The sequence below is a fragment of the Theropithecus gelada genome, chromosome 2, assembly GCF_003255815.1.
Source record: "Theropithecus gelada isolate Dixy chromosome 2, Tgel_1.0, whole genome shotgun sequence".
Classification (NCBI taxonomy): Eukaryota; Metazoa; Chordata; class Mammalia; order Primates; family Cercopithecidae; genus Theropithecus; species Theropithecus gelada.
Window position 1 is genome coordinate 97,244,130 of NC_037669.1, and position 60,948 is coordinate 97,305,077.

Consider the following 60,948-nt stretch of genomic DNA (forward strand, 5'->3'; position numbering starts at 1 on the left):
TTTAACCCAATATATCCAAAATGTAATTAAAATGCCATTTCAGTATGTAATTAATATTAAAATGAGAAATTTTACATTCTTTTTTCATACAAAATTTTTGAACTTTGGTGTACACTTTTCACTTACGGCACTTCTCAATTCATTATAAACTCTCTTTGGAAATACTTGACCTATACTGAGATCTCATAAATCTTACAGTTGAAAAGTTGATTCACATACTCAAGTTAATCCAAACATACTTAAGGGTTTTAAAATAACAAACTGAGTATGTTCTAAATATTAAATTTAAATGAATTAAACTGAAATAAAATTTAAAATCTAACTCCTCCATCTCACTAGCCACATTTCAAGGGCAAAACAGCCACATGTGGCTGATGACTACTATATTGGACAGCATGAGTCTAAGGCTTTGCTACTCAAAGTGTGGTCCCAGATCAGCAGTATCAGTATCATGTGGGAGCTTATTGGAAATGTGTTCTTGGGGTCTACCTCTGACTTGCTGATTTAGAATCTGCATTTTAACATGATCCCCAGATGATCCTCATGCACATTACAGTTTAAGAAGCTCTGCTTTAAGGGAAAAAAATCTGAAACTCTTAATGTGGCTTTTAAGGCCCTTGATGAGCTGACCACTGCCCCAATTTCCACTCTAATCTCTCATACTCCAAATCCATTTTCTATCTCTTTCTTCCACAGTTCAGTATCTCTGTTCCTGCTGTTCTCCACTTACATGGAAGGTTCTGTTTCGACCTTCTTTCCAGACCCATTCAGATGTCACTTTCTCTGAAACCTTTTCTGATCCTTGCATTCTGGCAGTGTTAAACATCATTTCTCTGCATTTCGTATCACTCCGTACCTTTGCTACAGAGTCCTGTTTTTGCAGCCTGGCTTTAACACCTATTTACTGTGAAGTCTTGGGAAAGTTACTCAACATCTCTGAGTTTCACTTTTTCATTTGGGGAAATGGAAATTATAATACTTCCTTCATACACTTGCAGGGACTATAGATGCAATAATATTTCCATGTAAAGGTATCAGTAGTTTCTAAGTCATGGGGCATCTTTGGCCACCTACCACTTATGCAACATCTTGGACAGTCACTTAAGCCTGTCAGGCCTCAGTTTCCTCATCTGCAAATAAAGGAATGTGACTAAGAATTAGGATTTGAATGTCTGTTCCTCCAAAACTCATGTTGAAATTTAATTGCTACTATGGCAGTATTGGTGAGTGGGACTTTTTGTTTTTGTTTTTTGAGACAGAGTCTCACTCTGTCGCCAGGCCGGACAGAGTGGCACAATCTCAGCTCACTGCAACCTCCGCTTCCTGGGTTCAAGTGATTCTCCTGCCTCAGCCTCCCGAGTAGCTGAGATTACAGGTGCCCACCACCACGCCCAGCTGATTTTCATATTTTTAGTAAAGACAGGGTTTCACCATGTTGGCCAGGCTGGTCTAGAACTCCTGACCTTGTGATCCGCCTGCCTCGGCCTCCCAAAGTGCTGGGATTACAGGAGTGAGCCACCGCACCTGGCTCAGTAAGTGGGACTTTTAAGAGGTGTTTAGGTCATGGTATTAATTAATGTCATTATTGCAGGAGAGGGTTCACCCGCTCTTGCTCTTGTTCTCTCTCTCTTTGCTCTTCTGTCATTTGATGCCTTCTGCCATGGTATAGCACAGCAAGAAAACCCTCACTGGATGCCAGCACCTTGATCTTGGAAGTCCCAACCACCAGAGCTGTGAGCCATACCTTTCCTGTTCTTTATAAATTACCCAGTCTGTGGCATTCTGTTATAGCTGCACAAAATAGACTAAGACACTGGAGCTCTAATATTACATTTCTGAATTACATTGTTCAGTGTGAAATTTCCTTAAAGACATTAAATGATGCTGAAATTTTTGTTCCTTTCAGCTCACAGTCTTTAATTTCCCAGAGTTTGCTTTTCACCCATCTCTTTGGCTCCTCTCTAAGCCCTTCACCTGGTTTTAATTGGTTGGATCTGCTTGTGGTTTGATTGACCGGTTAGAACATTAGTCTGTAACACCTATCCCCAAGAGCATAGTTGGGATGAGCAATCTTGGTGAGAAGCCATACTCTATGCATTTTACATAGTCTGAAACCATTCTTATTCATTCTTAGTGCATATTTGACATGTCCAATCCAATGGATATTGAAGAAGAAACATCCAAAACACAAACTAACACACCTAAATTATGATTGAAAACATATGCGCGTCCATCTGCTAGAGCAGAAGAATGCAGGGATCTATGCATGTATGATGGCATCAAGTGCTCAAATTAGGCCAAGAGGTGGTTTGCTGTGATTGATCATGAGGCCCATGGGCTAGCGAGGTCCTTTGGTGGATTCCATCACCACTGCCTTCTTCGGGGGTTTCTCCCTCCAGCCCCAACTGTCATGCGCATGTTGTTGCCCAGCAGCTGCCATTTTTTGATATGATCCTGACCCTGCCTACTCGAAGCAGTTGCTTGCTCCTGGAGAGGCACTTAATCTCTTCCTTGGGACTTTTTAGGAATTGGGAAATAGAGTAAGCTCCTCTTTGTTGTCCTGGCATTTCCAATATAAATGTTAAGAATTATGGTTTCTCCCATATGGTAGAAGCTGATCTATGGTGAAGGGAAGAAAATGAAGCCAATATGTAGACTGAAGCTGAGACAAAAGATGGAGCACACCCATATGGCCTCACTCCTGCTCTTTCAGGATTTCATGAGCAAATAAATTCCATTTCTATCTATGGTATTTCCAATTGGATTTCATTTATTTACAACCCATAAACTCTGAATTCTTCTTACACTTGAGGTCCTGGTGGGGTTGGCTGGTTAGCCTTGTGCCAGTGCCGCAGATATTGGGAGTGCTGACCAGGCAGTCCAGGGGAGGATGCTCTAGACCTAGATCATGGCCTGGCATCCCAATGGCAGCAGCATCCCTATCATGCAGGTGTTACTTCAAATCATTAGAACACAAAGCTCGTAAGCATCCAGGTCACAAAAGTAGCTCGCCTTGTTCCAACTCATTCTAAGGCTGACTATGTGGGGAGAGAACACCAAGCCAGGGGACACTAGTGTCCAGGCCCCCAGTTTCTACATTTCTCCACGTGAATTGAAATTCAGATCCATGGCTTGTGGATATCAGGCTTCTGTGAGGATAATCAGTTTGAATCAATTCTCTCCAATTGATCATTTCTGGGGCAAGTGCACGACAGTTTCTGGACTGTAAGTTTTTGTGGCACACTGAGTACTGACAGCTTCCCAGTACAGCAGCACCCTGAGGCCTTTTGCTGTTGCTCAGCCTTCTTCTCCTGGCACCCACAACCCCCCCACATGTCTGACTTCAAAGTTCCTGCAAGCTCCTGAGCCTTGTTTGTTTATTGTTTTTAGAAGCTCATACAGTTTTGGGGTTTTTTTTTGTTTTTTTGTTTTTTTTTTAGGTAGGGTCTGGCTCTGTCATCAAGGCTGGAATGCAGTGGTGCGATCTCAGCTCACTGCAACCTCTGCCTCCTGGGCTCAAGCAATCCTCCAACCTCAGCCTCACGAGTAGCTGAGACTACAGGCACGTGCCACCATGCCTGGGATTTTGTTTTTTTGTTTTGTTTGTAGAGACAGGGTTTCACCATGTTGTCCAGGATGCCTTGAACTCCTGAACTCAAGCAATTCACCTGCCTACGCTTTCCAAAGTGCTGGAATTACAGGCATAAGCCCCTGCACCCAGCAGAAAAGCTCTTATAGTTTTCATATATCAAAAAGTAGGACTTCATGAAAGAATCTGATAATATTAACATTTTTAAACACAGAAAGAAAAATGTTTAGGTGAAGAGGTTATTTCCAAGTCACAAACCTACATGATGTGTTAGGGCAACTCAAAATACTACAGCTCTGGAACAATTGTGCAGACAATACAAGATTCTAGGGGGTAAGTTGATAAAACATACAATGGAATTTTGTTTTTTTTTTTTAAATTCTCATCTCCTCCAAAATTCTTTTAGGTTGACCCCAGACAAGTAGAGGATCTGAAGGTGAGGTTTAGAGGCTCTCTTGCTATTAGGAAGAAAGCAATGCAAGGGAAGGGTGTGGAAAATGGATGAAAATTGTTAACAAGCAAACATTTCCCAGTATCTGTACTGTCCATGTGAATTAATTATAAACAAGAGCAGGGCGATAGCCTGTCTCTAAAATGGCCCCTATAGTCTCCCTGGCCTGGTAATTCACACTTTTGTGTAATCTCCTTCCATTGAGTGCATCCTGGACCTAGTGAATCACTTCTAACATGTAGAATATAGCAGAAGTTATAAGATATCACTTCCAAAATTAGATTGCAAAACGACTGTGACTCTGTCTTGCTGGCCCTCTCTCACTGTCTCTCAAAGCCTTTGCCCTGGAAAGCCAGCTGTCATCTTGTAAGCTGCTCTATGGAGAGGCCCATGAGGCAAGGAACTGATGTCTTTGGACAACAGCTGGAGGACCCGAGGCCTCCCATCAGCCACATGAGCGAGCATGGAAGCGAATCCTCACTGAGTCGAGCCTTCACATGTAACCAGTGGACCTTGGTCCAAACACCTTGATTACAGCCATGTAGACACCCTGAGTCAGAGAAGCTGCATCCAGAGTACTGACCTATAGAAATTGTGAGATAATGAATGTTTGTTGTTTTAAGCTGATAAGTTTTGAGGTACTCTGTTATAATACAGATTACTAATACAAATGACAATGTGAGAGCCAAGAGAGACCCCGCCTACTTCTCCAGCCTTATTGTTCACCACTTTTATCCTGTGCTCCAACCGTAACAATTTAATTTTTGTTGTTGTTGTTTACCATTTCCTAACACTCTATTTGCTCTGGCTCATTGGTAGGTTTCTGCATACTCCATTCCTACTTCCTAATATACTAATCTTTACCACCATCCCCCCAACTTCTTTGTCTGTCTAATTCCTACTTCTTTTTCAACTCTTAGCTTAAATATCATTTCCTTTGGGAACCCCTCCCTGAACCTCCAGGTCTGGGTTAGTGCCCGTGATAGTGCCCCCATCACATCCTGTGTTGTATTAATGTTTACTCAAAAAATGGGCTGTCCACCAACCCTAATAGCCAGTGATTGCCACCATGGCAGAGATTGTGTCTGTCTTGCTTATCACTGCCTTGTGTCTCCTGAAGCAGGCACAGAGCCTGGCATATAATAAACAATCAATAAATATTTGTTGAACATTGTTGAGAACTAGGAAAAGAGGATTGTAAGGAAGGAGGATGGACTGCAAGCTAGAGTAATTAGCCCCCACAAAAGTAATCAAAGCAACAACAAAGGAGACCCAAGCTTGGGATATTTCTGAAAGTAGAGCTCATGGGATAGGAGTTAGGTGGCTTAGCTGTGTGTAGGGCAGTTGAAACTGTTCTCTGAGGTTCACGTGTAAAAGCGGGGTGCTTTCCACGGATGCCCAGAAGTGAATTTAGGTGGGGTGTTGTGATCAAATCTAGGGGTGGGAAAGGAGGGAGGCTGTATGGAAGAACATGTCGGGGGCGGGGGACTTTAATTGGATGTTCACACCAGAAGTACCTGTCTTGTCACAATGTTAAAACACTTTCAAATCTTCTGGTTATGATACTCTCACAAGGCAGAGGCATTTGGAAAATGTGCAAAGCATTTCTGGGATCTTAAAATGTGTCATTTGTCAGCTTTACCATCCAAGTCCAGTTCCATCATCTATCTTGGACCTCAATTTTCTGGCCCATAAAATAAGAGGTTCATCTACATCATTGCTAAAGTCCCTTTAACCTTTGTAAAATAAATAATTCCTCTATGATCTGAAAGAGTGAACAATTGGCTCATGTTACTGGTATAAGTCGATTCTCCTCAATGGAATAAAATATAATAATCACAAACAAAGTAAAAACATGCACTATAGCAACAAAGAAAATTAAGGGCTTATTAAAAATAGAAAATGATAATTTTACAACATCTGCGTTCATCTCTAAGGCACTTAAAGGAAAGTGGTTTGGGCCAAGGTAGATGAGTCAGTTCCCTCATTCCAATCTATTTGTGATTCCCATGAGAATTGCTGTCACTTCTTAAAGACTCCTTTTGCAAGACACTTGTGATCTATGGGTAAATGAAAAAGGCAGGTTACAAAACAAAGCATACAGTATGACTTCTCTTGGCATGTTGATGTACGCACACAAAGAAAGCCTTTTAGGAGGTGGTATACCAAAAGGCTAACTGCAGTGCTCTCTGGATGGTTAAATTAAGGGTAATTTTAAATTATGTTGTTTTAGCTTCTGTGGCTTTTGCTTTTGCCCATTAGAAACATATTATTACTTCTTCAATAAGTCAAGCACAAAAGCTTTGTCAAAACTCCTTTTATGTCCAAACTTGCACATCTGGAGTAGTATAAGCCTTGCAGAAAGAAGACTGTTGCCACAGACATCATTTTATCAACAGAGCCCCAGCAATTTGCAATGTGAGCAGGCTGGGCTGCCCGGGGCCTGCGTCCGGTCCTCTCTACACCTACAAGCATGTCTCTGATGTGCCCTTTGGAAAACAGAGGGATTATTTCCTCGTGTTTTCAGAATTTTGTGTAGTAGAAACTTTGATTAGGAAAATGAGGCCTCTTCCAGCTTTTAATTATTATGGCATCCATAATTCTTTTTAAATAACATTTTCCAAGATTCAAGTAAAATGCACTATAAGTTGATTGTAGACACTTTGGAGAATATAAAAAAGTAAAAGTAAAATAAAAATCACCTATAATCTTACCACTCACAGAAACATGTTTCATCCATTGAAACATGTTGGAATATGTTCTATTTTTTTTTCTTTGCTCCCTCCCAAGCTTACATATGTGAATGTCTTGATGTGAACCAGTCATGTCCTATTTTTTCCATATAAAATTATATCTGAAGCATTCTTCCATACAGTTGCTTTTCAAAAGCATGGGTTTAAGTGGATTCATGAGATGCTCTCATATAGATGTGTCGTAAGATACTTACTGTCCTATTGTTGGACAGTTGGGTCGAAGTCTTGCTTTCTTTCTTTTTTGGCTACTGTGAAAATACAGTTATTATATTTTCCTGGATTGATATTTTTGTCATGACAAAATGTACCTCTTTCTCCCAGCAATATACTCCTTGGCCCTTTAACTCACTTTATCTTCAGTTTCTATTTGGTTAATGCTTGCAGTGTTTGTAGTGTTTTCAATCCTTGTGCTTTCTAGTAAGCAGCATATAATTGAATTTTATTTTCCTTGATCTAGTCCAACCTTGTTTGTCTTTTGATAGAATATTTAGTTCATTTATATATAAATGTGGTTGCTGATATCTTAGGGTTTAAATCTACAATATTATTATTTTCTTTACCTCTGCTGTGTTCCCTTTTTCTCTTTCCCTGTCTCTAATTTAATCATCTTTGTTGTTATTTCATTTTCTCTCCTGTTAAGGTTTGTTAGTTATCTATCTTTTCAGTGGTTACCCAAGGGATTTCAACATGTGTCCTTGACTTTTGAGAGCCCAATATAAATTAGTACTCTTACCATTCTTCTTCAATTTTGTAAGGTTCTTAGATCATGTAACTCAACTTACTCCTCTTTTTTGTATAATTGTTGTCATATATTTTAATTCCATATGTACTTTAAACCCCACAAGACACTATCATTAAAATGGTGTTCTACAGTCAATAATCCTTTATATTTATTCACATATTTACCTCTACATTTTTTCTTCATTCTTTTGTGAGTTTCCATACTTCCATCTGGGATCGTATCCTTCTACCTGAAAAACAGCTTCACTATTGCTTTTATTACAGATCTGATAGTGGTAAATTATCTCAGTTATTGTTTGCCTGAAAATGTCTTTATTATCCCTCTAGTTTTGAAGGCTATTTTTGCTTAGGATAGAATTCTATATTTGTAGTTATTTTCTTTCAGCATTTAAAAAAACACTTAAATTTTTAAATTAACATTTAATTTAATCTGAATTTTATTTTTTATTTTTTATTTTTTTTAGAGACAGGGTCTCCTTCTGTCACCCAGGTTGGAGTGCAGTGGTGTGGTCACAGCTCTCTGCAGCCTCAAACCCCTGGGCTCAAGTGATTCTCTTGCCTCAGACTTCCAAGTAGCTAGGACTACAGGTGTGCACCACTATGCCTGGCCAATTTTTTAGATTTTTTGTAGAGAAGAGGTCTCATTTTGTTGCCCAGACCACTTAAAATTTTAACAACATTTAAAAAGTTTTTTTATTTTAAAAATGTTTAAATGTTTAAAGATGCATTTTTATTTCCATTATTTATTTTAAGAAGTCAATTGTCATCCTTACTATGACTTTTTAAAATGCAATGTGTCTCTCTTTTTTTCTGCCTTTTAAGATTTTTTTTTCTTTAGTTTTGTTTTATAGCAGTTTTACTATGATTTGCCTAAGTATGATTTTCTTTTTTTTTTTTAATTATTTTTTATTATTATACTTTAAGTTCTAGGGTACATGTGCATAACGTGCAGGTTTGTTACATATGTATACTTGTGCCATGTTGCTGTGCTGCACCCATCAACTCGTCAGCACCCATCAACTCGTCATTTACATCAGGTATAACTCCCAATGCAATCCCTCCCCCCTCCCCACCCCATCACAGGCCCCGGCATGTGATGTTCCCCTTCCCGAGTCAAAGTGATCTCATTGTTCAGTTCCCACCTATGAATGAGAACATGCGGTGTTTGGTTTTCTGTTCATGTGATAGTTTGCTAAGAATGATGGTTTCCAGCTGCATCCATGTCCCTACAAAGGACACAAACTCATCCTTTTTTATGGCTGCATAGTATTCCATGGTGTATATGTGCCACATTTTCTTAATGCAGTCTGTCACTGATGGACGTTTGGGTTGATTCCAAGTCTTTGCTATTGTGAATAGTGCCGCAATCAACATACGTGTGCATGTGTCTTTGTAGCAGCATGATTTATAATCCTTTGGGTATATACCCAGTAATGGGATGGCTGGATCATATGGTACATCTAGTTCTAGATCCTTGAGGAATCGCCATACTGTTTTCCATAATGGTTGAACTAGTTTACAATCCCACCAACAGTGTAAAATGTTCCTATTTCTCCACAGCCTCTCCAGCACCTGTTGTTTCCTGACTTTTTAATGATCGCCATTCTAACTGGTGTGAGATGGTATCTCATTGTGGTTTTGATTTGCATTTCTCTGATGGCCAGTGATGATGAGCATTTTTTCATGTGTCTGTTGGCTGTATGAATGTCTTCTTTTGAGAAATGTCTGTTCATATCCTTTGCCCACTTTTTGATGGGGTTGTTTGTTTTTTTCTTGTAAATTTGTTTGAGTTCTTTGTAGGTTCTGGATATTAGCCCTTTGTCAGATGAGTAGATTGCAAAAATTTTCTCCCATTCTGTAGGTTGCCTGTTCACTCTGATGGTAGTTTCTTTTGCTGTGCAGAAGCTCTTTAGTTTAATGAGATCCCATTTGTCAATTTTGGCTTTTGCTGCCGTTGCTTTTGGTGTTTTAGACGTGAAGTCTTTGCCCATGCCTATGTCCTGAATGTTACTACCTAGGTTTTCCTCTAGGGTTTTTATGGTATTAGGTCTAACATTTAAGTCTCTAATCCATCTTGAATTAATTTTCGTATAAGGAGTAAGGAAAGGATCCAGTTTCAGCTTTCTACTTATGGCTAGCCAATTTTCCCAGCACCATTTATTAAATAGGGAATCCTTTCCCCATTTCTTGTTTCTCTCAGGTTTGTCAAAGATCAGATGGCTGTAGATGTGTGGTATTATTTCTGAGGACTCTGTTCTGTTCCATTGGTCTATATCTCTGTTTTGGTACCAGTACCATGCTGTTTTGGTTACTGTAGCCTTGTAGTATAGTTTGAAGTCAGGTAGCGTGATGCCTCCAGCTTTGTTCTTTTGACTTAGGATTGTCTTGGAGATGCGGGCTCTTTTGTGGTTCCATATGAACTTTAAAGCAGTTTTTTCCAATTCTGTGAAGAAACTCGTTGGTAGCTTGATGGGGACGGCATTGAATCTATAAATAACCTTGGGCAGTATGGCCATTTTCACGATATTGATTCTTCCTATCCATGAGCATGGTATGTTCTTCCATTTGTTTGTGTCCTCTTTTATTTCACTGAGCAGTGGTTTGTAGTTCTCCTTGAAGAGGTCCTTTACATCCCTTGTAAGTTGGATTCCTAGGTATTTTATTCTCTTTGAAGCAATTGTGAATGGAAGTTCATTCATGATTTGGCTCTCTGTTTGTCTGTTACTGGTGTATACGAATGCTTGTGATTTTTGCACATTAATTTTGTATCCTGAGACTTTGCTGAAGTTGCTTATCAGCTTAAGGAGATTTTGGGCTGAGACAATGGGATTTTCTAAATATACAATCATATCATCTGCAAAGAGGGACAATTTGACTTCTTCTTTTCCTAACTGAATACCCTTGATTTCTTTCTCTTGCCTGATTGCCCTAGCCAGAACTTCCAACACTATGTTGAATAGGAGTGGTGAGAGAGGGCATCCCTGTCTTGTGCCAGTTTTCAAAGGGAAGTTTTCCAGTTTTTGCCCATTCAGTATGATATTGGCTGTGGGTTTGTCATAAATTGCTCTTATTATTTTGAGGTACGTTCCATCAATACCGAATTTATTGAGTGTTTTTAGCATGAAGGGCTGTTGAATTTTGTCAAAAGCCTTTTCTGCATCTATTGAGATAATCATGTGGTTCTTGTCTTTGGTTCTGTTTATATGCTGGATTATGTTTATTGATTTGCGAATGTTGAACCAGCCCTGCATCCCAGGGATGAAGCCCACTTGATCATGGTGGATAAGCTTTTTGATGTGCTAAGTATGATTTTCTTTGTAGTTACCTTACTTGGATTTCACTGTGTTTCTTAATATCTTTAATCAAGTTTTATGTCTTTCATCAGTTTGGGAAAATATTTTGCCATTTTCTCTTCAAATATTACTTCTGTACCATTTCCTCTTTCCTTTACAGAGTTCTAATTATATGCTTATTAGATTTTATTTTTACTATCTCCCATTTGTCTCTTAAATCTTTTCTATATATTTTTTTCTTTTTTCTCTTCATGTGTCATATGGATACTTTCTATTAACTTAACTTCCATATTACTAATTCTCTCTTCAGATACATCATCTAATCAGCTATTAAACCTATCTAATGTGTTCTTAATTTTGTTTACTATATTTTCCAATTCTTGGATTTTCTTTAAATATGTTTAAAAATATATTCCAATTCTCTGGCAAAATTTTTCATTTTGTCATCTGCTTTCTTAAGCATATTAATAATAATTATTTGAAAGGCTATGTTTAATAATTCTAATATCTGGATCAACTCTGGTTCTGTTTTTATTGTCTGATTTTTTTCTTTCTGCTGTCTCTTGATATCCTGGGAATTTTAGTTGAACGTGAAATATCATGTATTAAGTATTGTAGAAACCCTAAATGAGCTTTTAGCTTATGGCAGGCAGTTAGAGTTAGGACAGATCATGTTAATCCAATTGCAGATTGAGGGTGAGTATCAGTTTTTTTGAGGTCTAAGTTATTTTTAGCTAAACTTTACTCCCAGGGTGTAGGTCTCCAGGGGTTCCATCTGAAAGCCTGAGTTATTTACCAGAGTCTCTCTTTTTTAGTGGGACTTCAAAACCAATTTTTATCCCCCATCTCTCTGAGGCTGCAAAATCTGTTAATCTCTTCAACCTCTTAGCTGACACTATCTGCTCAGTTTCTCGAAGCCTACACTATTAGTGATTTTGTGATTCTGTATCACATAAAAGTCTCTTTTTGTTGCTTAGCATCTCTGGCTACACCACTCATGAATCCACAGATCTTTTGTTTGTTTTTGTTTTTTTGAGGCAGAGTCTTGCTATATCACCCAGACTGGAGCGCAGCGGCACAGTCTTGGCTCACTGCAACCTCTGCCTCCTAGGTTCAAGTGATTCTTCTGCCTCTGCCTACCAAGTAGCTAGGACTACAGGCACGTGCCACCACGCCTGGCTATTTTTTGTATTTTTGTAGAGATGGGGTTTTGCCATCTCTACAAGACTAGCCTGGGTTGGCCAGGCTGCTCTCAAACTCCTGACATCAGGTGATCCACCCACCTCAGCCTCCCAAAGTGCTGGGATTACGGGCATGAGCCACCATGCCCAGGCTGATCCACAAATCTTTTGAGGGGAAAACAGCACAGAATGTCAGGTCACCTTATTTGATTTCCCGTGTATCCTGAATCTTGGATCCTCAAGTTATGGCTGTCTTGGTAACTTTCCAATCCCTAAACAGATTTGCTTGAGTCTGAGCTTTCTAGCAGTTTTCAGTATGAGGTTTTTTTCCTGCAACAAGCTAATCTAGCATTATCCTCTTTTTTTGCTACTCTAAATATTACTTCAATTAGCATCCTTATACATAAACCTTTATCTATATATCTCCAAATTCCTTAGGATAGATTTGCCATAATGGAAATTTCTGAGTCAAAGAGTACACATTTTTAAGGCTTTTGATACATACTGTCAAATTTCTTTCTAGAAAGATCTTATCAACTTACATTGCCGGCAGCACTGTGTGAGGGTGTCCAACCCAAACTGTTAATTGATTGCTATATCATATAGTATGCCAAGCTTTATAATAAGCAAAGATAGCCTCAAATGCTTGGAACCAATTTATTTTTACTCTTAAAATCAGAGTCAATTACCCAACATTTGTTGAAGAGGAAAGCAGATGTAGGTATTAAAAACCTACAACATGATTGGCATGTTACATATGCTACCTAAAAAAGTTCTGTTTTATAGGTATAGTCCATTACATCAGTGCCCCAATTCCTGACCTGTCTCTGCATACATGTTCTTTTCACTTCTAAGACTCATTGATTCAGAGTTCAGCAATGTGACTTTCTTTGGCCAACGGGATTGCTGACTGACATGATACAAGCAGAGGTGTGAAAAAGCATTTATACCATTGGGCCAGTGCTGTTGCAGTTTTGCCACATCCATTAAAAGGGCATGCTTCCCCTAGCTTGTTGGCACCAGGACAAGGGGAAGAGATATGTGGAACAGAGCCATGCGAGGTAAACTTCTCCAGCCAACCCACAGATGCATGAAGAAGCCCAGCCAGGATCAACAGAGCCAGCCCCTGCTGACACACAGACATGTGAGTTATAATCATAAATGATTGTTATTTTAAACCCCTGAATTTTGGGGTAGTCTGTGGGGCAGTGATAGCTAACTGATAAGAAGGTATCATTGTATACATTTTACGAAGGAGAAAACTGAGGCTTAGATAGATTCAAGTTTATAGCCAACCTCTGTTACATACTTACTTATTTTATGCTAGGCGCCTTTCTAAATGCCAAGCTTATGTTATCATGTTAAGTCTCCTCATAACCTACGAAATAGATTCTATTACTATTATTGCCATGTTACAGATGAGGAAACAAGTAACTTGCCCAAGGTTATACAATTAGTAAGTGGTGAGTCTGGCATTGGAGCCAGGCCTCTCTTATTCCAAATTCCATATTTTATCCACCTCATTATGCTGCTTCTACTAAACTAGATATAAGGGTGTGGAGGTCTGGCAAAGATAGGGGGTTAAGTTAAAGGCCCTGAACCCACAGAGCTTACAACCTGTAGGGGAAGAAAAGGTGTACACACAAAGCATTCAATATGAGTATAAGGTAATGTTACAATATATGAGTATCAAAGGCTTTTAAGGTCATGTCTCCAGTTCAGCGCACTTCATCTGAGCTCCACACGTGGTGATCTGCAACTCTGTGCCTAACATCAATCACTATTTCCCACTCTGATCCATTCTCTGCTTGACAGCTATCTTTTTTCTTTTTTTTTTTTTACATCTATCTTTTAAAATTCAAAATCTAATCATATTGAATCTTGAGGAATCTATGCTAAATGAAATAAGCCAATCACAAAAGGACAAATACTGTACAATCCCCCTTATGTGAGGTACTTAGAATAGGCAAACTCACACAGACAAAGTAGAAGGGTGGTTTCTGGGGGTTTGGAGGAGGGGATAATGGAAAGGTACTGTCTAATGGGTATAGAGTTTCAGTTTTACAACTTAAAAAGGGTTATGGGCATGGATGGTGGTGATGGTTGCACAACATTATGAATGCATTTAGTGCCACCAAACTGTACACTTACAAATCTCTAAGATGGTAAATTTTGTTATGAGTATTTTACCACAATAAAAAAATTTGGAAGAAAAAAGTGTAATCACTTCCTAGCTTAACACCCGTCAATGGCTTTCACTGCTCTGAGAATAGAGACCAAAACCATGAGTATGGCTTACACAGCACTGCATACTCTGTTCCGTGCTCACCTCTTTAGTCTTATTCAGCTCCAATTCTCCCACTTGCTGTTTCCCTCTTGATCTCCAGCTTCACCACCAGAGTTCCTGGTGCCGAGGGCCTTTGCACATGTCATTCTTCCAGCATGAACTGCTTTCCAGAGCGCTCCCACCTCTATTTAGATAGCTCACATCTTCAAAGTAGCCCTCCATGATTTCTCAAACAGGGGCACGTTTTCCTGCCATCCTCTTTTAGAGCTCTTGGTTCTGTTCTTTCACTTCACTTTGTCACTGGTTTTATTATATACTTGTGTGCTTATTTGATTAATTTTGGTCTTTCCTGCTAGATTTTGATCTTCAGGAGATCATGGACAGTGTCCGTCTTGTTATTCATTGCAGCTACAGCATCTGGCACAGGACTTCATATGAAGTGATAAATTAATGGCTCAATGAGACAAAGTACAGGAGATGCTGTTGGCTCCTGCTCCTACCACATCCCCTCAGCCCTCCTCATTCCCTTATATACTGAAGGCTTTCTAAGGAAAGTACCTGGGATTCTCCATCTGAGGGCTTTCTCTGGAATGTTCAGTCCACAGCTGTGGGGCACAAGGAAGTGCTGAGACTCCTGAAAACAGCTCCTGCCAAGATGGATGTTAAAGCCTCCCCACTACCCTAGGGTGGCTCTAAGGAGCACTCTACACAGCCTGCAGAGTTTCCCTCTGGAGTGAGCTACCACTTCCTGCAGTGATGGCTTTAGTTCACCCTGTGTTTGGCTTCCTTCCCTTCCTTGTCTCACTTCTCACTCTCTGGTTAGCTTCCTGGTACCACCTCTCAAATAAACCAACTGAAGAGAATGTCACAACGAATGAAAGTCATGGGAAGGGAGAAGACATCCCCATAGAGGGGTGATTTGGACAGTTTCTATGCAGCACCTGGGATGTTAATTGGACTTTGCAAGCCTGGAATTGGAGCATGGATGCAGCTCTATTTGCAAAGTTGCAAAGGAGAGGTGTAGAAAAATGAGCGGGATGTATTGGATCTCCTTCCCTGCCCACAGAATGAATGACTTTTCTGCTCTAACAAGCTGTCTTTGGGTTGTGTTAAGAATTCTTTTCCATCGCCTTCAGGAACCTTCCTTTTCCTAACTGGCGAATTTTAATGTGACAGTGAGATCATTTGTTCTTCAGGTCACATTGCCAAATCAGCCCCATTACTATTTGTGCTTTTACAAAATGTCTCTTTCACAGTACAGGATCAAATACTTGACAGAATAACAAAATATGGGACAGAGAAAATTAAAGAGCCTGGTCTCCAACCCTGAAAGTCAGGCCAAGGGCTGGCGATTTCTCCGGTGAACTAAGGAGGAAAGGGGTGACGGAAATCTGATCAGAGTAGCACAAACAGAAGGTTTCTTCTCCTTCACCCCACAGTCGTTTAAAATGTCTGTCAAATGATTGCCCCATCCAGCTTGGCTGTGAACCAGTAGATTCAACCAGTCTAGAAGAGGGTTTTTGGTTTGTATTTCTTTTTCTTTTTTTTTTTAATTAAAGGAAGCGAAGCCAGCAAGCTTACAGCCTTCTCTTTGATGGATGTAATTCAGTCCAAATGCCCAAATGTACATTGCAGATTCTCCAAAACACTGATAAATATTCCAAATGATATATTGCCTACTGAAGGAAACTGTTGAAGAATGGTGTTCCCCATGCAGAACTAGGGACCCAAGGCTCCCTCTCGATTTGGTGCAAGAGTTCCAGCAGTGGCAAGACTGCTTACACAGCATCTGGGTAAAAGTCAACTCACTCATAGCTGGGCCTCCACCAGCTCATCTGCAGATGTTTTCTGGATAGAATTTGTGTATGATATACAGCAGATCATTTAGGTTGTTTGAAAAAAAATAAAGCAGACTCTCAGTGAGAAACTCAATAACTGAACATTCATTACTATCTTCCAAGCTTTCTGAGGTATTATTCAAGGCAGAGACCTTATCTATCTCGTTATTTTCAGAGTTTTTACCTGGATATAATAGTATCCTCCAATCCTGCACCTGTTGACAATAAACCAAAAATTTGTGCAGGCTGATGGAGATGCACAGTGGAAACTAAGTCAGGGACTACGGATGACTCTGGAGTCTTGTGAAGAGCTGACTTGTTCAGTGTTTCAACAGGTGGAGTCAATGTTAAGTGAAGCTGGTCATTCTAGTATAATGAAAAGACATTCAAGGAGAATTGAAATGAACCATAGGGAGAAAATTAAAGGTCAATACTTTTTAAATGAGTCTCTCTCTCTTTCTCTCTCTCTCTCTCTCTCTCTGTCTCTCTCTTCTCCTTCTCTCTCTGCTCTTCTTAAGCACCTAGCTTGGAAATCCTCTCCAACCTTGAAGGGCCAACTGACAAGGTACCTCCCTACTGCCTTACTAGTTAATAGCTAATATGTACTGAACCATCACTATGTGATAGATATTATCTCAATAGCTTCCTGGACTTACTCTATTTAATTTTACACTGCCATATACTAAGATAGAGAAAAAAGTCTTAAAACGTGGCAATAGAATTTCTGTTATGAAAAAACCTGTCTTTTGAAAGCATGAAGTATTTGATGAGTATAAGGAGATCGCACAAACTGGTTCACTGAGTGCTCTCTCCAATGCCCTTCCACCGTGCCCTCCATGCTGGAGATAGAGAACTACAATCTCCATCTCCAGATTTCATGCAGGTTGGGGTTCACCTTAGACCCAGGCTCCACCAAGAAGATGCAAGCAGACATAACTTGGAAGAAGGAAAGGAATTCCACAAGGTGGTATCCTACATGGGGATATGGCAGAGATGAGTTTGGCTTCTCTATGGCTGGCAGGGACAGGTCACTTCCTGCTCATAGGAGGGACAGCATGATCCTGGGGCCAAGATGGCAGCTGTTCCCTTGGCAGTTTGATTCTCGGACATCGTGGTTGTAGGACTTGTTCCTAGAAGCCCATCTAGAGTCTGTTTCTTCTTCATCCCAGTGAATCTGTGGGTCACCTAACATACCTTAATAATAAGGTATTAAGGTATTTTCTGCTTAAGCCAGCCGGTGTGGATTTTGTTGTCTGCAACTAAGATCATTTCTGACACACAAGGCAGAAGATTAATCCTCAAGGGCCTGGGTCCAGCTGGTACTGAGGCTCCAGAGAGCAGCAGTGACTGCCTTGCATAAGGCAAAGAGAAGCAACTGTGTTGAAAAAAACAAGGGCAGGAGGAGAGGAGAGGAAAGCAGACAGCACACACATGGCATGGAGTACAGGAAGCAGCAACAGAAGCCTCAATTGTGGTTGCAGACGAAGAGCAACTAACTTGGATGTTGTTTGTTATGTGGTGCATGGGACATGACACATCCTCAACTTTGTCAGTTCTTTGGTAAAGTCTATTATTCTTTGACTCTCACAAATGCTTTATATAAGTGCAGGTTTGTTGTAGGACCTAGCAAAACAGTAAAATTTCTTTGGACTGATTCATAATAGCAACCATGATGGAAGTTCACTGAAGCCATGGGGTGGCCTTGCAACCAACCAGGCCAAGAAGCCAGGAGGACCCAAGTGCCTTTCCCTGATTCTCAAGGAGCAAGAAGCCCCCAGCTGACATCTGTGCATCATGCCTGCACAGTATCATTGTTTCCATTTTCTGAATGAAAAATTTGAGGCTTAAAAGGGTCATACAGTGACTCAGGTGTTCATAGTTAGATCTGCCTGATTTCAAAGCCTGAGCTCCCACTCATAGTAAGCTGCCAGTTTAGCCATAAAGCCAAATTAAAGTACCAGGAAAAAGCATATGATAAATACCAAGCCAGCAAGTAGAATATGCAAAAGGGACAAGTCCCTGTGCTACCCAGTCACAGTCTGGGGATCTCTTACTGTCCACATGGACATTGCAGAGTTGAGGGTTCTCTATGAGCTGCCTTCCCCTGGCCTTTGCTCTATGTGGTTTTCTGATGATCTCACCTTCTCTTGGGCCTCAGCTGTGAGCTCCCTCCTGGTTCTCTCAGAGATCACTAGCATTGTTGTGGCCCTGGTCATACCCTTGTCTGTGTTCTTTGCTCTCTAGAGTCCTTCAAAGGCAACATTTTATCCCTCAAGAACTTGAAAGAGGGGAAAGAGAGAAAGTGCCTTTCTGTCCTTTTTCAATGCCCTATCTTTATCACTTTGCTGCATGCCTAACACTGATGGAAACCTTACTCAAATTGGATTAAGCAAAAAGGAAAAAAAAGGAGAGAAGGGAATTGATTAGCTCATGTTTCTGAAAATCCCAGGGATTTTAGCTTCAGGTCTGGTTGGATCCAGGGGCTCAGAGGGTCTCTCATTCTCTTACTCTGTTTCCTTTTCCCCTCCATCTCTTTACTCCATTTCTTTTATTCTCCAGTAGAGTCTCACCTTAGGTGCCTCTTGGCATATTCCAGGCTCACATTCTTAATGACTCCCAAAGAAAGGGGCTTCGCTTTCTCAGGAGATACAACTCAAGTCCTAGAACTGACTCTCATTGTCCACTTCTGAACCAAATCCTGTGATCAGGGGTAGAACTGCTGTAATGGCCGAGACTGGGTTATGTCCCACCCCTGGCACTGGGACGAGAGCAGCCTACTCAAACCACAGGGACAGAGATAGAGAAGGAATGGCTTTCCATGAGAACTCCAGGGAGCATCCCCACAAGGAGAACAGATGCTGGCTGAGCTAAAACAAGAAACATCCACTGTTCTGCCTTTACTGCCTTCTCTACACCCAGTCTTCCCTTCTCCTTCACCACATAGTCTGTTCAGAGCATCACTCCTGGGGTCTGTTGGAATCTATCTGAATGCATTTCCTCCCTTTCTCAGTGGAACTTTCCAGATTGTGGCTCTGCAAGGGACACACCCCTTGCTTGCTGGCCATGTCTGCCCAGCCTTGCTTCATTTTATTCCCAATGTTCGGCACAGTGACTGGCACAGATACAGTGTTTGGACAATGTCTGTGGCCTGACTGGATGAGGCCAGGGGAGCAGAGAGGCCACCGAGCTCTTTTTCATTGCTGGGGTGGACCCAGAACAACTCCATGGTGCTGTCTCAAGACTGCAAGGGAAAGACCCAAGATTCCAGACTGACGGAGCTGTCATGTTGGGATTTCACTTGGCTCTGCTTCTTCTTTCACGTTGCTAAATTTTTTACAATAATATATGCCAAAGGGCTCACCATACATGAAATTTCCCTTAGTTGAAAAGAGCCCCAGATCCAGGGTCTGGGGTTGGAGAGAGAGAAGCCAGGATAGGTGCTGCTTGGGAGTGAGGTACAGAAGAAAGATGTCCCAGGGATGATGCTCTCTTCCTACCTGCTGAGGCCTGTGATGTTGTCATGGGAAGAGGGGAGGATGGAGGAGGCATCAGCTGTACTTGCACACATGTTCCTGCCATGAACGTACAGCATGGGATGAATTGACAATGCTTCACTGGGATGACCCTCAAATGAAAATCTCCACTCCACTGTGGCTGTTTGAACAGTCAGGGCAGTAAAAATGCTCATTTCTCCCCATCTTGATCATATCAGAACTTTGAGTCCTTCTTTTCCATATGCCTCATGAATTTGAAGAAAGTACAAAGCCATGGTTGGATGATAACCCAGGGCCTTCTTCTCCCCATAGATGGGGCTGTTCCCATATGAATTCCAACAACGCCCTTCCAGAGGCCCTTTCGGGATTTCATTTAGCAGGAGCAGTTGGTAAATGGAGGCACCAGGGACCTGGAGAGCCATTTGCTTTGAGCTACTATATTAGTGCTGTGTCCTTATAGCCAGCCAGGCAGGGGGCCCACAGCACACAGACCCAGTGAGAAGACTGGGCAGCCCCCACGCATGAATTGCCAACTTAGTGCTCCTGGCACTCCTCTGAGTATGGAAGAAAATGACTGCTGTCAACGGGGTAACAGTGATGACCTTAGAGTGTCTGAGAATCTAGTTTAAGACAGACAATCTCCAATAAGTTGACCTAGAAAATTCCTGTCACCACTGCCCCTTTACCTCTCTAGGTCTCAGTTTCTTCCCCAGAAGATGAAGGGTAGACTCCATTGTCTCCAAGAGTCTTGAGTGTTAACAGCCGCACACTGAGCTTTGCCTTACCTGCTTCCTCTACCTGGAAAAGGACAAAAGGAGAACAGTTATTTACAGACCACTGAGCAGCCCTCTTCAATCTTGGAGATGGTCTGCCTGTCCTCTGACTTCCTGTTGAATGTTTACTTTGGGGGCACTGCAGCTACAGGGGAAGTGTTTGTGTCATCTCCCTACTTTTGTGCTTTGGTTCAGAGAAGGGAGCCTCCACCCACACTTCTGCTCCCTGTCTCTTCCCACCTCCCTCATGGGAAAAGGAGTTGATAATCCAGTGGATCCAAACCTGACATTCGCTGGGGCTTTACACTTAGTACAAATGCATTTCCATGAGCCCTTTCCCGCTGCAAATAACAGCTTGTAGTGTGTAAGCGCACGCACATATGTTAGAACACATCTCCAGGATAAATTCCCAGTGGAGGAATTTCCGAGTCAAGAGCAAATGCATTGAAATTTTTAAACTTCCGATTGTCCTCCAAAAAGGCTGTACCTCGTGGCAGAGAGTGCTAGTAATGTACCCAATATCCATTCTCCCTTGGCAATCAAAAAGCTACATATCTGGGACTCTCTTGTAAATGGGGTGGCCAATGAGACGTAAGCAGATGTTTTGAGTAATACTTTTAAGAAGGCTCCTTGGCTTCTGGACCTTCCTCCACTTTCTGTGTGGATCTCTGTCTTGACGGCAGGAACTATAGCAACCTTGTTATAACCTCAAGGATGGAAGCTGTATGCTAAGTACAGGGATAAGAAAGGCCAAATGAGCCTGGGTCCCTGAAAGTCCTTGTAGAGGCTTCAAACAGTTCTGAGCTGTTTCTCGTTAAGTAGGCAAAAAAAGTCCTAATTGTTCTAAGCTATCTCAGTCAGGCCTCTACTGCTAACAGCTCAGTGTAGTCCTTAACTGATTCACACTGACTTTCTCACTAATAGCCAATAGCGTATGTCTACTGTGTGTGTGTATGTGTGTATATGTGACACACACACATATATATATGGAGAAAGAGAGAGAGAGAGAGAGAGAGAGAGAGAGAGATGGAGTCTCACTCTCGTCCAGGCTGAGTGCAGTGGCATGATCTCAGCTCACTGCAGCCTCCGCCTCCCGTTTTCAAGCAATTCTCAGTCTCTTGAGTAGCTGGGATTACAGGGGTCTGGCACCACACTGGATAATTTTTTATTTTCAGTAGAGACAGGGTTTCACCATCTCTGGTCTCTAACTTCTGACCTCAAGTGAGGACAGGCCTGGCTCACTTGGCTAGACTGGTCTCAAACTCCTGACCTCAAGTGATCTGCCTGCCTTGGCCTCCCAATATGTACACTATTTTTGACCATTACATTTCTGGTGGAATTATCCTCTAAGAAATCCAAGATGTGGGGCAAGAAAGACTGAAGTAAATTACTGAGTTGTAGATTTCAGAAGCAGCTATATTCAGGGGGTAACTGTATCTATTTGCATAAATGAGCCACTAAACAGATCCAAGCAAGTGACCCACGATTGTCCTGTAGGGTGTGTGGAGGCCAGTTCATAGGGTTCTCAGTCATGTATTTCCCAGGATATGTACCAAATGGACTTTTTTTCAATGAAACCCAGAGTATTTACCACTAGAGGATGTATCTTCCTTCCCTCACTCATTCAGAAAAAAAAATCTCCTTCCGTAAGCCTGCATAGGCTGGAAAATTCAAATAACAGTCATCTGCAGGAGCAAAGGCGAAGGGCAATGTTGAGGATGAGGAGGTAAAAGAAGGGAATGATTCGGAATTATGCAAATTGCACATGACCACAACTTAACGTTTATTAAAGGCACTGCAATGAGTTAATCTTTAATTTCAGGAAATGAATGTCTTTTATAATTATCGTCCTCCCAGGTAGCATGTAATTATCTATAAAAATCAGTGCATAGCAGGGGCCTTATCAATGCCCTGATTTCACCTCCTGCTCTTGCAGGATGGTGAATACTAACTGTGGGAGGGAAAGTGGAGGGTCCCCATGGCAAACAGATTTGATAAATTCAGATGCTAGCAAAACGGCCTATCATGCCATCAGTGAGCTGGCCAAATATAACCTTGAATTTAAAATATACAATAGGGAAGATTTACAAAAATTATGTTACCAAAAATGATTATTACATTTTCAAATGCATTCTTTTAAAATTCCTTCAAAACTTCATTTCAGCACCATATCTGGAGAAAGAAGGCCTGGATGCTTGGCTGGGGGAAGGACCCTCGTGCTTTGCCTCTTCTCTCACAGCAGCTCCCCCAGGCCTTACTCTGGCCTCATTTTTCTGATGTGGACACAGCTTCCATTGGATTATCTGGCTTCCCATTTCCCCACTTGCTTTGAGTCTGAAGATAACTTTTAAAGACCCAAATAGATGCATGGGTTTTAAACTGAGTAGCGTTATAACAAGTTGCTAGAATTTCTTCATGCATTTAACAGACAAGTACTTTTTAAAAAATCTTATATACTTTTTGAAATGGCTAATATATATAGGGCCACCCTGTAACAGAAGAGTAGAAGCAAGACTGGAGGAGGATGAGGGGAAAAGATAGATATTACAGGAATTTACACAACTTGGCAGTGGGGAGGGAGAGGGAGCAGAAGGGGTGCAGCGTGGCATTGGGGAGAATGGAGGGAGAGATGGCAGGTCAGAGATGCTAGTGTGGCATCACACCAAGCTGGGTTTCATCTCTGTGCCTCCATTTGCTAGCTACATGGCCTGAGGCAAGACATTGAATGACTTAGCCTCAGTTTTTTCATCTGTAAACTAGGAACAAAAGTAATCTACTGCATAAAGTTGTAGTGAGGATTAAATGACATAATTTCTACATAAAGCCAAACACATGATAGGCACTGAACAGATGGTATCTCTTATTATCATTGTGGTAGGTAACCTCCAAGAAGGTCTACTATGATCCTTGTCTCTTGGTATTCAGCACCTTGGCATGGTCCCCTCCCAAAATGAATCAGTGCTGACTGATGTGATCAACAAAAGACTGCAGAATTGATAATTTATGAGGCTCTGAGCCTTCTCAAGTGAGATCACAAAAGGAATAGCAGCTTCTGCCTTGGCGTCTTGAATCAATTGCTCTGGAGGAAACAAACCGTCTTGTCTTGAGGACATTCAAGCAGCTGCATAGAAAGGCCTGCATGGAGAGGTGCAAACTTGCCATCCCTTTGAGCTAGCCATCTAGGATGCAGATCCTCCAGGCCCACTCAGTCAATCCTTCAGTTGACTGTAGCCTCAGCTGACATCTGACTGCAACTTTATAAGAACCAATCAGCCAAGTCGCTTGCAGATTTTGGACCTAAACAAATGGTGAGACACAACAAATGATCATTGTTGTTTTATGCCACTAAGTTTTGGGGTTATTTGTTATGCAGCAATAGACAACTAATACGGGATGATGATATTCATTATCTAATGCTACATAATCAGATTTGAAAACCTAGTGGCTCAAAAATAACAAAAATCATTGATTATTTATTGTGGTTTCTGTGGGTCAAAAATTTAGATAAAGCACAACAGAGACAGATGAACTTTGCTGTGATGCTCAGGGTATCAGCTAAGATGGATTGAAAGCTATGGGCTTGTATTAGTCTGTTCTTGCACCGCTACAAAGAACTACTTGCTACTGGGTAATGTATGAAGAAAAGAGGCCCAATTGACTCACAGTTCTGCAGGCCATACAGGAAGCATGGCTGGGGAGGCCTCATGAAACTTACAATCGTAATGGAAAGTGAAGGGGGAGCAAGCATATATTCACATGGTGACAGAAGAGAAAGCTTGCAAAGCAGGAAGTGCCACACACTTTTAAACCATCAGGTCTCATGAGATCTCACTCACTATCATTAGAACAGCAAGGGGGAAACCTGCCCCCATGATCCAATTACCTCCCACCTGGTCCTTCCCACAACATTGGGGACTGCAATTCACCATGAGATTTAGGTGGGGACACACAGCCAAACCATATCAGGGCTGGAGTCATCTGAGGGCTAATTCGCTCATACGTCTGGCAATTTATATTGGTTGTCAGTTGAAAGCCTAGCTGGGGCTGCTGGCTGGTATACTCATTGTTATGGACTGAATGATATCCCCCTGCCCTCGAATTCATATGTGGAAGCCCAAACCTTCAATACCTCAGAACGTGACTGTACTTGGATATACAGCCTTTGAGAGGTAATTGAGTTAACATGAGGTGAATAGGCTCATTTTAGGGTTAGGCCATAATCCAATCTGACTGGTATCCTCATAAGAAGAGGAGACTGGGACACAAAAGAGACACAAGGATGGGCATCCACAGGGAAAAGGCATGTGGGGGCTCAGTAAGAAGGTGGCCATCCTCAAGCCATGGAGAGAGGCCTCAGAAGAAACCAACCCTGCTGACACCTCAATCTTGGACTTCCAAGCTCCAGAACTGTGAGAAGTAAATCTTTGTTTTTTAAGCTTCCCAGTGTGTGAAATTTTGGTATGGCAGTTCTAGCATATTAATACACTCATGCACGTCCTTTCCATGTAACCTGAGCTTCCTCACAACATGGTGAATCTGTTCCCAGGGAAACCAGAGAGACAGCAAAAGAGAGAGAGAGAGAGGGAAAGAGAGAGAGAGAGAGAAGCTGTACCACTTTTATGACTCAGTTTCAGAAGTCACATAGCATCACTTCTGACATTTTCTGTTCATTAGAAGTACGTCACTAAGTTATGACCATACTTGAGGAAAAGGGAACTAGACTCCCCCTTTCAAAGGAAAAACAGTCAAATAATTTGTAGACATATTGAAAAACCATCCCAGTCTTTACCATCACCACCATGTTCCTCATGCAGATTTTAAGATGCTGGCAGGCCAGGCAGGTGGAGGTGTGTATGCCCCAAGCAACTTGGATTGGGAATGTGGATCTGGAACTCAGGGCTAGAGATGTGGGCTTGGAAGGCATCCACACAGAGAAATAGAAAGGGAACGTGACCCTAGAGAAAGGGAGAGGGCTTGGCCTTGAGGAATGCCAAACTCAGCTTGGTGCACATGAATATGGATTTAAAATGCTGGGAAAGACCTCAAAAAGCCAGCTACCTAACCCAACTTGGATATTTAATAAAAAGAAATGTACTAGTTTTTTCCAGTCTACTAAAGCTTCCTACCAGCAATGCTCCACAGCCAGAATAGTTTTCAAAAAATGATGGACTCAAAGATGATCAGTGTGTGCAAACTGGGTCCTAGGTGACCTGCAGGCCATCCTGTTAGATCCTATCCAGGAGATTCGGCTTTGGCCAGAACCCAATCCCTGTCCACCTCCAGCAAGGGGCTGCTCTCTTGGGCTGTTAGGTGCCTCTTTCCATCAGTGACTATGACTGGCTATCTTGTGGAGACTCATAAACTCAACATAGGAGCTTTTTAAAACATAGAAGTTTTTAAAACAACTTGTATTTAAAATAACAAAACAATATATGTTCATTTCAGAAATAAATTCATACAGGTAACCAGCAAGATGGCAATAAAAACACCCATAATCTTACCACACTGGGTCATGGCTCATTGAAATTTTGTTGATATCCTTCTGTGCTCTGTGCTCTTACTGTGCACAAATATGTTCTTTTTAAAAATGGGATCATATGGAATGTTTGATACTTTTTTCATTAAATATGATACAATGTGAAATATCTTCCACTGCACTAAGTAAATATTATTTTGCAGCATCCTTTTAATGATTTCTGAGATGATCTGTGATTTTACTTAATCCTGTATGACTGAGGAATTAAGCAATTTCCAAATTTGTTTGGTTTCTTTTTTCCTACTTTTTATCTTGAAATAATTACAGATTTGTGAAAATCTATAATAAGATAGCACAGAGAGGAATCTCTTCATCCAGTTTCCCCCAATGGTTACATTGTACATAATTATAATACAATATAAAAATCAGGAATTTAACCTTGGTAGAAAGTTTGTGTGTAGTTTTAGTCATTTTATCACGTGTAAATTTGTGTAACCACTACCACAATCAAGACAAATAACTATTTCATCAGTACAAAGATTTCCCTCCTGTTACCCTTATATATTCACACCTACACCCTGTCTTCAACCTCTGACAACCACTAATATTTTCTCCATCTCTATAGTTTTGACATTTCAAGAATGTTATACAAATGGGAACCATGCAGTATGTAACCTTTTGAGACTGAATTTTTTCACCCAGCATAATGCCCAAGTTGTGGCATGTGTCAATTGTTCCTTTTTATTGTTGAATGATATTCTTTATATAGATGTAATAACAGTTTATTTAACCATTCACCTATTGAGGGGCATTTTGTTTCTTGACAGTTTTTGACAATTACAAATAAAGAAAGTAGGAACAATTGTGTACAAGTTTGTGTGTTGACATAAGTTTCCATTTCTCTGTGATAAATGCCCAAGAGTGTGACTGATGAGTCATATGGGAGGTATATGCTTAGTTTTTTAAAAGAAACTACCAAGCTATTCCCACCAGTCAGTAATATATGAGAGATCCAGTTCTTTGCATGCTCACAGCATTTGGCATTTTATTTTTTAAGCTGTCTTTCGTTGTTGTTGTTGTTTGTTTGTTTGTTTTTGAGATGGAATCTTGCTCTGTCGCCCAGGCTGGAGTACAATGGCGTGATCTCGGCTCACTGCAACCTCCGCCTCCTGGGTTTAAGTGATTCTCCCCTGCCTCAGCCTCCTGAGTAGCTGGGTTTACAGACACGCGCAACTATGTCCAGCTATTTTTTGTATTTTCAGTAGAGACGAGGTTTCACTATGTTGGCCAGGCTGGTCTCGAACTCCTGACCTCGTGATCCGCCCACTACGGCCTCCCAAAGTCCTAGGATTACAGGCATAAGCCATCATGTTATGTCTTTTTAAGTTGTTTTAATAGATGTATGGTGATACCTCAGCATAGTCTTAATTTGCATTTCCTTAATGGCTAGTGATGTTGAACATTTGTCCATATTTGCCATCTGTATATCTACTTTGGTAAAATATATGTTAATGTCTTCTGTATTTTTTAAAATTTATGACCCAGGATAAAGTTTATCTTAATATATATACCTTGGTTGCTTGAAAAGAATGTGTATTCTGTTGGTGGGTGAAGTATTATGTAAATGTCAATTAGATCAGGTTGGTTTTAGTGTTGAGCTTTTCTATATCCTTGCTGACTTTCTGTCTAGTGTTCTATCAGTTGTTGAGAGAGGGATGTTGAAATCTCCAATTACAATTGCAGAGTTGTCTATTTCTAATTATAGTTCTATCATTTGATTTATTTATGTTGAGGCTATGTTGTTAGGTGCATCCACATTTAGAATTATGGCTTCTTGGTGAATTGACCCTTTTATCATTATATAATTATCCCTTTTTTATTCCTGGTAATTTTCCTCGCTCTCGATTCTACTCTCTGTGAAAGTAGTATCACCACTTCAGCCTTTCAGTTTATTATCATCTAAACAACCCTATTCAGCCTTTGCAGTCATCCACAATTATTAGAAATTCTTGGTTAGAGGCTTTTGACTACATGTTTTTAAAGGCTTTGGGCTGAACTGACAAATTGCCCTGCATAAATTTACCAACTTAATACCTAAACATTTGGGCTAATTTAAAATCATTATAAACTAAAGGCATGGCTTTCCCAATTTGATAGGCAGAAATCTTATAACTCTATGGAGGTGGAGTTGGTGGTGATAGGTGCATCTCTAGATGACTTAAATTCAAAAAAAGTCAAGAGATCTAAGAAAGAAGTCAATAGATCTAAAATTCATAAATTGAGAAATAGGGGCATATGTATATTCTTAGAATCCGCGGGAATGCCAGATGCCACAGCCATAAGTAGCTGCCCTTGAGGACTGGACAGCCAGAACTGGACAGTGGGATAAGGTGACAGCTGGTTAATGAAATGGTGCCGCAGAGGACTGGTACTTTTGTATTTAAGTTCTCTGTAGCATTACAATTTTTAAAAGCATGTAAACCTATTACCCTGACTTTACAAATGACATTTGGTTGTTCGTTAAGCTTGCATTTAAATTTATTATCAGAACTCCCATAACTGTGTAATCCTAACACTAAATACAACTCAGCCTCTCTGGGAGCAAATTGTCACTCTCAACATTCCGCAGGCTGGTGGCGGCGCGGGCTGTCCTCGGACGCAAACTACACCTCCCAGGATTCCGCGAGCCAAGGGGGTGGTTCTGGCCGGGACCGGAGCGACTGAACTCGCGGCTTTGCGCACGCGCACAGGCTCCGCGCCGGGCTCTCCAGCCGGGCAGGCGCACGAGGGACACCTGCGAACCTGGAGGTGGCGGAGGCTGCGAACCCGGCGGCGCGGCCAAACCTGCGCTGGCTGCCTGGGCCTCCTGGGCCAGGAGCTGGCGCTGGGGGCGGCGGCGGTGTGGGGCCTCCTGGACGTGTTGGCGGAGGTGGCTTCAGTCCCGCGGAGCCCAGGCTTCAGGTAAGACGCGCGCGCTCGGGGCTGGCGCGCACTCTGACACCCGCCTGGGACTTGGAGTGGGGGGGCCGAACCCTCGACCCCCTGGAGGAGACGATGCGGTGCCGGGCCCCAGAGTGAGGGGGAGGTTCTAGGACGCCTTCCGGAGATAGGAGAGTTTGCAGAACTGAGGGGTGTCGTGTGAAGCGAGCTGAGGGAGGCGCGGGAGGTGGGCGGGGCGGGGGTGGACCCTCAGGGTCGGGGGCCGAGGACCGGGGCAGCGCCCTGGGGCTTGCCAGTTGGAGGCCTCAGCTCGTGGCAGGCACTGGCGTTGGGTCCTCAGGCCCTTTTGCTTTGGGAGGTGATGGGTGGTGCGCATTTGACGCGGGCGGTGGGGAGCCACGCGAGGTGCGCGGAGCGGGCCTGGGCCTCCCGAACTGCCAACCCGGGCAGGCCTGCAGCTGATCCCTGGGCGCCTTGGGGGCGAGTGGGGCACGTACCATGTGTGTCCGGTGTAAGAGCTTGCCACGGCCTGCTTGGCAGTGCCGGGGTAGCCTCTGAAGTAGGAACCCAGTGGACTCCTGACTCCGTGTGTGTGTAGGAACCCGTCTCCCGCTCACTGATGGGAACTCTGCTAAAGTATGTGACCCTCAGGCTGGAGTCTTGCACCAGGTGCAGAGCGACCAGTGTCCGCCTACTTTATGCCAGCCAACACTTAGAGCCTGCTCTTGGGAGAAACAAGGATCCGCGTGGAAAGGGATGACTTCAGGGTTATGGGGCGAGCTTGGTAGGACTTAGTAGCTAAGAGCATAGACAGAGGAGGTTTCATTCACCAAATGTTTACTATAGTAAGCGCCTGGCCTTCAAATCCTGGTTCTCCGCCACTAGCGGTGTGCGCTTGAGCAAGTCATTTATCGTCTCTGAGCCCCTGTTTCTTTCTCTGTGAAGTGGAGATGAAAGTACAATGCCTTTATCACGGGGTTGCAGTGAGGATGAAATAATGCCAGGCAAGTCCGCAGCCCAGTATGTCTAAACAGTGAGTGTGCAGCAAATATCAGCAGTCGTGGTGACTAACGATAGAAACTGTTTGAGGTGCTTGGAGTCCAGGTTCATCTTTACTGGGACTAGCTGCCCTCTCTGGCTCTCGTGAATCTTGCAGATCTTCCAGCTCATCCTTTCATATTAGTCATGAGGAATCTCAGTCCCGCAGAGCTAGGAAAGAGCATAGGTCCCCTCATCCCCAGGGATGGTCAGCACGTTCCTTCCTGAGCCTTGGGCCCCTGCGAGAAGAAGAGGAGAGTGGAGATCTTCAGCAGAAAGGAAGACATGGTGCTGGTGGCTGGACCCTCCGTGGCCATGTAAGTATGCTGGTTGGCAAGTTCTTGCTCTGAGCCTTGCTTTAGAAAATATTTAGCAATAAACAAAGCCTTCTAGTAAACATTGCACTAACTAGAAAATTAGATTACCAAATCCCCCATTCCCCAATGGTCCTTGTCAATCTCAGCTTGGTTGTCAGTGGAATACTTTCCCCCGGGACCTGCTAATCACGTGATTCCCAAGGTTTCTTAAATTGGATGAAATAATAAATGTGAAAGGTGGAACCTACAAATGTCATCATGGGCTTTGGAGTCAGTCTTGGTTTTGAATCCTAACCCCTCCACTTAATCGCTGTGTGACGTTGGGCAATTCACTTAATGCCTTTAAGCATACTTCCTTAAATGTGAAATTGAATTAATAGCATTTACTTCAGGTTTGTAGTGGGGAATAAATGAGATAATAATGTAAAGCAGTTAGCACTGTGCCTGGCTGAGAGTGAAAGCCAGTGAACAGGAGTTATTTTACCATTATGATTAATAATAATATTAGAAAAATAATAGGCATGGTGCTTTGCCTTTGCTGTCTCTTTGAATTCACAAAACCACCCTGTGAAGTAGGCATAATTTTGTTTTTCAGATCAGGAAATGAAGGCTTGGAGAGGTTAAGAATTGGCCTAGGGTCACATAGCGGTTAAGTGACAGGGATGGGAACTCATATCCTGACATCTCCAGCTCCAGAACTGGTGCCATGTAATTCTCCTTCTCTGCTGCCCATCATCCTTGCTGTTGTTGCATTCTTGAAGCCTAGTTATGACCTGGGGCAGCCTCCAGTCTTGCAGCAGGGAGTCTTCTCACACCAAGTGGGTGGGAGGCAGGACCCTGCAGCCTGGCTGTGTGCTTCCTCTCTGTGGCTGGTGTTGGATGTGTGGTGAAGCTGTAGGGGACAGTCCCTGAGTGAGTTCAGGGGAGGAGGTGTTAGGAAGAGGCAGCCCAGGTAAGGCCTGTGACCTCTTTAGGGTCTCATCACCGGACGGCAGGGCCGGGTGAGGGTGCAGGCTGGGTGGGACCTGGGAAGCTTGTGTATGAGAAGAAATGCCTTCGTTTAGCTCCTGGGAAGTGTTCTGGGGCTGCACAATTATCTGAGCCTGATCTCTGCTTTGCGAAGGAGAGCAGACCTTGAGCTGTGGATGTGAGGAGAAGGAGCCCCGGACTGAGAGCCAATATGCTGCCATTTTAATCCTGGCTGCCTGTGAGAGCTCACACTGCCTCTCAAGATCTCTTTTATGAAATAAAGAGTTGGAGGAAATCATTTCTAAGGGTTCTTGTAGCTCTAAAGGTCAGTGGTTTTGTAATTCTAAATTGATGGCTTAACCCTCTCAGCACAGTACTAGGGCACATGGGATAATTATCACACTAATATGTTACCTAGACTCCTTAGGGTGAGAGAATGTTCACAGCTCCCTAAGCCACCTGTCATAGCCGGGTACTCTCTGCCTGGCTGGGTGGGGAGGAATTACAGTAAGAAGCCTTGGGTTGCTAAGTTACAGTCTAGGGCCTGTGGTTCTACATTTCCAGGGCCACCACACCTGCTGTGCCCTTGACTAATAAAAACTCACAGCTCTACAGTTTACTCTGCTTCTCTGCCATTGAGTGTTCCTCCAAGTCTGATGACAGATGAGCACAGTACTAAGAACAAGACCTCTGGAGTGAGAGACAGGTTCAAATCCTGGTGCCCCTTCTTGAGCTTTAGGAACTTAAGCAAGGTACTTAACTCCACTAAAACTTGGTTTTCTCATGTTAAAAGAAAGGGGGGATAATACTGGTACTGCATTGGAGGGTGAGGCTTAAATGAAATAGGTCAGGAAAAGGGCTTAAGACAGCGCCTCTCACATAGTAGATGCTCAGTAAAGTAAGATGGTGAGACTGTTCATCTCTTTCCCCTACCCAGAGGCCAACATCCTCTTTCTTAGCTAACCTGGACAAGGATCAATCCTTTTGTTTTCTCTGACTTCCCATGTCCTCACTGGTACATACTCCAGCACCTGTAAGAGAATCAGATCTTTCACTCTGCCAGTAGTGACTGCCATTGGTACAATCTTATGCTACAAATTTCTCTGTTTTCTCCATTCTGAAAAGGCTAAGAGAGGGCCCCTTCTTTGCTGTGTAGTTGCTCCTCAGCCCTGAGCTAAGCCTCAGGAAGGGGTTGGGGAGCTGGTCTGCTGTATTGCCACACCCAGTGATGAAACAGACCCCGGGGTCCTTTGACAGTGGAGGTTTGTGGCAGGAATCATGGCACATCCTGGAGTGGCATCTGGAGTTGCCACAGTTGTGCTGGGTCGCAGAGCTTCCAAGAGAGTCACACAGTAGCCATTGTAAGGAACTGGAGATGCTGTCCAAATTTGCTCTGTTCAGGGGCTCCTTTCTCAGGGGACCTACCTCCTGTCTGCTGGCTTGCAGGGATGGCCATCTCCCTATGTCCCCAGCTGGTGGCTGCTTTAGACCCAGGCTCCATCCTTAGTCCATTTAGCTGTGGCCAAGAGGTCTGGTCTCATGTCTTGCCACTCCCATACCACAAGTGGTGCACTTTGTGTGGGAAGGAATGGGTTGGGGCAACTTGTTTCAAAAGAGAGCTTAGAATCTGGCAGGCTTCTCAGATTTCCCCAGAGCTTAGGCTTATGCATCATCTTAGCAAAAGCTGGGAACAGAACTTATTTAGCCTTTACTGATACTGATGGGGAGAGTTATTCTCAATTGAATCAGTTGTTTAACCTGGGCTAGCTAGAAATGCCTTGCTGAGTATCGCAAAATTGTGAAATGTTAGAAGAACCTTAGAGCAGTTCTCTCAGTATTGTGCACACATTAAGAATCACCTGGAAGCTTTATTAAGACACAGTTCCTAGGTCGTCCTCTCAGAGAGATTCTGGTTCTGCAGGTCTGAAGTGGGGCCCAGGATTCTGCATTTCTCAGATCCCAGGTGATGCTGCTACAACAGGTCCATGGATCCACTGAGTCCTGCTTTGGAGGACACCATGGCCAGCCCTACTCCCCGCTATGGAGTAGCCCACATGGGTTGTTCTTGTTTTTTGCTAGACCACTTCCAGGCAGGGGGTTCACTGCCCTACAAAGTAGCTGATTCCTCCATGCTCAAACAGTTATAGTCTTTAGAGAAGTCTTCCTCCAGCCGATCATGCTGAGCTCCACCTCCCCGTGACTTCTTTTTGCAGTTCTTACTCTAGGTCCCTGGAGCAGCTGGCACACCTGTGCTGGGCAGGACAGAATGGGAATCATATGTGCCACAGTCCACACTTGTGCCTGGGGCTTGGGTTGCATGTGTCACCATCATCCACGTGTGTCCAGTCAGGTAGAAGGGATTGTATCCACTCCTCAGGAGCGGCCTCACTCTTGTTGTGCAGCAACTCAGGTATTTGAAGACGCTTGGGTGCACGGGCTTCTTTTCTCCAGGAAAGTGTCCCTACTCCTTCTAGCATCCTACACAGTATAGGGGTTCTCAGTCCTTCCTCATCCTGGCTGCTCCAAGGTGAGTGTCCCAGAAAGATTCACATAGGGTGGGGTCGTATTAATGACTAATTGTACAGACTCTAATTCCTGACAAAAATGCGTAACCTGAACCTAATCATGAGAAAACATCAGACATTGAGGAATATACTAGAAAATAGCTGGCCCTGACTCTTAAAGGTTGTCAAGATCATAAGTCGAAGATAGACTGAGAAGCTGCCCCAGATTGGAAAGGAGTAGAGAGATGTGATAACTGGATGCCATGCTTCATCCCAGACTGGATTCTGGACCAGAAAATAGAAATCATATGTTAATAGTATTATCATTATAGTATCAATATTCATTTCATGAATTTTTGTTGTGTAACAGAAGGTTTTCATTCTTAGAAAATACATGCTAAAGTATTGAGGGCTAAAGGGGCCAGATTTCTCCATCTTATTTTAAAATGATTCAGAAAAGAGAGAGAATTTGTATACAGTTGCCCTTCTCAGGGAGACTTGTTCCAGGACCCCCCACAGATAACAAAATCCAAGGATGCTCAAGTCCCTGTTATAAAATGGCGCCATTATTTGCATATAACCTACGCAGTCCTCCTGTATACTTTAAATCATCTCTAAATTCTTTATAATACCTAATACAATGTAAATGCTATGTAAATAGTTGTTATACTATATTGTTTTTAAATTGATACTTTTTTATTGTATTTTTTTTTTTTTAATATTTTTGATCCACAGTTGGTTGAAGTCACATATGCAGAACCTGTAGATATAGAGGGCTGACTGTATATAGAGAGAATGATAAAACAAAGATGTCAAATTAGCAGTTGGTGAATCTGGGTAAGAGTGTAGAAGAGTTCTTTGTCCTATACATGCCACTATTTTGTAAGTTTAAAATTATTTCCAGATAAAAAGAAGGAGATCGCAGACCCTGTAGCCAGCCTACCTGGGTTAGTCTTATCATTGCTTCCTCTGTAAACCTGGCTTTCTAACCTCCCTGAGCTTTGATTTTTACCATCCAAAAAATAAAGATCATCATTGCAGAGTGAAGAACCTGGCACCTAGTGATTGGCCAGTGGATCTTAGCTATGATAATATCATTATTATTAGGAAAGGGAGGAGTTCAGGGTGATACAGTGGTAATGAGACCAAAGGAAAACTCAGCCTTATCCTGTCACCTCCTTCTGCTTGCTAATGTGGGATCTCAGGCTCCCTGGGTGTCTGGCAGGGACCTGGCTGCTGTAAAGCGTCACCCTGCAGAAGGCTTTGCAGGTAGTCACCTGAGCCCATAGTGTTCCAATGTTGAAACCCAGGTCTCCTGGCAGCTTTATCCCCTGCCTTCCCTGGCACTTCTGTGCCTGCCCCACAGCCTGGGCTCCCCAGGCTCTACCTGTCTGGGTATGCAGTGCCCACTGAACTGCACATGGCTTTGGACCTGGCCATCACTGCCCATGGCTTGGAGGCCTCATGGTTTGCTGGACATATGTGAGAACTAGACAGTGATGCTTATCTTACTGTGGACAGATTGTAGCAGTCATGAGTAATTGGGACATGTAGACACATAACAGAGATGCTCATCTTATCCTCCATCACCACCAAAACACCTCCAAAAACTTGCTCAAAACTCACCCACCCTCCAGCCAGCTTCCCTGGACGATTTCCTGTTGTGCACACTGCCTCGTGTTTCTTTGTGAATATTTTATGCTTCATATACAGGGTGTCTTCGGACTCTCTTGATCAGTTCAACCCTCTCAAATTGGGCCTGACGGTCCATCTGGATGTGTGTACACACTGGCGTCTGAGCATTCCCTGTAAGAATTGTTTTCATTTGATTTTGCAGTTCCACCTAGAAAACCTGGTGTAGGCGTGTTCTCTGTTACCTTTGTGAGCCACACAGCAGAGGTTCCCACCATTCTGTTCCCTGTTTGCGTCCCTGTTTATAACCACATTGGTACACAGTGATGCCAGAGAGGACCAATACAGGCACATGTCACTTCCAAGTGACCCATTTGCGCTAAGCAAAAGCCAGATGACACGGCAGGCTATGTGGCAAGCAAAGGTTTCTGCGTTATTTGGAGGCTGAACACCGGTGAGAGGGTTGCAAATGAGCTGGTGGAAAGCCGAATGTCCTGCCCCATACTCAAACCTTGGTTTATCCTCAACAAAGACTGACATCACCCTTCTCACCAAAGTAGTACTTTGTAGTAGTATACAGATGACTGTGACTTAATTCTGTTGGAGGTTTTCCTGCTTTGAAGGGGTTCCTTTTCTATTGATAAGGCAATATAGTCACAGCCATCAGCTATTGATGGTGGATTAATGTCTCCAGCTTTGACTTTGCTTTGCTCTTTATTCTAAAGCAAGAAGATACTACCCATGTCAAAGTTTTAATCTAAAAAAGTGAGCCCTTAACTAAATGTTAAATATACCTTGATAATTAAACTTATTAAGTTTTACAAGAACCACTCAGGCTGCCAGGATTTTGCCAAAGGATAAATAACCTTGGTCAGAAAACCTGATCTATAAATGCCTGAATTTATCAATAGCATTAGGTTAATATTTAGGAGCAAATGTAAGCATTATATTATTAATACCAGTTCCATGTACTACTTCTGATAACCAAAAAAAAAAAAAAGAAAAAAGAAGGGGGAAAGAGATTATTCCGAGGATAAGGTTGAGTTAATGAAACATGTTTACTCCTGACTAATTCACAACATATAAGACCACAAATCAATACAGGACTGAAAGCTTCCACAATCTAGCACTAGTACTTCAGGCTGCATTTAGGACAAAGACGCTTTTCAGTGACAAAATAAGAATTCTGTAATTTTCAATTGAAAGTGTGAACAATCCTTAAAAGTCAAATTGCTGTAAAAGTAATATAAACCCTTCTGCACCATTGCTGACCCCTTCCTGGCTGGGGCCCTGCCTGATCTTCTGCAGCCTGGGTCTGGCAGGTGCTGGCTGTCTGGTCCCTCCACCTCTGTAACCCTTCTCATGGAGGAGTGACCGGTGAGCAGCTGGTTCTGGCAGTCACACAGCTGGGAACCCGGGCACAGGCCATGGTGAGGCCAGCAGGACAGGGGATTTGCTTTAGACCAGAGCTAGCAAACCAGCGTCCATTTTTACCCAGCAGCAGTGAGGCCAGCAGCCCCAGGCCTTGGTGCATGTTGTCTTCACTCAATTTGAATAATTGTGAGAAGTTACAAATTAGGACATTTCACATTTTCAATAGGTTTATTGCTTCTCTGGGAAGATCAGAAGAGGGTTGCTATGGACTGAATCATGTTCCCCCCATTTATATGTTGAAGACCTAACCCCCATGTGATTATGTTTAGAGATAGGTTGTCCTAATAGTAAAGCTTAAATGAGGTCATAAGGGTAGGGCCCTAATCTGATAGAACTGGTGTCCTTATATGAAGAGGAAAAGAGATCAGAGTGTTTCTCTCTGTCTCTCTCCCCACCTCCCTCCCTCCCCTTGCTTTCTCTCTCCCTTTCCCCCTCCCTCGCCTGACCCTCTCCTCCCTCCCCACCACACAGAGAAGAGGCCATCTACAAGCCAAGAAGAGAGGCCTTACCAGAAACCAACCCTGACAGACCTGTGAGAAAATTCTGTCATTTAAAGCACCCAGTCTGGTGTTCTGTTATGGCAGCCCAAGCAGACTGATACAGATAGGTACCACCAGACTGCTTTCGTGCCATTCTCTCATCAGCTGGCATTAGGTGTTCAGTCTCCAGGTCACACAGCCCACCTTCAGCTTTACTTTCTCCATTGGCTCTGGCCCTAGCAGGCATGTGAGTGTGCACCTTCTACTCTGGGCCCAGAATTTCTGGGGCTTTTACTCCTTATCAAACCTCAAGGCCCTTGTGGGCTTTTCTGTGCCCATGTCTGGGGCTGGCCAGGTCCCCCAGAATGGAGCCTGCACCCAGCACCAATGACCAGCCTCACATGGTGAGCCCCCCCGCCCCAGGCAAGTGGCCCCACCCCAGCTGCTCAGCTGTTACTGGGGTCTGCAGATGTGACAACATTATCGACGCTATCCTCTGATGCTCACAACAGCTGGGATCCTAGAAAGGAAGATTCACTAAGTCTGGGAATCTGATAACATTTAGCTGCTCTTGGGAGCTTAGTAAAGTGGTTTGGGGGAGTGAATTGATAGCTTGCTCCTGCCTCCCTCAGTTTCTAAAGGGATTTTCTAGGCATGTTTTTAATCTCTTGTTGATTTCTTTTTTCCCTGTCTTTTGAAAAAAATTTTGTTTTATCATGCTTTGTCCTGGCTGAGTCACTAAGCTCTTTGTTCCCCACTCCAGGTGGTCTCTAAATTTGGTGCCCAGTGTAGAGGCAGAAGCAGATAAACATGGTGGTGTTGGAGTACCCTGGTCTGTGTGACCCTGGAATGCCGAGAAGGCGAGGTCCAAATGGTGCCTGGGCTGTTAGCATAAGACAGTGCTTAGAATCCATGTTCAAATCCTGCCTCCATTCTATACATGCTCAGGGACTTGGACACATTTACTTAGCTTCTCCCAGCCTCTGTGTCCCGATCTATAAATGGGTAATAGAAATAGTGGTGTTAGCCTCTTAATATTGGTTTGAAGATTGAATGAGAAAATATACCTACAGTGTTCAGTATACTGCCTGGAACATAAAGTGTTGGAGGCTGGTGGTTCTGAGTGTGTGTTTCAAGGTAAGAGTGGGTTCATATTTAATAGTTGCTGGTAATCTGGGAATCAATTTTAGGTGCTGATTGGATCCTTGGTAGCAGGATGGGACGGGAGGTACAGCACAGAATCACTTGCTCGCCCGGAGCAGTGGAGGGACCAAAACTCTGCTTAGGGCACGAGTAAGAGGAGTGATGGGAAGAGGCAGCTTTTCCTAGTTTGATTACCTCTGCTTTTCTAAAGGAAAGCAAACAAATAAGGATCAAGGTTGTCATGTCCCCCTTGAAGCCCTTTTGTCTCCTTCAAGAGTTTCACCGCTGAGCATGGTGATCACATCCACCCAGCATTCACTCATCTTCCCTTCTCCCTGCTCCACAGCCTGATGACTCTCAGCTGGTCAGCCAGTGGCATTCTCTGGTCATTGTCATGGGTCCAGGAGGGGACTGGGCTGCAACGTTGGGTGGGATGTGTGTGCCCTTATTTGGGCTTGCTCCTCCCTGATTGAGTCCTCTGGATGTCTGAGGTGTTTCTTTCTCTTCTCTGCGCCTTGCCCCACTTTAATGAAGACTGGATCTTCTGTATCTTGAGGGTGGTTTTCAACACAGTCTTTAGAGTTTGAGAACACTGGGTTAAGACCTAAGCTTCACACCTGTTGTAACCTTGGACAAGTCACTGAAACTCTCCAACCTCCGATTCCTCATCTAAAAATAGGGAATAATGATACTTCATAGGCTTGCGGTAAGTACATAGAGGAACGCTTTAGGGCGAGACAGCCAGGAAGCACTGAGCACACAGCTGTCCTGGCTTGGAGCAGGGGCAAGACTGGAGAACCCTTTGTTAGGGCACCTGCCATGTCCTTGCCCAAGCAGGAAAAGGGCTGATCTGTTTTTTTTTTCTCTGTGTGGAATGGCTCATGTCAGAGACCATCTGTCCTGTACTGATCCCGTCTCATTGGAGGCTCTGTAAGCCCAGAGGGTGGTGGGGTGCTTTGCATCAGTGACCATTGGACCTTCATGCCCACCCGCACATCCTAAAGAATCAGCCTCTGTTTTCAGGAAGGCACTAAGTAGAGACAAAATGTATTATCCTGGGTGGCCCATGCCTCCAAGTACCACCTCTCACCTCCTCATGACAAGACTCTGTCTGGGCAGCCCTTGTCTCTTGAGAGGCAGCACAGGTGGAGATGCTTGGGGTTGAATCCTGGACTGTCAACACATGGCTCAGCCTCTGAGCCTGTCTCTGAATGGAAAATGGAGACAAAGTGCACCACCCTGCTGAGCAGGGGTAAGGAAGGATTTAGCGAGGCTGTGTGTGCGTGTGTGAGGGACCTAGCATAGCACTGGGACGTAGCAGGAGCTCAACAGGTTGGGGTGCTAGCCAGATCTGACTGCAGACAGGGTGACCTTGCATGACTGCTCAGAAGTGGGTTCACTGGGGGACAGAATTAAGGACAGCAGGTGCAGGAGAGGCACATTCCAGCTCTGCTTTTGTGCTCTCAGAGTAAGTGCACAAAGGAGGGTGGGCTGCTTAGGACTGAGAGGGAGTTCCTCGTCACTGCACAGTCAGATTTCTTGTGATGCTGGGATCCTGGCCCCTGCCCATTTCAGCAAAGCCAGGAGACAGATGAAGTGGGGAATGGAGGTCTTCAGTCTGAAAGAGTTCTTATCCCTTTGTCGCCAGTGCTCTGGGGAGGCAGTTGGTGCACAGAGGTGCTCTGAACGATCAGACATTAGGACCAAGCAGACAGTGTCTGTCAGACCAGGCTGCAGTCCTGTGGAAGACAGTGGCTTAGCTTCAAGTCTCTTCAGGCTCCAAGGCCAAGGAGGGCCACCTGGGCTCTCTCACGCCCTGAACCTCGTTGCTGCTGTTCTGTTGTCAGTGAGACTGGCAGCCTCTCCAGGCTGTGATAGCCCCACAGCAGTGTAAATTGGCCCGGAGAAAGGGGAAATCACTGGGTCTGTTGCCCAGTAAGCAACTTGGCCCAGTTATTCTTCACCATTGTGAATTTTCCTCCTAGAGAAGTATGCGTTTATTATCCAGGAACATTTCGATGTGGTGAAGAGGAAAGGCCTCTTTATCTTCTTTGGGGCTGGAGATCCGATTAATGTACTCCTTGCCTCCATCTGTTGTCTTTTGAAAACCTTCCTGAAGATTTTGCATGATCCTTCAGTTCAGCTGGCTTATGCAGGCTGTTGGGAGGAGGGGCAGGTGCCACCGGGGTGTGGGAAACAGGCTGACAGTGTTTTGTAGTGACACTGACTGCTCAGGTACTTGTTGGCTTCCTACTACCACACTGTGGCTACCTACTTCACAGTAGGTAGAAGTGCAAGGGTGGCTTTCCATGTCTCCACAGTGACAAAATACAGTAATATCTGTTTATTAAGGTTCCCCTCTGGATTCAGGACTAGATCTATTATTTTTTTTAAGTCTCCCAGGAGCAGATCCTGAGATCCTAAGACAAGGATTCTTTAGCAAGTAGATGATTTGTATTCAGTCCCAATGGACATGTAAACATGAATGGGGAGTGAGAAAGTGAGAGAGGGAAGGGAAGGCAGCCAAAAAGGGTGTGTGTCACGCTTGTTACCATTGTGGACAGCTAGAGCTTAATCCCACTGGGGACCCCTGGGAGCCAGTGTAGAACATGTCTCAAAGCTAACCTGCCTGCGGAGTATGGGAGTGGGGTATTCATCCGACAGTGGTGTAGGCTACCTGCTTGTAAGTGGTAAAGTTGGTAGAAACTCCCAGGCAATCAGAACTCCAGGACCTGATTGTTGCTCTGTCCGTCTCCAGCAAACCTTTCTTCCCATTTTCCCCTTGGAAGGGTAACTCGGAAACCTGAAATGCCCAGTGCAGGTCCATGCAGGCCAGTCTGTCCTGCCTTCCATCAACACTATTCTGGCAGGGCCTGAGAGTGGGGATAGGAGGATGGGAGTTGGGAGGGATTAGGGACTGGGGGATTGGGAAGACTTAGCAGCTAATTAGAAGCAGCCCCCGTGTCCCCCAGTCTCGAAGGCTGGTCTCTGCTTAGTTGCCAATTTGCCTCACAAGGCCCCCACCCATGTTTCCTAGTTTATGAGCTTTGCCCTAAGGCCCTGATATCAGTGCTTTGCTGGGATTGTCCACTGCATGTACACAGTCAGTCAGGTCCAGATGTGGACCCTAGACTCCTGCCTGCCTGTGGCTACTGCCCCATATCCCCACCTGCTGCCAAGCCTGCCTTAGAGAGGGGCAGGTGGCAGAATGATCACTAGAGAGATGATGAATACCTGGAATACCTGGGGGCTGAGATGCCCACTCACGTTGGAGGTAAGTCTTTCCTCTCTTCTTTCCGTATCTCCGTGAGGGTCTGGCTATTTGATATTCCCTGGGTTTGTCTGTTTTGGCTTTAGCTTCTATTGGAAGCTATTCTTTGATCAGGGCAAAATGTATGTCAGCTCATAGGACATGCATCTGCCTCCCGTCTCTCCAGAGAGGGCTTAGTTTTGTTTTTTCTGAATATCAATTTATTTCTTGTTTACTCTTCAGAATTCTCTTGTTTATAAATAGTGATTTATTTAATTCTTTATTGTTTCCTTTTTAGTGTATTTATTATGTCAAGTAAACACAAAAGTGTACAAACATATAAAGAACCCCACCATCCCCCACCATCTTCCACAGTGATCAGTATTCCCCTGTCGGGTTCTGTCTGTCTACTTTGTTTGCTGGAGCAAACCACATTCATGTCATTTTACATGTCATTACCATTTATAAAGATTCATGTTCTCAGCTGGGTGCGGTGGTTCACACCTGTAATTCCAACATTTTGGGAGGTTGAGGCAGGAGGATTGCTTGAGGACAAGAGTTTAATACCAGCCTAGGCAACATGGCCAGACCCCTTTCTCTACAAAAAATTTAAAAATTAGCCAGGCTAGTGGCCCGTGCCCATAGTCCTACCTACTTGGGAGGCTGAGATGGGAGGATCGCCTGAGCCCAGGAATTCGAAGTTGCAGTGAGCTGGTATCATGCCACTGTGCTGTAGCCTGGGCAAAGCAACAGTGAGACGCTGTCTCAAAAATAAAAAATAAAAAATAAAAAAATAAAAATTCACGTTTCTTATGTAATTTATTTTAAAAATAAATAACTTTTTTATTTTGAATACATTTTAGACTTACAAAAAAGTTGCATAAACCACTTCTCCCCACTTCCCCTACTATTAACATCTTACAGAGCATAGTATAATGATCAAAACCAGGAAATTCACACAACACATTAAACCACAGACCTTATTCAAATTCTGCCTGTTGTCCCATTAATGTTCCTTTTCTGGTCCAGGATGCAAGCTAGAATCCCACACTGCATTAAGTTGCTGTGTCTCCTTAGTCTCCTCCAATCTGAGGCAGCTCCTCCATCTTCCCTTGTCTTTTATGACTTTAGCCCTGTCAAGTACTGGCCAGGTATTTGGTAGAACATCCCTTAATTTGAGTTTAAGGTTTTCTCTATTAGCTAACCTACAGACCTTATTCAGAGCCAGAACTGGAGCTAGAACCATGGATCCCCATTTAGAAATATAGATTGAAGTTACACATTTTGGGCAGGAAAACCATAGAAGTGAGGTCCTGTCTCAGTGCATCATATAAAGGGGTACATGATGTCAGTGTTATTACAGGTGATGTTAATTTTGATTACTTGGTTCGGGGCATGTCTGGCAGGCTTCTCTACAGTAGTTTCCATTTTTACTTTTGTAATTAATATGCACCTCATGGGGAGATACTTTGAGACTATGCAAATATCCTCTCATCATACTTTTTCACCCACTAATTTTAGCATCTATCAGCAGATCTTGCCTGCAACAGTTATCACTGTGATGTTTGCCAAATGGTGATCTTCTAGTTCCATGATTGCCTCTATATTTTTTAATTGAAATTCTCTAAGGAAGATCTGTCCGTTCTCTCCTAATTATTTATTGATATCAATATTGACTCATGGATATTTTATTCTATGGGTTATAATTCATTACTATTACTTTTTAATTTTGGTACTAAAATTATACAAGATTTAGCTGTTGGGAGCTCTTTGATGCTGGCTCCTGTGCCTTTTCACTGTCTCCTCATCTTTTTTTTTTTTTTTTTTTTTTTTAATACTTTTACATTCTGGCACTACAAAATGTTCCAAGCTCGTCTTGTACTTTCCCTGCCCTAGCCCTGGAATAAACCATTTCTCCAAGGAGCTCTGGTTCCTTTTGTAGAGAAAGATTTTTAGAAAGCTAGTTCTGGGTGCTGGGTATACTGATTGCTGCTGCACTGTCACTGCTTCCAGGCCCTCTTGGTGAACTGAACTATAATTCCAACCTTTTCCTTAGCTATGACAGTTATCACTAGACACTTTGTGGGAGGAGAATCAGTGTCTGAAATTAGCACCTTGATCTTTTGTATATACAAAAAGTGTTTGAGCTGTGCTTGACGTAGTTCCTCTTACAAATGTCAGTCCAGTCATTCGTTTAGGGTAAACACTCACAAATATTGCCACTGCTCCCCCTGCTCATGTTCCTCCCTGGTGCCTTCCTCCCTGCCACCCCAGCATGAGCTCCTCTTCAATTCCCTGGTTTAGATCTGAGCTGAGGACCTCGGGGTGATCTCCCTTCCACCCCCTGGTAAGACAGTCTCTCCCTGTCTTTCCAGTCTCTTTTGAAACCTTTTTGTCCCTTTTCTAATTTTATCCTTTTTTTTTTTCTTCTCCTAACCTCAAATGTTAATGAACTCTCCCTCTTCCTGGTCTCTTTCTAGCTCCTGGCTTCTCCTCTTTCCTCCTAGAGATCAGATGTCAGAACTCCAGCTGAGGGCATGTCTTACTGATCACATAGGTGTTCTCTCTTGAGAAGAACTGTCCATACCTTGGTGGTGGTAAGGATACCTGGTTCTTATGGCAGGACCACGGGACACTGGTCAAAAATAGTCATATCAGCACTTTAATGTGGTTCAGCACAGTGGTTCTTAGCTGGTGGGGTTTTATGGAGAATGTCCACTTGGGGGCATGCCTATTTGAAAGAGCATATCCAGTGATATAATTTTACATTGAAAAGTAAAATACATAGATAGATGTTGATATAAAATACCGACATCAGAAAGTAAAGGTTGATGGAATTCACTGGTCTTGAGGAGCAGACGTTGCAGAAGAGAGTCTTATGAATGAGGGAGAAGGGGATGTTGAACTTTACAGGTCAGTTTGGGGCATGAGAGAATTTCTCTTTATTATCAATGGGTGAATGGGTTGAAAAGACTGAGGAAACACTGAGTTTAATTAGATTTCTCAGCTTCAGGGTTTCTAGGCTCACAGAGACACTCCCCTAGAGATGAACAAGGCTGACGGGAGGTGCTGTTAAAACCCAGCTAAGAAGGCAGCCACAGAGCTCTGGCCTCTCACCTGTGGCTGGCCCAGAAGTTCTCAGCCCGTGTTCCACAAGAGCCTTGAAGACTTGAATGAAGGACATGAAGTCAGGGCCCCACTATATTCTCCTTTCTGCAGGGCCCTCAAGATAGCTGTGACTTTATCCTCTTCTCTTACCACCAAGAAGGCCCATTAAGATGTGAAAGAGTGGAAGTTTTATTAAAGGATGAGCTTTGAGGTTGTGAGAATTTATTTAAATTTAAATCATCTGCAGACTTTGGGACTTGAATTGCCATCAGGAACATGCTGCTGTGCCCCCTTCATGCAGCGTGTGACCCACCAGCTTCCTCTGTGTGCTCCCTTCTGGGCGCCCCCATTCTAACACTCAGGCTCTCCTCTCCTGTATTAAATGGGGAGACACTGAGCTTGGGAGCTCCTAATTGGTTTTTTCCTACCTCTATTCTCCCAGAGAACCTCCAAGCTGCTCTGTTCCAAGACTTATAATAGCTCCCCATTGCCTATAGGATATAATTCAAACTCCTTGATCTGGCATCACACCCTCGGCTGATTCTTCTAAGTTTCTGTCTACTTCTTCTCCTTGTGAACCATCCATTCCAACCAGACCGGACTGTGTTGTGGCCTTGGGTCACATTCCCTGGACTGCCTCCTACCCCCTGCCTTTGTACTGTTCAGATATCACATCTCTGTCCCTCTGAAAGCTCCAGGAAACAGCCACACCAGAGGACTTGTTTGCTCCTCAGGAGGGGTCTGGCACTTCCTGCCTGCAGGGCCCACTGAAGCCTACCTTCTGCCCGTGCTGTGACACTTTGGTGGCCTTCGTTCTCATTCCCTACTGGCAGATGGCATCTGTGTAGAAAATTGTCACAGATCCTCTATTTGATTGTTTTCATGTCTCATGAAAAGGTTTCTTAGGGAGAAGGCTTCATTTACCCAAGTTATAGAAGAGTCCAGGGGAAACTGACGCGAAATAATCCCCCTAGGCTGGAGCACAGAGCTCAGAAACAGGAGACGCAGCCAGACCCTGCATGTTTACCTCATGCATGACACTTTGCAAACAGGTTCTCCTTCCATACCAGTTGGAATGTTCTGGCTGTGGGAAGCCAAAATCCCAACCCAGCCTAGCTTCAGCAATGAGGAAAGTTACCATTTCTCACAGCAGGATGTCCGAGATGGGGCTCGGAGATGTCACCAGGGTCCTCTATATCTCTTTGGCCATGCCGTCCTAGGCATTGTCTTTGCCTCAAGCTGGTTCCCTCATGGTCAGCAGATGGCAGCCAGCAGCCCTGAGACATCTTCTTTTTCTGTCTAGTGAGTGGGAACATGACATGTGACACCTCATTCCTCAGCTGAATTGGTCCCACTCGGGTAACTTGCCATGGCTGGACCAGTACCTGGCCCCAGAAGTAGGCTTTGCTAACAGTCCGTCCACCTGAGGTGCAAGGTCTGAGCTTCTCTGAACCTCATGGGTATCAGCCGGAGGGTGGCTCTCTGGACACACTGGGGATGTTATTAGGAAGAGGAAGAGGGCAGTGGCTGCTGGGGGAAGCAACAGTGTCCATTATGTCATCTGTCAGTACACTCGACCTGGATGCCCAAGAAGCAGTGGGTTGGTGACTGACCGGGCCCAAGGTGCCACCAGTGACACAGTGACAGCGTTCACTGTCTGGTCTGTCTCCATCTTCTTTGGAAGGAATCTTCTCCTGCTTAGCTTTAAAATCCTTTGTTTCAAATGACTGTGATGAAAAGTGACAGTTCCTGCCTCACCACTGATCAGTTTTTGCTTTGAGTCAGATGAAGGTAGCCAAGTGTGTCCAAACTGTTTTAAAATGCCAGTGTTTTGTCTATATCCCAGTGGCCCTTTATTAGCTACCTGGTGCCTTAAAACCTTTTTATTTTCCTCTCCGCTATATACCGCACCTGTTAGGTTCAACCTGATGGAATGAAATTGTGATTTTTATAAGATAAAAGTGGTTATCACCATTCACAAAATTCAACTAATACATCATTTCTGACTTCCACTTTCCTGTGAGGTGGGTGCTGTGTCCCCATTTTCATTGATGAGGAGCCTGAGTGTAGAAAGGACATGCAGTAGGTCGAGGAGCTGGGGTTTGAACCCGAGTCTTTCTGTCTTTATCCTCATACTTATCCAGACAGTGCATATCCTCTTCTGGGAGCTACCTGCAGCCAGTAGTGCATTGGAAGCTGAGAGCCAGGCTGGTTTGGGAGACGATGTGATAGCTACTGATTGATCAGTGATACCTTCAAAGGTGTCTCCAGAAGAGCAAACCCACAAGTTAAACTAATGTATGGAGTTGGCTTCCCAAGACTGAGGTGTTCTGACTCTTCTAGATCCAAGTAAGTTCCCCACCCCTCAAGAGGGTTTGAGCAGCTCATCCATATCAGACTGGCCCAGGCCCTGGAGCTAGGCAGGTAGATGGTGAAGCGGAGACTTAATTTCATGAGAACCTGAACACAGAAGCTGCACCAGCTGGGCCTGCTGGTGACCTGCTGGTCTCCCCAGTTGTCCCCACTGGGAGGCAGCGCTGCAGCAGGTGTGTTTTAGAACACTTCTGTTCTTATTCCTGATTTGCTGTGTGATGTTGGGCAAATTGCTTTTGTGGGCAAAATGAGGACTTGCTTAGTGGTTGTTAACCTTTATAGCAATGGAATTCCTTCTTAAGAGCACAGAACCCCTTTTTCAAATGAATTATTATGGTCCCTATATTAGTTTTCTAGAGCTGCTGCAACAAATTACCACACATTTAGTGGCTTAAAATGAAAGAAATTTATTTTCTCCCAGTTCTGGAAGCCAGAAGTCCAAGATTGAGGTGTCAGCAGGGCCATGCTCCCTCTGAAGGCTCTAGGGGAGAATCCTTCCTTGCTTCTATTTTGCTTCTAATGGTTTTGGTCATCCGGGCTGGTTCTTTGGCTTATAACAGCATCACTCCAGTCTCTGTCTTCCGTCGTCACATGGCCTCTGTTTCTCTGTATGTCCTTTTCTGTCTCTTTTAAGGGTAGTCACATTGGATTTATGACCCATCCTCATCCAGTATGATCTCATTTCAAGATTCTTATCTAATTGTCTGTGCAAAGAGCCTTTTTCCAAATAAGGTCATCTTCTAAGGTTAGACATGATTGCCTGAGTGGGAGTCACCTCTCCTTTCTGCCTTGTGAGAACAAAAAATGAAGCCACTCCTTTGTATCCTGGCTTAGCTGGGCTTATGTTTATTGCTTGCATCCTGCTTCATAGTTGATTGCTAAGCAGGTGAGAAGCCAAGGTCAGCCTGATGCTTTATCTGATCATCCAGGCACCCAGGAGCCAGAGAGGCATAGCAACATGTCCAGTGTCATGCAGCAAAGTGATAGACCTGATCTGAAGTTCTGCAGGGTTCTGGCTGCAACATTTGGCCCTTTGTCTTTCCCCCATAGTATGTGATAGGGAAGAGTCACATGCATAGCATACTCCTGTGGGCATACAGGTGTTGTTGAAACCCAAAAGATATTTTGCAGTGAAGTAGAGCAGAACAGTAACTCATACTAGCTGTTGCTATTAATAAGGCATAACTAACACATAGGCTGCTCACTGCTGCCCACAGCTTAGGCAGTGGGGTTGTGGGTTCTTGTGCCAGCTAAACAGTGATCCTCATCTTCCTGATTCAAGATGTATCAGAAAGCAATTGAGTGATGGTGATGTGATTATAAGGATAACATTGAGCCTACTTTAATTTATATACAAAAGAAATAGGAAAACATTTCCAAGCTTTTAAACTGATAAGTGGTAATGTGTTTCTTGGCCTGCTTCTTTGATTAAGAACTACTTGGTTTTCCTCAAATCTGTTTGTACCCCAGAATCACCTGGGAGCTTGGTTAAAAAAAAAAAGTAGATGCCAAGGATACCTCAGGTTCTGGTCAAAATGGAGTAGACAAAATTATCCGTATCCCTCTTACTAATATAGCTAAAAATACTGGACATTATATATAAAACACTGGAAGACTGAAAGGTGGAGAAAGGAGTGAACCAACTAGGGACTCTGGAACTCACAGAACAATGTAATGGTGAGTTCTCTGGGTTTTCTTCTTGCCTCCTATATATTCTACCCTGGGTGCTACTGAAGCCCACAGTCCAGGAATGCCAGTGAGCACAGAACAAAACAAAGCCCCAAGGAAGCTTGGTCTCTTTTTGTCAAAGGACTGGAAGAAGGAACAGTATAGCACAACTGTTTTGTTTTTTTGTTTTTTTTCCTATAAATACTCCATTCCTGCAAAACACCAGAGAAAACTGCCTCCCCCTCCAGTCCTTAGTTTTAGTAAAGGCCAAATGGATAGCGTATTAGTCTGTTTTCCTGCCAATAAAGACATACCCAAGACTGGGCAATTCACAAAAGAAAGGTTTATTGGACTTACAGTTCCACAAGGCTGGGGAGGCCTCACAATCATGGCAGAGGGCAAGAAGGAACAAGGCACATCTTACATGAATGGCAGCAGGCAAAGAGAGAGCTTGTGCAGAGAAACTCCTGTTTTTAAAACCATCAGATCTGGTGAGACCCATTCACTATCATGAGAACAGCACAGGAAAGAACCCCCCCGACCCAAGATTCAGTCATCTCACACCAGGTCCCTCCCACAACATGTGGGAACTACGGGAGCTACAAGATGAGATTTGGGTGGGGACACAGAGCCAAACCGTATCAGATAGCCTAGACTTCCACTTTTGTCTAGTGGTAACCAGCTGCCCCACACCCTCCCCACTTGATGGGAAGCCTAGACTTCCACCACCGCCTAGTAGTAGTGTACATCCTTCACTGTGATAGTCCTCTTGGGGCCTAGACTTCCATCCACACCCCAGGGTGTCATTGGAGGCCAACTGCAGAGCCTGGGTTTTGACCCCCTGACATACACTCTGTGCTGAGTATCCCTCACCCTCCCAGCCACAATGGTGTTGGTGGAGGCTGAGTAGGGAGCCTGGACGCCCACCCCCCAACCAACAGTAAGAGTCAATGCTCTCCTTTCCCCGACCAGTACGGTTTTAACAGAAGCTACTAAAACAAGATTTAGGTAAGATCCAGAGTATCATAACATTATAACCAAAATGTCCAGGATAAGTTTTAGCAAAAAAAAAAAAAAGTTATAAAAACTAAATGGAAATTTTAGATATGAAAAATAGAGTAACCAAAATTTTAAAATTACTAGATGGGCTCAATCGAGAATGGAGAGGACACAGGAAAGAATCAGTGAACATGAAGCCAGAATGATAGAAATCATCCAGTCTGAACAACAGGGAGAAAAGATACTGGAAAAAAATTAACAGAGCTTCAGAGATACGTGGGACAATATAGTTTTTTTTTTTTTTTTAAATCTACGATTGGTGTAATTGGAGTCCTAGTAGAGCAGTGTGGGGCTGCAGAAGTTTTCAAGGAACTAATGGCTATGTCCCACATTTGGGGGAAGGCAAGAGCCTACAGATTCAGGAATCTGAGCAAACCCCAAAGAGGATAAACCCAAAGAAATACATGCCAAGGCACCTCAGAGTCAAACTTTTGAGAACTCAACAAGATCTTAAGAGCAGCAGGAGACGATGCATTTCCCTCCAGGGAAAAACAGTTCGAAGGGTAGCAGTTCCTCATCAGCAGTCACAGAGGCCAGATCACACAGCATCATTTTTCACATACTGAAAGAAGGAAAATCTATACCCCAAATTCTATACTCAGTGAAGATATCCTTTAGGATATGAAGCTAAAATCAGACATTTTGACATGAAGGAAAACTAAGATAATTTGTTGCCAAGAAATTAACCCTTAAAGAATAGCAAACTAATAGAAGTTCTTCAAAGAAGGGATGTAGGAATGGAAGGAAACCTGGAACATCAGGAATGAGGAACGAACATAAAGAGTAAAAATATGGGTGAATATAATAGATGATCCTTTCCCTCTTGAGGAAATCATACTCGACAGTTGAAGCCAAAATTACTGTCTGATGTGGGTCTCATTATATGTAGAGGAAACATGTAAGACAATTATATTATAAAAGAACCTAGGTGGAGGTAAAGTTTCTACACTTATTTGAAAAGTAAAATGTCAATACCAGTAGGCTGTGATAAGTTACAGGTTATAATATGATGCCTAGAGCAACCACTAGAAAATCTATATCAAGAGATGTACTCAAAAACACTGCTGATAAATCAAAGTGGAATTCAAGCAATTCACAAGAAGGCAGGAAATAAAAGAAACAAATAATGCAGATGGCTGAGCCATACTCCAGACCTACTGAATCAGAACCTCCAGGACTGGTGCCTGGGAATATGGATTTTTATTTAGCAACTACTCCTGAGGATTCCAGTAATCAGCCAGGCTTGAGAACATCTGGAGTAGACAAGTATTTTTTAAACAGCAAGTTGCCAACCTGGTGAGTTAATTAAGATGATTATGGGCAGGTTTTTTTTGTTGTTGTTGTTAATGAGCTTAGACTAAAGTGTGCTAGAAAAAACTAGAATGTATGATATTTGTTCAGGGTAATTCTCATTTCCTGATATTTGGGGGTGGGGAGTATATAATATATTCATATGTATGGGCTCAACCTTTGGATAAGAGTAGGCCAGAAGAGATCTCATGTCTCCAGGAATGGCCTTCAACTAAGTAATGCCCAACAGGATTTGATAGACATGTATCCCAGCTTCCATACTATATCCAGCATATGATCATGGGAGGAAGGCTACACAGGGCATTAACTGCTCATTAAGGTACCCTGTATGTGTTGGCTTTGGTCCCTTCTGTGTCTCACTTTCCCACTCTCCTACAGGTGTTTCATGGGATAATTTCTCAAACTGTTTGGATTCAAATCCTTGCCCCTGACTCTGCTTCTTAGGGAACCTAGCTGAAGACACCTTCTCTTTCTAGGCAAGATGCACTTGGATTCTTTTCATCACAGGGAGGTAGGAATTGCATCAGGACCTAGCCACAAGAGAATAAAGGAACAGCTACTCCCTCCCGGTGCAGTGCCAGGCAGGTGTCAGGTGTTACCTGTGCTGCTCCTGTGTCACAAAGGATGAGCTTCTTCACTGTCTGAATAATCCTGGGTCCCAGAGCAGGCATGATACCCTTCACAATATCACAAGAAGAGGTAGTAAATGCTCACCCCTAGCCAGGCCTCTCTGTCAGTGTGTGTATGTGGGAGAGGGCATTTAAAACCCTGTTGGGTTTTTTTTGGCTCAGTATACAAAACATTTTTCAATGATGACACCCAGATACAATTATCTTACCACTGAGGGGACGAGTTTCTACCCTTCTCTTAAGGGATTCTAAAGCCAGCAGGCATGATTTCTAAAGGAACTTTAAGCAGGAGCAAAGCTTAGCTGACCATACATGTGTGTATCTCAGGTGGCGTACCGGGGTCTTGTACAACCTGGGAACAGTGTTCACAGATCTCCAATGCCAGTTGTTCTCATTTAACGGAAAGTCATTACCCAGAGTCCAGGAATGTCAGGCCCCTGCAAGGGATTTTCCTATGGCCTGTCATCACAGATACCTCTCTTGGTTGGCTTTTGCTGCAGCAGTGCTTCATCACAAACAGCCCCAGAATTTCAGGGATGTTTAATCAGCTGTTGTTCAGCCCCGATGTCTATGTGTTAGCTGATCTTGGCTGGGTTTGGCTGATGGCACTGCTGCTCTTGGCTGGGCCCACTCAGTCATGAGGAATCAGCTGAACTAGAACAGGGTATGGCCGGAGCAGTTGTGCTTCGTGCGTAACTCGCTCCTCTTGGGGCCAGCAAGTTAGCCTGAATACATTCTTCTTATGCCAGTGTCATAAAGAGGGCAAGGCCAGGCCAAACACTTTCCAAACCTTTGATTATGTTCTGTTTGCTGACATCTCACTGGCCAAAGCAAGTTAAATGGCTAAGCCCAAAGTCAGATATGGGGATGCACTCTCCAACATGGAGGCGATGGGGAGGGAGTAAATATTTTAAACAATGGTCTAATCTACTATGCCTACCAATGAGCACAATGGCTGCAAGGATCCAGTGCCGTAGTGGGCACACAGAGCCTAGCACAGCGCCTGGCATATAGCAGGAGCTTGTAATGATGCCAGGCAGACTGTGCCAACTCCTTTTTCTTTTCCTTCTCTCCTGCAGGCTTTCACCAGTTCTCGGGATGCCCATAGGGATGGGTGAAGCCCGCCTGGCCTGTGGTGCTTCCCAGTGGCCGTCATCTCACTAGGGCCCCACAGTGGCATTAGGATGCACCTCTCTGCGGTGTTCAACGCCCTCCTGGTGTCAGTGCTGGCGGCGGTCCTGTGGAAGCATGTGCGACTGCGTGAGCATGCAGCTACGCTGGAGGAGGAGCTGGCCCTCGGCCGACAGGCCACAGAGCCAGCCCCAGCGCTGAGGATCGACTACCCGAAGGCACTGCAGATCCTGATGGAGGGTGGCACACACATGGTGTGCACAGGCCGCACACACACAGACCGCATCTGCCGCTTCAAGTGGCTCTGTTACTCCAACGAGGCCGAGGAGTTTATCTTCTTCCATGGCAACACCTCTGTCATGCTACCCAACCTGGGTTCCCGGCGCTTCCAGCCAGCCCTGCTCGACCTGTCCACCGTGGAGGACCACAACACCCAGTACTTCAACTTCGTGGAGCTGCCTGCTGCTGCCCTGCGCTTCATGCCCAAGCCGGTGTTCGTGCCAGATGTGGCCCTCATCGCCAACCGCTTCAACCCCGACAACCTCATGCATGTCTTTCACGACGACCTGCTGCCACTCTTCTACACCCTGCGGCAGTTTCCCGGCCTGGCCCACGAGGCACGGCTCTTCTTCATGGAGGGCTGGGGCGAGGGTGCACACTTCGACCTCTACAAGCTGCTCAGCCCCAAGCAGCCTCTCCTGCGGGCACAGCTGAAGACGCTGGGCCGGCTGCTGTGCTTCTCCCATGCTTTTGTGGGCCTCTCCAAGATCACTACCTGGTACCAGTATGGCTTTGTCCAGCCCCAGGGCCCGAAAGCCAACATCCTGGTCTCGGGCAATGAGATCCGGCAGTTTGCACGGTTCATGACAGAAAAGCTGAATGTAAGCCACACAGGAGCCCCTCTAGGCGAGGAGTACATTCTGGTCTTTAGCCGAACCCAGAACAGACTCATCCTGAATGAGGCAGAGCTGCTGCTGGCACTGGCCCAGGAGTTCCAGATGAAGACAGTGACAGTGTCCCTGGAGGACCACGCCTTCGCTGATGTCGTGCGACTGGTCAGCAACGCCTCTATGCTGGTCAGCATGCATGGGGCCCAGCTGGTCACCACCCTCTTCCTGCCCCGTGGGGCAACTGTGGTAGAGCTCTTCCCATATGCTGTCAATCCCGACCACTACACTCCCTATAAGACGCTGGCCATGCTGCCTGGCATGGACCTCCAGTATGTAGCCTGGAGGAACATGATGTCGGAGAACACAGTCACACACCCTGAGCGGCCCTGGGACCAGGGGGGCATCACCCATCTGGACCGGGCTGAGCAAGCCCGTATCCTGCAAAGCCGTGAGGTCCCACGGCATCTCTGTTGCCGGAACCCCGAGTGGCTCTTCCGAATCTACCAGGACACCAAGGTGGACATCCCATCCCTCATTCAAACCATACGGCGCGTGGTGAAGGGCCGGCCAGGACCACGGAAGCAGAAGTGGACAGTCAGCCTATATCCAGGCAAGGTGCGGGAGGCACGGTGCCAGGCATCAGTGCATGGTGCCTCCGAGGCCCGCCTCACTGTCTCCTGGCAGATCCCATGGAACCTTAAGTACCTGAAGGTGAGGGAGGTGAAGTATGAGGTGTGGCTGCAGGAGCAGGGGGAGAACACCTATGTGCCTTACATCCTGGCCCTGCAGAACCACACCTTCACTGAGAACATCAAGCCCTTCACCACCTACTTGGTGTGGGTCCGCTGCATCTTCAACAAGATCCTCCTGGGACCCTTTGCAGATGTGCTGGTATGCAGCACGTAGCGAGCGGGCCACAGCCCGGCCTCGGGAGGGTGGCTTCTGCAGTTCAGCATCCCTGGGCCCGTTAATCCCACTGTGGAGACTTCTGGGAACTGTCTATTTATTGAGCAGGCCTGCCCCAGGCCTGTGCCTCCACGTCATCTTGTTGCCCCGGGGGTGTGGTGTCACAGCACTCCTCTTTGTCCTAGAGATACGGGAGCCGACTTCCCCTTCTCCCATCCTGAACATTTGTACCCCTGGAGAAGTTCCTTAGCAGGGCGGAGGAAGAGGAGAGGAGGAAGGAAAGAAAGAATCACAAGGAACCTCTGGCTAGGTGATCCTGATGTTTCCTACTGAGTTTTTCTGGTATCCAGATTTCTGGAAACCGAGTAATCATGTACTGTTTGATTGGGTGGTTCATCTGCTTCCATCCCAGTGAAATTTACCTGTAGCCCAGTTAAGGGTGTGTTTGGAACAGTCATTAAATGATTCTAAGCATCTTGGTCAAGTCTTCTTATTGGATGGGAGGAAGGGGAGCCGGTCTTCAAAACCCAGGTGCCCTTTAATCTTGATTGTTAACTAGGGAGACGTGGCAATGGGAAAGCGTCCAGGATGGCAAAGTGAGCAAGCTGGTTGGATTTCATCTTGACTAGCTGAGCTAATATCACAGTTCCACCTACATGGGATAAAAGCCTAGAAGTAGGTAGGAGAGGGCAGAGGGGAGAAAGAGCTGTATCTACCATGAGTTTTTCTTAGGCTCAACTAGACATTCAGATTTGCAAGACCTGGACAGACCACACCTGGCGTCAGAGTTTCGTAGAAGGGTGGAGATAGATGCTCAGCATGCCAGCAGGGCCATGTCAGCAGTTCCCTTCCACACGAGCAGTCCTCACATCAGTAGTTCTGAGGGCCATCTTGATTCAGAAGCCCATGTCCCATAGGAGTTAATGTGTTTTCAACAACCCACAATCAGAGTTCCCAGGGTACCTCAAGGGACATGCCCAGTTACGAGTTTCTGCACTTAGGGAAGCCTAAGGCCATGCTTTCTTACCAGATGGTATAGCTTATTCTTTGTCCTTCCAGCCCAGGTGTAGCTTATCAATCAGAGGTCAAAAACTCCCATGGGCAGTTTGGCCTAATACCGCACCTGACATCCAGCTAACTGGCTTGTCTGACTTCCCTGGGAGCAGAGCTAGAAAGTTAGCCCAAGATCAAATCTGTCCTGAAGAAAGAGGAGTTTTGGCCTTTTATTGTTGGGGAGACCTGCTGCAGGTCTGACTCCTGTAAGGGGCAGAGGGAAAGAAGCCAGGGAGAGGAGGTGGAGCCTAGGCTGTAGCTCAGTGCTGAGAACCTCTCAGCAGGCTGATCAGGGAGTTCTTGAGCCAAAGGTGTCCATTAGATAAGTATCCCTCCCCCCGCCCACCACCCAGTGCTAGTCGTCACCTGGGAGCTGCAGTGGGAAATGTGGCCTCAGCATCAGTACTTGGTGGATTCAGCATGGCAGCTGGGCCATCCCCTTGTTCTCTGCTGCAGGAGATCTGAATGGTGCATTTTCATGGTCGCCATGGATCTTTATGACATTCCTTTTACCCAGAATATCTTTCTCCCTAACTGTAGTGTCCATCTGCCACCACCATAAACTGCCATGAGAACCCACACATCAAGACTCAGCTCAAAGCCAGAGATCTCAGACACTGCTGGGGCTGGGGGAGTGAAATGGTACAACCCCTTGGAAAACCATTTGGCGGTTTTTACTAAAGCTGAGCACTTAGTTGCCCTATCTCTCAGCAATTCCACTTCTTGAGATATACCCAAGAGAAATGAGTGCTTATGTCAGCAAAAAGACATGTCTTCAAATGTCCATGGTTCTACTCTTAACGGCCGAACACCATAAACAATTCAAGTGTTCATCAACAGGTATATTCATACAATGGACACGACGATTTTAAAAAGAATGAAGTGACTGTCAGACAACATTGAGTAAAAGAAGGCAGACCCAAAAGAATACTTACTGTGTGATTCCATTTGTATGAAGTCCTAGAACAGGAATACAAACATAGCAATGGAAGTCAGAATGGTGGTTACCGGGAAGGGAGGTAAAGACTGGGATGGACACAAGTGGGTTGTGTGTTGGCAACATTGTGGTCTGGATGGTGGTTGCACCGTGGACATTGAGGAAAGCCACCATCTTGCTTACACGGCACATTAGTGCATTCACTCACCTCTGTGCTTTCTGTACGGCACACCTTGATTTAAAAGGAAGACCACTTAGCCCAAGGGCCAGCTCTCTTGAAAACCCAGTTTGTCACACCCACAAAGCCTTACCCCTGCTGGCCCCGCCACTGTCTCCCGGGAAGCACTTACCTCTCCACGAGGCATTGCTCACAGGCTGGGAGCTCAGTGAGGGTTTGTGTCATGTGGGTCACAGCCAAGTCAATGAATGGTTCCTTGGCTCAATGAATATACGTATCTCTGCCTTTGTCCAAACTTTTTTACAAATTGGGAATCTGCTTTATGTGAAACTTTGCCCCCCCCACTTTTTTTTCCTCTAACATTATGACATGACCACTGCCATGTCACTGACAACTACTCTTTGGAAACAAGACTGGTTAGCTAGAGAATGTTGTGTACAATCACTAGGAGATTAACCTTCTTCCCCCAGGCTCCACGGAGGAGCTGGATCCATGCCCAGCAGCCCAGGCCACCCCTTGACAGCACTAAGTAGTAGCAGCATTTTTTCTTTTGCCGCTGCTGCTGTTTAAAAAAACCATTTACTGGCGTTTATGTTGAAATACACAGATCTTCAGTGTAGAGTTACATGAATTTTGACAAATACATACATCAATGTAACACACACATCCCTACACAATAGAGACCATCTCCATCATCTCCATATTCATAGGGGGATGAATGTATAAATAATCTCTTATGACTCCTATACACACACACACACAGGAGTGATTAAGAGCTTACGTAACATCAAGGGCATTTACATTTCTCTATCCTGTTTATTATGAATCTGCATCTTAACCATCAAAGAGTCAGGTGAAGGGAAGAGCACAAGAGAGAGCTGAGGTCTGGGATATGCAGACAGCTACTAAGCCAAAGTCTGTCACAAGTAACCCAGTGGCTCCCGGGGCCAGAGCTCCTCAGCCCTTGGCTTCTGCTCCTCTTCCCCCTGACTTCTGCCGTAAGTCCACTCTGAAACCATCCTGCTGGCTGTAGGTGGGGTGGCAGCAGGGGCGTGCCACATCTGGGCAGGGGGGCCACGTGATAACTTAAACCCATAAGGAATGCCTCAGGTGTTCCTCAGCCCCTGACCAGCCTCCAGCTGTTCCAATCAGCCACAGCCCGATATAGTCAGGCTGTCCAGGTGCCCAACAGTCCATGTGGCCTACAGCTGACAGAAGACCTAGTTAAGCCAGGGTTTCCACCCTTCAGGACAGGAGGGCAGTTTCAGGCCTCCAAGTAGTCCTTTTCCAGATGCAGGGAAGGACAGAAGGCAGGCAGCCTCCTGCTGCCACCACTGGTCTCTGCAGAAGTGCAGCCCTGCACCCTCCCAGTCCAAGCGATGGTGGTGATGATGGCCTGGCTAGGCCCCTGCAGTCAGCACCAGAGGCAGCGAACCAAGGCTGCATTGACCTGTGGACCGGCACTGTGGGCCTCCCTTCAGGAGGGTACAGGTTGTGGGGCCCAGGTCCCACCGCAGAAGCAGCACAAAGCCAGCCTCGCAGTCCGCTCTAGCCACACTGAGCCTATGGGAAAGCAGGTGGGCAGAGTGAGTTACCTTAAAGGGACATGGTCTGAAGCCTCCTGTGTCATTTCTGTTTCCATTATGTTTATATATGAATTTCTGAAAGCCAAATAAATTCTAATTAACATTTTAAAAAACACACCCCTTCCAAACAGCAGCATAGTCAGCTATGTTTGTCCTTTAACCAAAGGAGTTTCATTTCTCAAAGAAAAAAATTCATGAAGTCACACACAACTAATTTAGAATTTGAGATAATTCTATCCTGGATCCTGGGAACGAAAAGTACAAGAAGATGTAATCTTTGCCTTCTGGGAGCTTACATTTAGTGGAAATAATCAAATGATGCGTTTTTGAGTGTTGTACTTTCAGACTTTTGACTGGTTCGGGTAGGTCAGCCTTTTCCTAGGGTTGCTAAATTTAGCAAACAAAAGTAGGGGACACCCAGTTCAATGTGAATTTCTGATAAACAATGTTTTGCAATACTACCTTTTCCAACTAATGGAAAATGGGGGTGGGGGTGGATTACTGTATAACTGTGAGGTTAATATCCCCCAGTATCCCCAAATCATCCCCATTTTCCAAGTTCAAATATAGAGACACTGGTAGAGAGGGAAGACTCAACCATGCCTCCACTAAAATAAGAAACAGCAACAATACCAAATGCCAGCAATCATGCAGAACAACTGGGTTTACATTCATTGCTGGTAAGAATGTAAAATGGTACTCTGTGAAATAGATGAGCAGTTTCTTAAGAAATTAAACATGTACTTATCCTATGACTCAGAAATTGGACTCCTGGGCATTTACCCCAGAGAAATGAAAATGATGTTCACACAAAAGCCTGTACACAAATGTTCCAAGCAGATTTGTTTGCAATAGTCAAGAACTGAAAATGACCCAGATGTCCTTCAATGGGCAAATCGTTAAACAAACCGTGGCACATCTGTACCACGGAATACTACTCAGCAACAAAAGGGATTGGGTTACTGATACATCGACAACTTGGATGATCTCGAGGACATTGTGCTGAGTGGAAGAAAAGCCAACCTCAAAAGTTTACATCCTGGGTGGTTCCATTTATGTAACATTCCTCTTGAAATGAGAAAATTTTAGAAATGGAGAACAGATTTGTGGTTGCCAGGGATTAGGAATGGGAGAGAGTGAAAGGGGTAGGTGTGACTATATAGGAGTGCAGGAGATCTTTGTGGCAATGAAACAGTTTTTTATCTTGATTGCCGAGGTGTTTGATGAGTGTACACGTGATAACAGGACTGTGAAATCACACATATTGTACCAATGTCAAGTTCTTGGTTTTGATATCACACTACAATTAAGGAGGATGTAACTACAGGGGAATCTAGGTGAAGGGTACACAGGACCTCCCTGTACTATCTTTGCAACTTCTGTGAATTTATGATTTCTTCCAAAACAGAAAGTGTTTAGCAAATCCTTGGAAGGGCTGGGGGAGTGTGCTCTAGAGTCAGCCTCAAGGAACAATTCTGCAAACGCCACAACCCCAGCGGCTGCTGCTGTGGCTGTGAGTTCAAGAACCACAAATGGAGCTGGGATGTAGGGATGAGGATGCTGTTACCAGTGTCACAACCACCTCTCAACCATCACAAAGCTGGTGACTGGGCACTGGAATCATAGTCCAGCCCCACTCTGCCAGCCTCCCACCCTTGGGACCCAGAAAGCTGGCAGGTGGATACTGAAGCCTGCTCTAGAACACCTCTCATCTCCACCACTTTGCCTGTGAACTGAAAATAGCTAAAAGGCACAGGAGGACGTCCATACAGGAAGACAGCCCTCCCAGGAGAGCATCTGAAAGGTAGAGTCTAATTTGCATCCAGAGCCCAGCTGCAAGGGAGCCTGGGTAATGGAGTGTGCAGCATTTCAGTCTCAGCAGTGCAGGAGGCTCCGTAGAAAGAGGGTGGGGTGGAGGTTGGGCAGCCCAATCCCTGACATTCACCATGGTCACCCACCAGAACTAGGTGTGCCTTCATGTGGGCAGCAGAACTTCCATGTGGGCAGGGCAGAGAAAGGATGCATCCATTCATTCCTGATGTGAAAATCATCCAAGATGCCTGGGATCCTACCCCACTGTTGTGTGTGGGTGTGTGTTTTAAATGAAGCAGCAGTCGTGAGAACCAGGCAATCAGATGTCCAAGAAGCAGGGCACCCTTAGCATTCCCTTTAGGCACGGCTTCCCGGGTCATGCTCCTCATACCCAAGGTGATGCCCAGCGCACTACTCACTTGACACATGGACACAGGGAGGGCAAAGCCTTGTGTCCTGTTGTTATGCAGAGTCTGTGGTATACAATGATCCATGGCAAATGTGGCTGGGAACACACACACAGGAGACTGCAAAAATCCATATCCTCATATCCATCAGCTTTAAGTGACTTTACCTGTACCTACACTTTGAGGGTCCCTGGACCTCCATTCCCTCGGGCACTAGGGACCTTCCAGAGCTCACCCAGCTTAGCCTGCTCTGGGTCAGGGGACATGCCTGTGTTGGACCTATCACTCCACCTTCTACTCTCTCCCTGCGCCTGCCTC

General features: G+C 44.5%; 1 protein-coding gene across 1 annotated transcript; it reads left to right on the plus strand.

The window, feature by feature from the left end:
• The first annotated feature begins 28,618 nt into the window (after positions 1-28,618).
• Positions 28,619-55,136, plus strand: POMGNT2 (protein O-linked mannose N-acetylglucosaminyltransferase 2 (beta 1,4-)). Its single transcript, XM_025377813.1, has 2 exons — positions 28,619-28,837; positions 52,810-55,136. Exon 2 carries the CDS (start codon positions 52,915-52,917, stop codon positions 54,655-54,657), a length of 1,743 nt encoding a protein of 580 aa, XP_025233598.1. The 5' UTR covers positions 28,619-28,837; positions 52,810-52,914; the 3' UTR covers positions 54,658-55,136.
• The last annotated feature ends 5,812 nt before the right edge of the window (positions 55,137-60,948 follow it).

What these genes read in the sequence shown, in the direction of transcription:
- POMGNT2 (XM_025377813.1), top strand. Translation starts at nt 52,915, where the DNA reads ATGCACCTCTCTGCGGTGTTCAACGCCCTCCTGGTGTCAGTGCTGGCG.